The sequence below is a fragment of the Cryptomeria japonica genome, chromosome 11, assembly GCF_030272615.1.
Source record: "Cryptomeria japonica chromosome 11, Sugi_1.0, whole genome shotgun sequence".
In the NCBI taxonomy this organism is placed as follows: domain Eukaryota; kingdom Viridiplantae; phylum Streptophyta; class Pinopsida; order Cupressales; family Cupressaceae; genus Cryptomeria; species Cryptomeria japonica.
Genome location: NC_081415.1, coordinates 129,135,970 through 129,208,058, shown reverse-complemented (window position 1 = coordinate 129,208,058; position 72,089 = coordinate 129,135,970). Strand labels below are relative to the sequence as shown.

The 72,089-nt window shown below is 36.4% G+C and overlaps 2 protein-coding genes across 2 annotated transcripts; both read right to left on the bottom strand.

The window, feature by feature from the left end:
- Positions 1-15,425: 15,425 nt before the first annotated feature.
- On the bottom strand, positions 15,426-16,552 carry LOC131065355 (UDP-glycosyltransferase 91C1). Its single transcript, XM_057999845.1, has 2 exons — positions 16,165-16,552; positions 15,426-16,120 (listed from the first exon to the last, which is right to left on the bottom strand). Exons 1-2 carry the CDS (start codon positions 16,550-16,552, stop codon positions 15,426-15,428), a joined length of 1,083 nt encoding a protein of 360 aa, XP_057855828.1.
- Positions 16,553-23,662: 7,110 nt separating this feature from the next.
- On the bottom strand, positions 23,663-70,735 carry LOC131860083 (UDP-glycosyltransferase 91C1-like). Its single transcript, XM_059214448.1, has 4 exons — positions 70,640-70,735; positions 25,754-25,823; positions 24,047-25,656; positions 23,663-23,776 (listed from the first exon to the last, which is right to left on the bottom strand). Exons 1-4 carry the CDS (start codon positions 70,733-70,735, stop codon positions 23,663-23,665), a joined length of 1,890 nt encoding a protein of 629 aa, XP_059070431.1.
- Positions 70,736-72,089: the final 1,354 nt, after the last annotated feature.

The following is a 72,089-nucleotide window of genomic DNA, read 5'->3' as shown; positions in this document are numbered from 1 at the left end:
AATGGAATTAGGAATACCATATCGGCAAATGATATAGTTAAGGATGAAGGTAGCAATTTGTTTTCCAGTGACTTGTGTGAGAGGCACGGCTTCAATCCATTTTGTGAAATACTCTGTGGCTGTGATAATGAATTTATGACCATTGGAAGAAGAAGGGTGAATCTTGCCTATGAGATCAAGTCCCCACTGACAAAAGGGCCAAAGAGACGCAAGTGGTTGTAGTTCTTGTGCTGGTGCATGTATGAGGTCTCCATGAATTTGACATTGCTTACATTTCTTGACAAACTGATATGAGTCCTTTTCCATATTGGGCCAGTAATATCCAGTCCTAATGAGTCTTTTGGCCAAAGTAGGACCACTAGCATGCGGGCCACATATCCCTTCATGCACTTCTCGTAACGCAATCTGAGCTTCATCACTTTCTAAACATCTAAGAAGAGTGCCATCTAGACCTCGTCGGTATAGGATATCAGCTAGAATAACATATCGAGAGGATTAGCGAATGAAAGTGCGGCATTGGTTGTTTGATAGATCAGGAGGTAAGATATTGTCACGAAGATATGTGAATATGGAACCATATAACTGGGATTCGGGACCAACAACGCATATCATTTCAGTAGGAGTGATCTCATATGAAAGAACCAACAGGTTGTCTACCAGGAACTCATAGCAGGTCTCATTTTGAGGTAGATCAATCAGTGAGGCAATTGTAGCCATAGCATCTGCAGCACGATTCTGCTCTCTTGGTATCTTCTCAAAATCTATCTTTGTGAAGTGTTGTTTCAAATCATCCACCATTTGTTTGTAAGGCATTATTTTTTCATCTTTTGTTTGGTAATCATCAGTTGCTTGACGGATGACAAGTTGAGAATCCCCAAAAACACGAAGTTCCTGGATCTTCCACTAAACTGCAATTTGTAATCCAATTGTTAATGCCTCATATTTCGCTATATTATTGGTGCAAGGAAATGATAAGCGGTATGATTTTGGTATAGAATCGCCTTGAGGCGTTATAAAGAGAATACCAGCTCCTGCCCCATGTTGTGTGTATGAACCGTCAAAGTACAGTTGCCATGGCTTTGCGTGTGATATTGTTAAAATGGATTCATCTGGAAATTCTGAATTTAGAGGAACATCATCTATCATGGGAGCATCCGCTAATTGATCCGCGATTGCTTGTCCTTTTATTGCTTTTCTATCTACATACTCGATGTCGAATTCACTCAGGATCATTACCCATTTGGCCAGTCGCCCAGTAAGTGTAGCTTTGTTGAGAAGATATTTTAATGGATCAATTCTTGCAATCAACTTAGTCTTGTGAGTGAGCATATAATGTCGTAATTTCTATTAAGCAAATACCATAGCGAGATATGCACGCTCAATTGGTGTGTAGTTTAGCTCATATCCCACCAATGTGTGACTGATATAGTATACTGCTTTTTCCTTGCTGTCAGCAATTTGTTGTGCTAGGAGTGCCCCTAGTGCTGTTGGAGTAGCCGATATGTATAGTAACAAAGGCTAATCTGGAATTGGTGGCATCAAAACCGGCGGATTCAAAAGATAATCTTTGAGCGTCTGAAAAGCTTGTTGACAGTTATCATCCCATTTGAACTTGATATTTTTATGTAGCAGGTGCTGAAAAGGATTACACTTATCTGCAAGTTGTGCTATGAATCTTCATATAGACTGGAGTCTCCCTTGTAAGGATCGAATTTGACTGATATTTCTAGGTGGCGGCATGTCCAAGATAGCCTTGACTTTTGCTGGATCGGCTTCGATTCCTCTTTTAGACACAATGAATCCTAGGAGCTTCCCGGAGGTTACTCCAAAGACACATTTCTTGGGGTTTAATCTTACTTTGTATTTTTCCAACCGATCAAAGACGACTGAAAGTATGTCCAAATGTGTATCTATGTCTATTGATTTACCCAAGAGATCATCAACATAATCTTCCACGGTTATGTGCATGAGATCATGAAAGATAGTTGTCATTACTCTTTGATATGTAGCACTTGCATTTTTCAACCCAAAGGGCATGACATTCCAACAGAAAGTTCCCCACGGACAAGTGAATGATGTTTTGTGTTGATCCTCGGGTGCAATCCTGATTTGATTATAACTAGAAAATCCATCCATTAAAGATAACATTTCGTGACCTACTATGAGATCAACGATCAAGTTGATATTTGGTAATGGGAAGTCATATTTCGGACAAGCTTTGTTGATGTCTCTGAAATCTGTACATATTCTAATGCTGCAATCTGGTTTACTGACAGGTACTAAATTGGAGATCCATTCGGGATAATCAATTAGGCGTATAAATCTGACATCCAATAATTTCTCTAGCTCTGCTTTGACTAGTAATGCCACTTGGGGATGCATTTTTCTCAATTTCTGTTTCACTAGCTTTGCCCCCGGTTTGACTGTCAAATGATGCATTACCAAATCTGGATCTAGTCCAGGCATATCAGCATATGATCATGCAAAGTTGATTTGTCGTTCTTTGAAGAAGCTTATGAATTTTGATCTTTCGGACTCTGTTAATGATTGAGCCAGGAATATGTTATGTGGAACCTCTTCTGTACCAATGTTCATTTTGATAGAATCTTCTACCAACATGGATGACTTTTCCTCATATGATGCTGGGAGAATGTCAAGCCTTCCATCTTTGGGTGCCTCAAAGAGGTTTTCGCCCTCAGATACGTCCTTTCTTTTTACTTTTTTGGAATCAGATAGCGCCACAGTGTGGTTTTCGCCATAAGACCCTTGATTTGTTCTTATTTTCACATTTTTGCGACTGGAAGGTCCAACACCCTCACCGAAATATGCTATGTTGTTGAGTTCTATAGTGTATCCTGCTTTATGGTCCCCAGGGGGAAGGTCATCTCGTATGCCAAGATAGTCAATAATAGCTTCGTCATTTTGAAATGTGTCAAATTGTGCTGGTCCTTCATAATCCCAGTCAATGAGTTGGTGGTGAACAAGGAGAAGGCCTTTAATGTTTTCGGAGTTTGCAGGGCTAAGAGTGAAGATGTGGTTATATTCGGGTATATCGAGGCAATCGTCGAGGTCATCGATGGCACTCTCCTCATTAGTTTCGATCGCAAGTGAATCCAAATTGTCGTCACTAGTAGCACCTTCCGGGACAGGTGTCCTCATCCTATGTGATTTTGACCTAAGACCTTGAAATGAAGACTGTGCGGAATCCTTATGGGTTGTTTCTTGACCAACTCTAAACTTTTTATAAAATTCCTCTTCTTCTGTGGGTTCATCTGGCTCTCTGAATGTCTCGGTGAGCTCATAGTCACTGGAGGATTTGTCTGAACCCCATTCCCATTCATTGGAATCTGTGGAATAGTAATCCTCTTGTTGAACTTTGGCAATTTTGATTTGTGATGCCCCTTCTGTCCTTTTAGTATGGATCTTGGAAGTCAGAAAACCAAGTCCCTTTGAGCGTTCTCTTTTTACAGTCAATTCAGGTTGTAAGGGTTCCATGATGCCTTCTTTGCATAACCCAAGAGGGCTTTTTCCATCATACCCGAATTTTTGTAGAATCTTGAAGCCTTTGCCATATTTCTCACAAGGTATATTGATCTGATCATGTGTGTCCTCTTCAATGTCTTTGTAGAGCATTTTGTATAAATCTTCCTCTTCTAGTTCGCCCCATCTTTGAAAGATAGTAGGATCCCATTTGAGTATCATGATGGATATTTGCTTGTTAGGATGTGGCCTTCCATATTCCTTTGGAGAGCTCATGACTTGTCGTAAATACATGGTCTGATTTAAAGTGTATTCTCCCATGCCTTTGTCTTGAAATTTACCTTTAAGTTCACCTTGTTTTGATGTCGAAGGTTTCAATGACTCAGGGTCAATGTATGCCGAAGAAGGAACAGCCTCACGATTACTGGGAATGATGGTCTCAGTATGTGATCTCAGGTTATTGCAATATATGAACGGATTAGGATCACCGTTAACTGTTACCTCGACTCCATTATGAGGAAACTTAATGCATTGATGATATGTCGATGGGACTGCCCTCATTTCATGAATCCAAGGACGTCCTAGCAATATGTTGTATGTGAGATCCAGATCTAGGACTTGACAAACCACATCTTTTGTGACTGGCCCAATTCTTAGAGGTAAGGTGACTGTGCCCTTGGATGAGCGCTCTTCATCATCATATGCCTTGATGGTGATTTGATTTGTAGAATTCACAGCTTTATCAGAATATCCCAATTGTTTAATGGTGCTTAATGTACAAATGTTTAGACCAGCTCCTCCATCTACCAGGACTCGCTTTATTCGATGTTTGTGTATGAAGGCTTCAACATGTAAAGGTGCATTATGTGGCTGACTTACGGAGGCGTCATCGGCTTCTGTGAATGTAAGGGAATGTGGAATGGAAAGGTATCCCACCATGGCTTGAAACTAGTCCACATTCAGATTAGTAGGAATGGTGGTGTCTCTCAAGATTTTGTCGAGAATAGCTTTATGAGTGGGGGATATGCGTAAGAGCTCAAGTATGGAGATGAGCGCGGGTGTCTTCCCTAACTGTTCTACAAGGTCATACTCAGGTTTGGTTGATGAAGAAGCGGTATTTTTAGTGGAAGCACCTGGCAAAGTAATTTTACCTTGATGAGTTGTAACATGACATTCAGAGGTAGGTTCGGAAGAAGATCCAACACCTCTTAGAACAATCTTGGGTCTCTGAGGAGGATTCTCAGGATTTTTATTTTTGATGGTAATAGTAGAGATATGATTGTCCATTGAGATGTGATTGATAGTTGAATCATAGTTATAAGGTGCTCTAGTATAGTTGGCCTGGTCATCTGTGACTTTGGCTTTTCCCTTGTCATGCTTTGGGAATGGCTCTTTAAACATTTCATGTTCTTGATTGGATGAGTGTCCCTCAATCTCAATATGACCTCTATCAATGAGATCTTGCACAATGTTCTTCAGTCGATGGCAATTACCTGTCTTATGACCCTTGCTCTTATGAAATTCACAATACTCATCATCATTCCACCAATTTGGTTTGACCTTTGGTTCATATGGAGGAAAATCTGGAACTGTGATCACTTTGTTTGCCACTAGCTTTTTGAAGACTGATTCAAGTGGTTCTCCCAATGGGGTGTACTTCCTTCGTGGTCTAGAAGTTGTTTGAGTATTCACTTGATTGTTTGTAGAACTTGATCCTGAAAAGATGAATTTGGGTCTCACTGTATTGGCATCAACAACAACATCATTAACTGTGTTCTTGTTTTTATTCCAAAATCTGGGCTTGTCTTTTCCTTTAAAGTCATCTTTGTTTTCCTTGAATATCTTAATGACTCCTTGCTCAATCAAGACCTTTTCTGTTGCTAAGCCCTTTTCAATAACATCCTTGAAGGTGGACAAACAAGCTTTCCTTAGATCATAGCCAATGTCCTTGTTAACGTTTTGCATGAACATTTCTACCATTTGTTTCTATGGAATTTCACAAGAGCATCTATTAGCTAGATTTCTCCATCTTTGTAAAAATGATGCAAAAGATTCTCCCTCCTTTTGCTTAGTATTGCACAAAGTAGTGACTGAGATATCTGTCTCAATATTGTAGGAGAAATGCTGAATAAATGCCTCTGCTAAGTCACCCCATGACTTAATACCAGGAGGTAATTGAGAGAACCATTCCATAGCTTGATCGCCTAAGCTTTGTGGGAACAACCTCATCAAATATGTTTCTTCTGCCGCTACCTCAATGCAGGCTGTAAAAAATTGTTGTATGTGTGCCTTGGGGTCTCCTTTTCCTCTATACTTGTCAAATTTTGGCGTCACAAAGTGTGTAGGAAATGGAGGCATTGGAATGCTCTTATCAAATGGATAAGGACATATGTCTCTCATAGTGTATGTTGCTTTTGGTGTACTCATGTCCTCCATTTTCTTTTGTAGATCTCTGATTTGTTGCTCCAAATTATTCTTAGGTGGCAATCAATTTCTTGTAGCATACCCCATGTTTGAGACACCAATTTGAGGAGGAGCTTGTTGCATGTATGGATGATATTGATCATAGACATGTTCATATGGAGGAGGTTTATATTGATGCGGCATATAGGGAGCACTTGGTATAGCTTCATGTTGAGGAACCCCATATCTATTTTGTGCATATATACCATATTCTATAGGCATTTCATTTTCTAATGTGTTGCCCCCAAATTTGACATGAGGTTTCCTTGTGTCCAAATTTGGAGCATGCCTTTGAATGTCCACTTGTTTTGATTGATCCATAGCTTGAGCATGTGATTGAGCATATCTATCTGCATAAGGCTTCCATAATGGTCTTCGAAGGTAAGTATCATATGTTTGACCATGTGTATGTGGGATTTCTGGTTTTTGAAGCAAAGCTGATGGTGATTCAGGTACCATATGCGGTCCTCTATTTCCTCCACTATTGGGTCTCCTTTGATCCATGTTAGAGTGAGTTTGTTGCGAGGGTCGGCTTTCCATAAGTTGAGACATGTCAAAGTCATGAGGTATTTTAGCTCCACTTTGTGCCATCATGTGTAAAAAGTACTGTCTATCCCTCTTCATTATTTCTTCAACCAATCTATTGAAATGAGGATTCATAATGGATTATTCTACATCTGCTGATTGTATTGAAAATTTGTCCACATTGTCATTGTGTGTAGCATTGTTCTTTGTAGTGTCTGCGTTTTCCACATTTGGAATGTGTCTATAAACATCCATGTCAGGCAATGTAGTGTGCTCAGGATTGAAAAATAAATCATTGTAATACTCATAAGAACTCATGTTGGCGGACTCTTGAGCTTCTTTAGCTTTTCTCCTAGATTTTTGAAGGTGGGTTTCAACCATGAACTAGGTATTTGACCAAGATGTGAGAGACTAGATGAAAAATGAAAAGAGTATGGAAAACCAAGAGTTGTATGAAGTGTACTTGCAATGTCCAAAGTGTAAGACCAAGTATGTAAGTAGTAGAGTAGGTGTGACTTCCAAAGAGATGATAGTTTCTCTTGATGAGGTAAGCTGACCTTGACTCTAAGTAAGACCAAATGAGACCCAAAGGTAAGAAACCTTGATGAGGGACCACTTAGCAAAGTGTAGTTGTATGTAGTATGTTGACAAAGTATGATGAGGACAAGCAAGTGACCTTTTGACTCAATTTTAGACAAGTATGAATGTAAAATGACATGTGAAGTAATGATGGACTGTATGAGACCCAAGGACAGATTGAATGCTAGATGAAACCTGAAGAAACAACCTAAGAAGCTCAAGTATTCCGAAACTGATTTCCTTTGTTTGCTGGACTGTAAAAATTTTCAATTCTGTACACAGACGCTTCTGTATACTTCACAGACGCAATTTCCAGACACAGACGTGTCTCTATTCGACATAGACGCTGCTAGACACACAGACGCTATTATGCCCTTCACAGACGCGTTTAGATGACTCAGACGCGGTTAAAACAGACACAGATGCATTTTTGTAAACTTCATGCAATTTTTCCAATCTGTGAAGTTGTTTTGCTGTGACCAAATCCGACTGTTTGACTGTTTTTCGTGACAAGAGGACACAATGTTGATGAGGACTCAATGTTTGCAAGTGTTTAGACTCCAAAAGTGTGTTGTTTGATGTAAAATGTTTTGCATACACTTGAAGACACAAAAGACACAATGTTTTGTTGTTTGGTCTTGATTGTTTTGAATGTTTAACATAAGACAAGCACAATTCTTATGGCTGGCCAAGACAATAGTTGTTGATCCCACATAGGATTTTACCCCCGAGGCTACGCTATTCAGAGTGGATACTTAGATGCTTGACCTCACTGGCTCCACCCTCAGCACTCACTTCTCAGGTTAGCCAAGCATCAGTCCCCATGAAAACTCCCCATGGCGAACTTTGTATCTCTACTAAGAACCGTATGTGTGTGGGCCGCTACCAGAGGTCCGACCTCCTGCCTCAACAACTAGAAGGATTTGGGCTTCTAAAACAAAAAGGTCCTAGTAAGGGCATCTGCTCATGTGGCCATACATGCGACACTTTCAGCTCTGTAAATACAGAAGGCTCCCAACCGGTAGGGGTTACGCCCTACAAATGATCAAATAAATTTGATCAAACGGGTTTATGGGGAGACATAGTGTCGGTATGAACTAATCAGCACACATTATTCATAGTTTTCACCATGAATACATTTATTTATAGTGGTTTGGAAGAAGATGGCTTTTCTTTTGCTACCACTTGGGTCGTTCTCTTCTCACTAGTAGTCTTAATGACCACACGGAAAGACAGGCCCTCTAAAGATTAAACAAAAAGAGCCTATTGCTCAAGACACAAAAGACAATGGTTCAATTTTAGTGCACCAATGGAAGTGTTTGCTAATCTATGAAAACAAGGCACACAACAAAATTTCAAAACCCTAGCCAAGGACCTGCAACAAAATTTGTTAGTAGTTTGGGTTGTTTCAAATGATCACCCCTTCCTGCAAGCACACGAGTTAGGTAAATTTTAAAAACCCAAAAGACTTTGTGAAAGAGGGGCCTTCAACCAAAACATTTTTGCTTCCAAAACAAGCTGCACAAACTTAGTTAGCTAGATCTGATAGGGTTAGTCCAAAAATAAACCAAATCTGAAACCCTAAGTGTGAAATCCGAAAATCGAATCAAAGAAAATTTTAAAATTCTGAAATAGTAAAAACACAGACACTGTTACCCCCGACACAAACGCGTCTGTATGACACAGACGCGGTTCTGTGATGCACAGATGCGGCCAAAAATCGCAGACGCCCCTCTCGGACACAGACGCGAGCAGAAACAACACAGACGCGCTTATGAAACACAGACGCTCCTGTCTGAAACCTGCAAAATAAAACTTGTCAAAAACACAGACGCGACTCCAGTATCCGCAGACGCTCCTGAAACTCAGAGATGCGATCCGAAAGTTCGCAGACGCGGAAAAACCTAAAATGTCGTCAAAAAATGTCCGATCTGCAACTTCAAAAATGCAAAATCTACAACAAAAAGATTAAATGCAAAGGGACAAGAGTCCCACCGGGCGTGCCAAAGTGTGTATGGTGAAAATGGATAACAATAATAACAATATTGAAAGGCTAAATGAATCCAACCACAAAACCCTAGCCTAACAATCAACAAAGATCCACCATAACATATGAAGATTACCTAAGACAATGCAAATCACATGAAATCACAAAGATTATACCATCACATGTCCAATAGGGTTTTGATCTCCATTCTTCCTATCTCCATTGATCTTGCTTGATATATTTGCTCTCAGATTTTTATATGCACAAGAGCTCAACAAAGAACGAAATGTGGTTGCAAGTAGGATCGTAGTGTAGCCAAAAATGATCATTAGCATGAGTGATTAGACATTAGGGTTTGATAATGAAGAAGGCATCTCCTTAAATAGAAGACACAATATGAAATGGAGGGATAAGATTGAGAGGTGTAAAAAGGAGGTCGGCTAGGATTAGAGGGTAGGTAAAAGAAATACCAAAATAATGAAAGAGGTAGGTAGTGTAGGAATTAAGAGATGAATGACATGTGTCATGTGTAGAAAAAGCTAATGAATTAATTAAAGAAATAAAGATTTATTTAATTAATAGAAGAAATAGGATAATTAAATAAATAAAAATATTTATTTAATTTAGGAAAAGGATAATTTAAATAAATAAATGTATTTATTTAAATGAGAAATAAGGCTAGAAGAGGATAAATGAATTAATTAAATAAATAAAGATTTATTTAATTAATAGAAGAATTAGGCTTAGATAATTAAATAAATAAAATATTTATTTAATTAGACTGGACAATTTTAGGTGTCTACAACTGGTAAATCTAATTAAACATGTTTAGATGACCTGAAGTGATATAAAATGAGCTATTACTGATGTTAGTAAAGTGGTTTGAAGTTTTGGTTAAAAAGTATTTGAGTTTCAGATCTGTTACACTGTATCATTGATATTTTGATCAACTGGTAAAGCTTGACAATGCAGTTGCAATTTTAGATACAGCCTAAACTAGTTATGTTTTGTAAGTTGTTTACGAGTTTGAGTTAAGTTTGGTGAAGATTAGTATATTTTCTATCTATTGGTATCTTTTGACGCAATGACATACTAGGCCAGCAAATGTATCATGGTCCTCTTCCTCCTTATTGTCTCCTTTTGTAGTCTAGATGTCTCATATCCTATGCGCAGTTCCATGAGATATCCAAGAATTTATATTTCTTCATTCAACCTGTAGCCCATAATTGTTTGTAAACTTGGCTAAGATTTTGCTCATACTCACAAACTCACTACAATTAGAGGTGAACTCTTTGAAGAGTCCCCCTTCAAAATACTTAGCTAAACAATATACATAGACTATTGGATAACTATGGATGGGCTACTATTAATTAATAATAATAATTCATAATCCAAGGCTTGCAAAACTTCACAGCACATGGGTTACGTATGGGATACTGCCAACACAATAAATGAAATCTGCAATAAAAGAAGAATGAGCTTTGCAAAGGATAAGGTTCGTAGATAAAATTTTTGAAACCATCAACTATAGCTGCTGCACAATGTTCTCCAAAAAGAAAAGCATTCCCTACCTCTGGGTCAATGCTCACCTTATCCTTCTTGATGTCTCTTTGTTTTTTTAGAATGCTTCTGTTATTTCTCCCTTCTTTGATTACATCAAGTTTTAACGGAGAATGGTCCATGATTGATCTCCATGTGACTTTTATTATCATGCGGTGGAGGAAAAAGCCTTTCACTTAACTACCTCTTAATAACATTCCTTTCATATATCCCATTCCTTAATTAATATATTTTCTTTCTAATATAGAAAGAGTCCTAAATTTATGCTTTTAAAAGCAACTATAGTCTAATCATTCTCTTTTCTTTAAAAGAATAACTTTTAATTCTATTTAAAGGGTTTACTAATATGGAAGTTATGCACCAAATCCAATTGATCTAGCAGTGAAATGAATGAAACATAAGAAGGAAGTATTTCAATCTTGTTCTCAACTACAATGTCATTTTGAGAAGTGCCATGAATAGATGTAAAATAATTTGTGTCCCTTGTTCTCCAAGCTTTGCATTTATTTGTTCCTCAGAGTTACATACAAGAATATCATTAAATTGAAAGAACTAGGGAAAAAAAAGTGGCATATATTGATAGAAGTGGACATCAGTCCATGCTAAGTGAAAGCATCCATATGGAAATGCTAGTTGTTTGAATTGAAGAGTTTGACTACCTATCAACCTTCTAGTAGTTTCAAATAGTTTGGTCAAAGCTTTGGCTTCCAAGTTTACTGAAATTTTCTTGAAGTATGAAAGAGAAAACATACATAATAACTTCAAAGTTTCCTATCTCTCAATCATTGACAAATTTTGGACAATTCATTGCTACTACTTGCACTTGTCAATGAGGAAAGAAATCTAGTACAAGAAGATGGACTCACCTATTAAATATGCTTGGAGTCATCATCTTAAATTTTCTTTCTCCCCCTCCATCTCTCTTTTTCTTTATGTTTCTCCTCTCTACTATTCTTTTTTTCTTTATCAATCTCTCTCTCCCCATCTCTCTCCCCCTGTCACCCTTGTTCTCTCTCTCTCTTTCTCCCTTTATTTGCCCATTTCTCTCCCTCCCTATAGTGCTCTATCATTTTTGTCAATACATATCTATTTATATATCTCCTCACACCCCTTCTCTATCTCTCCTCTTCTCCCTCTCTCCTTCCTATCTCTATCTTATAGTCTCCATCAATCTCCCTCTCTATATATGTTGATATCTCTCCTTGTTTGTCTCTACCTATCCCTCTTTATCTTTTTATATCTCTACCCCTCTATATGTTTCCTCATCTCTATATTTATTTCTCTACCTCTCTTTGTCCCCCAACTCTCTTCTCTTCTCTTCAATTTTGGACTCACATTCCCTCCCTCCCACCTCCCTTACAAATTCCAATGTTTATAGATCACTATTATAAAAACTATTATAAGAACTAAAATATGTGTGACAATGACATTTCTATCAATTTTTAGTCTTCTTTCTCACTTTATCTCTCCCCCTCTCTATCTTGTTCTCTATTCTTCTCTCTTCCTATCTTCCTCTCTGTCTTTCTCTTGTTTTTATTTATCTCTCTATATTTATCTACCTTTGTCTCCACTTTTGTTTCTCTCTATTTCTCTATCTCACCATCTTTTTTTATCTCTTTGCCTCTCTATCTCTTATTGCTATCTCTGTTTTGATCTCTCTATTTCTCTATTCCTATGTATATCAATCTCCCTCTCCATTATTCTTTGTTCCTCTATCACTATCATTCTTTCTCTCTCTATATATATCTCTTTATCATTCTCTACTTTCCCTCTCTCTCTCTAACTCTTTTCTCTCTCCATTTTTTCTAGCCCCCTCTATATCTATCCCTCCTTTGTCTTCCTATCTCTTATCCTATCTCCATTCTACTTAATAATCATATCTCTATCTCTTTCTCTCTCCAGGTACCTCTTTCTCACTCTTCTCTCTTAATTTTTATATTAAAAATATATATTATATGTTCATTACATATTTTATATTAGATTATACTCTCTCTCTCTCTCTCTCTCTCTCTCTCTCTCTCCATGTCTACTTCTTTTTTTCTTTTTGTCTCTCTATTTAATTTAATCTTTGCTCTCTATTTCTCAATATATCTAGCTCTCTATCACTATATTTCTCAATCTCCCTCTCCCTCTATATCTCTCTATCTCTTCCTCTCTATGTCACCCACTCTATCTCCCTATCTCTTTCTTTCTCTATCTCTCTTTTTACCACTCTCTCCTCTATCCTCCTCTCTCCTTATCTCTAGACATGTATCTGTTTCCCTATCCATCCATCTCTCCCCTTCTCTTTCCATCTCCATTTTCCCATACCTTTATATCTACATCTCTTGCTTCTCTATCTCTATCCGTTTATATTTCTTTTTCCATCTTGTTGGCATATCATGAAGATTGCATTGATGAAGTATAGTGTTGTCATTGATGTCAATAGCAACCCGTAATGAAGTTGTATTGCAACGGGTAGTGAAGCAGTGATGGAAACCAGTATTACTATTGAAGCAGAAAGATCAATCGATAACCCTAACCCGTTGATAAGAAGAACCCTAACCAATGGAGCTTCGAGAATCAGTGGTGTTGATATATGATTGAATGATGAGCGGAGATGAAGATGTCACGTATGCATGATGCATGTGATGAGTTTCAAAGTGGATTTGACACATAGAGATAACTGTTTTATCTTGGGAATGAACAAATTCATAGCATGAAGTGAATAACGCGTGATGAGTTACAGGATCCAATGTGCGGTGATCAAGGAGTGATCTAGGAGCGGTCAAAGTTGTCTTGAACAATGTGCAGCTGATTGCTATGTAATTTAACTGTCATATTTGAACCGATATGTTTTTAATCTCTATGAGATCTTAGGTTTTGTGTTCTATTACTGACCTATTGTATTTGTATTTAAGGTCGATGAATTGTTTGTAAATTGTGTTGGCAAATTTGTTAAGTGTGAGTTGTTGCCGAACCAAAAGGAGTATATGTAGAATGTTGTGAAGGCAGATAGGAGCATAAAAGGATCTGATTAAGTAGAGAATTGCTATTGCCAGATCAACAAGACCCTCTTGTTCTCTAACAATTACAATAGTTAAATCCCTTAACCGAGTAAGATGTAATAGGCCTCTTGTTCAAATCCTCTAACCAGGTGATCCATTAGTTTGGATTTCAAAGATCCTCCACTGAGGTTACCTCTTACAGGGCATTGCCTTTAACAAGCTATTGTAGTCAATTCCTTAACAGGGTGGTCCCTAACCGAACCTTTTCTTAATAGGACATTTTTGTAAAGTTTCTAACAAGGCTTGGCTCCTAACAGGATGAACTTTAGAAGAGTTCATAATACTTGTGGGTATTCATCCCCACCATGGTTTTTCCCATTTGGGTTTCCACGTAAAAATCATTGTGTCAAGTGGTGAATGTTTTTATGTGTATGTTTTTTATATGGTTAAATGTGAATAACTAGTAAATCCACTTAAACATGTTTAGATGATTGAAAGTTATATGAAATGAGCTATTACTAATGTTATTAAAGTGGTTTGATGTTTTGGTTAAAAGGTATTTGAGTTTCAGATCTGTTACACTATATCATGGATATTCTGATCAACTGGTAAAGCTTGACAGTGCAGTTGCAGTTTTAGATACAACCTAAACCGGTTATGTTTTGTAAGTTATTTATGAGTTTGAGTTAAGCTTGGTGAAGATTAGTATATTTTCTATCTACTGATTCACCCCCCTCCCCTTCGCCCTCCCTCCCCCCCTACTCTTAGTAGTTGACCGGATCATTATTGTTTCATCATATTATCACATCTCTCCCCCTATCTATCTCATTATCTCTCCGTCTCTCTCTACCCCTATATCTCTCAATCTCTCTACCTTTCTATATATCCCTGGTTATACCTATATTTATATTTCTATATCTCCCTCTTTCATTGTTCCACTCTCTCTCCCCATGTAAATTTTTATCTCTTCCATTTCTATCTATACATCTCTCTTTCTTTAGCTCTCCATCTTTTTATCTCAATATCCCTCTCCTCCTCCAACTCCATCTTTTCTCTATCTCCCTATTTGTCTCCATATTTATTTCTAACTATCTCCTTATTGTAAAAATAACATTAGCTTGTTGGTAATATATCTCAATTATTTTCTCAAATCAAAAGTTTGATTTAATTTTTGTTTAGATCACTACAAGTCATACATAACTTCTTTGAAGCTATTATTTATGCATAAATATATGAAAAAAAAAAACCATTTTTTTCCCATATTGACATTCCACACCTCTCGGCCTACTCATTGCACACAAGGTACAATTGGTAGTTCAATTTTTTTTTACGAGTGTAATACCATCAGCATAATTATAGGAATGAGAAAGAATGTGAAAAAGACAAATGTTTCGTGAGGAACGCGAGTTAGTGTAAATAATAATTATCCTCTACATCTTTTCTCGGCACGTATTAGTGTTCATGCATTTCTGTCGAATTATTACAGTTCATAAATTGCAGTCACATTCGGAAAAAACGAAGATGCGGAGGAACATTATACACCATTCATTCCGAGACTCGGGCGGTGCGTTTCAGATAATGAAAGGCCATCGGCGTAATTAGCTTGCTTACAGGCCGCATTCTCTTTCATTAATGCAATAAAGTGGTTGATGTTTGATCCATGGATTTGGCAATCGTTCTTCGTCCAGACTTCAGCAATTTCTTGAGCGTGAGATCTGATGTGTCTGGCTTCCTCTTCCACCATTAATGTGCGAACAGCTCTACTCACGTCTTCCTTGGAAAAAGAACCATCCTCCTCATCTCTCCTGACCTCCACCGCCAACTTGAGTTCCTCGGCTATGAGCTTAGCATTTAAGCTCTGTTCGTGTTGCAGAGGAAGTGCGACAAGCGGCACCCCAAACCTCAATCCTTCCCATCACAGAATTCCACCCGCAATGAGTCAGAAACGCTCCCACGGAAGAATGGCTGAGAATGTGTAACTGAGGCGCCCACTTGGTGACCAATAGTCCTCTTAATTGGGTGCGCTCTACAAAGCCTTTGGGTAACTCAGCAGCCATCTGCCCGAGAAGAACACACACAAATGGAACCTCACTTTCTTCTAAGCCCAACGCCAATGCAGCGAGCTCTTGACGGGTGAGAATACATTCACTCCCAAAGGACACGAACACCACAGAATGGGGATGCTGCAGATCCAGCCAGGCTAAACAACGGTCCACAGCCGGGCGGGGTGGTAGATCGGGCAACAGTATTCCCACGGGAAGCATGGGCCGATCAATGAGTGTTTGCAAATAGTGCACATATTCTCTTTCCAATGCTACGCATGTATCTAACACCATCACCCAACTATTCTTCATGCACAGGCCAAACCGCTCTCCGACGTTGATGTGCCCTTCCCTCTTCTGGATCCCCTTCAGGAATTTGGACGCTCCAAATGGTGTAAGGCGGATATTCGGCGAGGGGAAACTAGGCGGCGGCACAGTCAGATCTGAGACTGTTATGCCCTTTTCTGCTATCGGGGCCCCATGGCCTACAAGGTATCCTACACCAGTGGCAGAAGTGTTGGCGAAAAATAGGTGGGAATGCCCAATTTGTCGGCTATGAGAAAAGCCCAGTACTGTGTCATATCGTGGATTACAAAATCTGGAGAAATCCTTCCCAACAGGTCTTCGAATGGCTTCTGCCCGTCCATGGCCTCCATAAGTAGGTCAAATGTGCCTCCTCGCTTCAAATCTGCAGTTGACTCAACACCTTCGGGCAATCCATCAATGGAGGGCAGTGGAAGCTCCAGAAGATCAACTTTTGGAATGGGGCGTAGCTGCCTAATCCGTCTGATATTGAGGGGAGTGGAGAGGAAGGAAACTCTGAGACCGTTAACACTAAATTTCTTTGAGAGCTCTAAGAAGGCTGTTATGTGGCTGTATGAAAGCCATGGGACCATCATAACATGAAGCTGCTGCTTCTCTTCTTCCATACTCCTGGAGAAGAAATTGCGTGTTTCCCTGTCAGAAAGGAGTGGAGATCACTGGTTTATAGTGAATTGAAGCTATGGTTAATAAGATTTGATCTATTAATAACAAACACTGAACCAGATCTCTGACAGATTTATTTACGAAATTATAACTCTAGATTCCAAGATATCTGTAATGAATTTACTCCTTACAACGGCCAGTTATTTGAGCCCCTCTAGGGAACGCCTTTATTTCGGGAAAATCTGTCAAGATTATGTACATTATTATACATACCAAGTCCAACTACGATACACAATCTGACAGGTGAATGACGTACCCACCCCACCGGTTTCCAAATTTCTGACAAGTTGTCGAGCGAAAACTTGTCATTTTCGATTATGCAGAGAGCGATTGGCCAACATCGAGTATAGGGTTATCATGAAAAACGGATTGAAAATCCTCTGGTGAATTCCATGGCATCAATATCTCACTGACACGAATGACATTTCACATGGGAGAAACCTTACACTCTCCTGCGTTGGACACCCCCCTTGATTTAATAAATGCAATAAATGCATAACATAATGGCAATAAATTTTAGTAAATGCGTTCGGCACCCTCGTTGATTTAAACGGCTTTGGTTTTTCATCCTGCACTCGAGGCCCGTCGTTTAGCTATTGAGAAAAAGGTCTGTGAACGAGCATCCTCTCTTTCCGACGAGTGCGAAGATGATCAATGACCATCCTGCGCTCGAGGCCCGTCGTTTAGCTATTGGTACACTGTTTGATCCGCCTCTTTTGTTTAGTTCTGGAAACATTATTGACCCTGAGTTGATTTTTATGAATTCTCCCCCACAACCAGGTCTCGAATTTGACAGGCAAAATGATCGTTTTTTCATTTTTCATTTTTAGATTGTATATGACACCTGAAAAAATTATTGGTCTGTATGTGTTGACATGTTATCTTTTAATAAAATCGGACACTTCATATTATCAATAAATTGTAAAATACTATTGTAGGTAACATATATTATATAGTATTATAATTCATAATATTGATATATATTATTTTAGTATGTATATTATAAAAATTTCAGTTTATTTATTATGAATGGTTGGATATAATTATTTTTATTTTTATAATATTTTAATATAAATTTTTCAATACTCAAAATAATAAGATATAATTATTTAAGTTTTGAACTTTTAAAATATTTTTATATGAAATTTTAGAATAGTTTCTATTTTAATTATAAATAAGATTTTCGGTTATGAATTAGAAACTTAGTAAATTTGAGATTTTTGTATATATTACTAAATTATTAATTTATTATTGTTTTCTAAATTTTTATATTCTTTTCATCTATATAAGATTCACATATCTGAATATGAATAATGAAATATTTTCATTTATATTGAATGAACATCTATATTTTAGTGTAGTTTCAATCTTCTTTTGTTCATAGGTGAAGCTTAAGGTATATAATTTTACCTATTCTTTCTTTTGATTTTTTTGTCTCATTTTTTAATTTTATATTATCTTAATATTATATTTAAAATAATAACTAGATTACTTGCACATTACATTATTAAAAATAAAAGAAGTTTTTAATATTTAATATGCATTATTGGTTAAATTGATATAAATGTTTAAATGTAAAAGAAATTATTCATAAATTAGATATTTTTTGACAATTAATATTTTTCTTAAAACGTCAAATAAAATGCATTGCAATGACTAAACCATCATAAAAAACTCACGTGACATGCATTGCAATGACTAAACCATCATAAAAAATTCATATGACAGGCAGGGGTGACCATCAAATTCCAGGCTTCCCCACAACCTCATATCTTCTACTCCTTTCTTTGAAGCTCATTCAGTTTAAGTTTCTTCAAGTGCTTTAGTGGCTTCTATAGTTTAAGGCTAGGGTCCCATGGGAGGGGCTTGGGCTTTATTTTTAAGGAAGAAATGGTCCCATGAGCAAAAAGCATTCCTCTACGGGATTAATTGGAATCTTTCCCCCCAAAAAGGAAGCCCCTACTTTTTAGGAAGTAGGCAAAAAAAGGGTGGGGCTAGAAATTGCCCCACCAAATTAGGAACTTTGTTTGCCACTTGTCAATAATCTGCACATTCAATTTCCCACCAAAATCAAATAAAGAGGGAAAATGATATTTATTTAATTAATTTTACCTTTTTTGGTGCTCAAACTTCCTTAAATTTAGTAATTCAAATTTTTAAGCTGGTTGCATAACAAAACTCATGAGACTGCCATGTTTAAATTTTTCCTAAAAATTCTCAGCTACCCCAGCTCTATTTTTAAGGAAGCCCCCCTCCATGGGACCCCAACCTAAGGAAATATTGCAGTGAAGTACACTTTTATGCTATTTTCTGTATGCACAAAGTATGGCAGCAAAGTGCAACCTAATAAAAGGAATATAAAGTAAAATTTACGGTTTCATAAAGCAAATATTTCAAGAAAGTGTACTTTATGGTTTCATTAACAAAGCGTTTGTTTGTGAAGTAATATTTATAAAGTGCAATATTTAATTTTCAAAAATATTTATAAAGTACAATTTACGGTTTCATAAAGCAAATTTTCCAGGAACGTATACTATACGATTTCTTTAACAAAAGGGATTGTGTATGAAAAAATATTTATGAAGTGCAATATTTATAAAAGGAAAGTACAATTTACGGTTTTATTTTTTAAAATTATTAAGAGAAAAAAATTAAATGAAAAAGATGTGTGCTTAGGTGGCCATTAGATATGTTGGTAACTATCTTTATTTTAAGAGTTAATAGTATTTGGTTATGCACTTCATTCAATTTTGTTAATGTATATTCTGAAAAAGCGGAAGACAGAAGAGGAATGCAATGCAGTGGATTATTATTAGCTATAGGCAATAATATATATAGTGAACAAAGTAGTTACCCATCGTTATAAGAACAACAAATAGAGAATCATTATGGAATGACACGACATGAATATAAAAAAAGAAACAATTATTATAATTATTCTAACATCCCCCCCCCCCTTAATACATTATTTATACAAATGTATCCCCAAAACAACTCAAATTTGACCTTACCAAGAGACTTGGTGAGAACATCAACAACCTAAGAATCAAAGGGACAATACTGGAGCAGAATGTGTTGTTGTAGTACCTCGTTTCAAATGTAGTGACATTCAACCTCTATGTGTTTGGTGCACTCATAGAAAACTGGGTTCTTGACAAGTTTCAACACTCCTTGTTTGTTGCAAAAAAGAATCAGCAACTGATCGTCAGTAATAACCATATCAGCTAGAATGAAACATAAACAAATCATCTCACACACTGCTCCTCATGCGACACAATATTTAGCCATGGTGGATGAGAGAGAAACAACAATATGCTTCTTACTAATCCACAAAATAGGACTAGATCCAAGATGAAAAAAATAGCCTGATGTTGATTTTCGATCATCTAGGGACCCAACACAGTCCAAGTCAACATATCCCTATAAGAATAATTATTCCATTTGACCATACTCAAGAGTACCTTGGACATATCACAAAACATGCTTGGTTGTAATCTGGTGACATTTCTTCGGCTCCTACATGAACCTGGATAGATAACTGATAGCAAAGCATAAATTTGGTCCAATATATGTCAAGTAGATGAAACTCCCAATAAGATGCCTATAAAGAGTTGTGTCAACTTGAGGAGAATCTTGGAAATGAGATAGGTGCAAACCTTTCTCCATGGGTGTGGGCAAAGCTTTACAATTAGACATTACCAAAAATGGTCTAGGAGTGTCTTGGCATATTTTAATTGGGAGATAAAGATATGATGTCCCCTTTGCCATATCTCCAAGCCAAGACAATAATGAAATAGCCCTAAATATGTCATGTCGAAGATTGCTTGAGATCATGCTTGACAGTATCAATGAGATTGTCAGAGCTTCCTGTGATCATAAGATCATCTACATATAGTACAAGTATGACAATCTGTGTTCCAACCTTTTTAATATATAAATTAGAACTGGAGGGGCTATGAATAAAACCATGCTACAAAAGGTGACCATCTATTTTAATGTACCAAGCTCGAGGGGCTTGTTTAAGCCCATAGAGTGACTTGATCAGATTATACACACCTTGTGAGGATTATGTTCACTGATGAAGCCTTAAGGTTGGACCATGTATACTTCCTCTTCAAGATGACCATTCAAGAAAACTCTCTTGGCATCCATCTAATAAAACCTACACCTGTTCTGTGTAGCTAGGGCACACACAACTTAGATGGTTTTGAGCTTTGTAGTCGGGGAAAAAGTCTCTTCATAATCAATGCCTTCCTGTTGAGCATATCCCTTTGCAACAAGTCATTATTTGTATTTGATGATAGACCCATCTTCTTTGTATTTGATTTTGAAAACCCATTTTTAGCATATGGGTTTCTTTCCTAGAGGTATATTGACAAACTTCCGTGTGAGATTTTTCATCAAAGATTCATATTCAACATCCATATCATTATTCTAATGGGGCTAACTAAGAACCTCACAATCTATTGTAGGTTCAGTATTACTCACAATTGAACTCATCAGTGCCAGATTCACCTCATTTCTTACCTAACTACGTGTCCTTACTCTTGTGGAGAGGTTTGGAAGTGAGCTTAGCTGGGAATCCTTGATGGTAGTTTGGGCCCAATTTGGAAATGGATGGTGTCGTGGTTCTGAAGAATGATTCTCCAAAGCACCAAGATCAACAAACAATTCTCTATGTAGCTCACCTTCAATTTTTTGTGAAGAACAATTCTCATTCACATCATCGGAATATGAGCTCGAAGTCTATGGGAAGAGGATGAAGTGGTGCTATGTAGTTGAGAGTAAAAGTACATCTCATCACAAATCACATATTTTCTCTCATAAATATAATGTGTCTAAAGATTCATGAGATGATAAGCTTTGAAAGTCAAACTGTAACCCAAAAAAGATGCATTGGAGTGTCTTGGAACAAGTTTCTTCCTATTGTAAGATGGCACATGCATATATGTAGTATAACCAAACCTAGAAGTTGAGAAATTGATGGTGTGCGACCACTCTATAACTCTTCTATTGTTTTATCTTTTAAGACCTTTGTCAGAGCTTGATTGAGAAGGTACATGATTGTCTGAACTACTTCTACCCAAAAATGATCCTCCAACTTGGCTATAGCAAGCATGCGTTGAGCCTTCTCCATAACAATTCAATTGTGTCATTCAACAACAACATTTTGTTGAGGTGTATAGGGAGTAGGTAGATGTTGTTTGATGCCATGAAACTTTAGGAATTCCACAAACTCATTAGAAGTGAATTCCCCCCCTTGTTCAAAATGGAGGAGGACAAGAGGCTTTCTCGACTCACGAACAACTTCCTGGTAGAAGGCTTGAAAACAGGAAAAAGCTTCACTCTTCCTTATAAGAAAATATACCCAAGACTTGCGAGAGAGATCATCCACAACTAATTGAAAATATTTGCATCCTTGAAAGGAGGCAAGCAATGGTCTACATATATTTGTATGAACAACTACAAGATGTTCTATGGCATAGTAGGAGCTTTACTTGAATGGATCTCGATGTTGTTTTCGTACAAGACAATTAGAACAAACTGTTAAATAAGGAAGCTAAGGAAGACCACTTACTATCTCTTGGGAGCTAAGGTGATGGAGAGAACATGCATAAAGATGTCCATATCTATAGTGCTAGAGAGAAGTGGATTCTACTGTAGAAACACAAAGATCAACCTCAGAGGAGGAAACAACATCAAGGGAAAAAGGGTGACCCTTCTTAAAACCTCTAGCAATAACCTTGCCATCTCGAGAGATGAGACAAGATTTGGCACCATCTTGAACCTGAAACTCCACCTTAAGCTTATGATTCAAAAGCTATCGAATAGGCAAGAGATTGGATTTCAAAGTTGGAACATAGAGTACATTGGTGAGAGAATAGCTTCTTGTACCAAGATGAATGGTGACAATACCAAATCCTTCAACAAAAAATTACTTATCATCAAATATCCGAATAAGATCACTAGTAGGCTGTGTAGTTATAGTATCAAATAACTCTTTGTTTCCAATCATATGCTTGCTAGCACTGGAGTCAATCAATCAAACATCCCTTGATGATGGAGTGGTTTGAGAGACTACGAATAAGTTTTGATTGACAACACAATTTTTAGCATTAGGTGTATCGTCATCAGAAGCCTCGTCTTGATGTGCAACATGTCCTCTCCGTTGTCTATGAGGAGGACGTCCTCTCAATTATCAAGAATGACATCAACGAGATGGACCTTCCTTACTAGAAGTTCCTTGTGTAAGACCATTGTACCAACAACAATCAATATCATGTGTGTCAGTATGACAAATGTGACACCAATGATTCCCTTTGGAACACTGTAGTGGTTTTGGAAGACTACTTCTAAGAAGGTGGCTTATTTCGAGAGGGTCCCTTTTGAATCTTCTTTCCCTACGGTTGTTGAGCAACATTACACAAACCAACAAAAAAATCTTTAGTGCCAATAGAGACATTACACAATGAAATTTTCACCTTAGAATATCATTTTCCTTCTTGCATACTACAAGAAAATGATCTGATTGCACATTTCATTTTTTTAACTTTTTTATTTCACCTTTCTAAAAATTACTTTTTTCTACGAGCAAATTTATTTTTTCTTCTAATTTTTTATTTCTTACTTTAACATTCTCCAATTATTTCTCATGATTGTCAATATCACATAAATAATCACATCTTTTTTTTCCAAACTTTTTCAAAGCTTCTACCAATTTCAAATTAGTTTTCATAGTTTGAGCCATTTCTTCTTCCAAAGTATCATTTTCACAAATTAAATCTACATTCTCTTTTTCACCTTCTTACCAATTTTCCCCATTGAAAAAATATAAATTTACTTGATATTGGAATTGATTGGTTGCTTTAATGGGTTTTTTTTCATCAATTCCTTCACTTTTGATGTTGTTTTTACAAACACTTTATTCAACCAACAACTACACCTTTGATCTTCATTGAAATTTTTTCACAAACATGGAGCAAATATTATTAGGATCTGCAATCCTTTCTTGAACAACAACAAATTCATAGATCTTCAACTTTGTACACCCATCATCCAATAACCTCTTTGTTTGAAGTTATAACTGGCTCTTTTTTCTCTTCATCTTTAAACTGTACACCCAAAGTCTCATAAACATTGTTTTCAATCTCAACACTTCTATAGATCTGCATGCTTTAATACCAAATGAAAACTTTAAACAATCCAAGAATAGAGAAAATGCAAATTTAAATAACAAAACAAAAATCTTTTATTTATTCAATATCCATCATATCATGATTTATTTCATTATAGAGAATACATTTTGATCTAATAGAAAAAATATAAGAAAGCAGTATTTTATAGAAATTACAGCTTCTAAAAAGAACATCCCAAACAAAGACACTTCTAAAACATAATAATTGCCATCTTCAAAATTACCAAAACCACTAAAATACTAATTTAGAATCTCTCTCTAAAAACTCCAATTGCATTCCTGAAATTGCTAATTCTGTTTCCAGTTGCCCACTTGCATCACTATCCAACATAGCTTGTTTAGCTGCTTTACAGGCCGCTTTCTCTTTTTTCATTAAAGAAATAAAGTGGTGGATATTTGATCCTTGGATTTGGCGATTGTTCTTGGTCAAGACTCCGCCAATTTCTTGAACGTGAGATCTGATGTATCTGCCTTCCTCTTCAACCATTAATGTGCAAACAGCTTTACTGACATCTTGCTTGGAAAAAGAATCATCCTCATCATTTCTCCTGACCTCCACCCCTAACTTGAGTTCCTGGGCTATGAGCTTAGCATTTAAGCTCTGTTCATGTTGCAATGGAAATGTGACAAGTGGGACGCCAAATCTTAACCCTTCCGTCACAGAATTCCACCCACAGTGAGTGAGAAACGCTCCCACGGCAGAATGGCTGAGAATGTGCAACTGAGGCACCCACTCGGTCACCAAAAGTCCTCTTCCTTGTGTGCGCTCCACAAAGCCTTGGGGCAACGCAGCTGCCATCTGCCGGAGAAGAACACACAGAAATGGGACCTCACTTTCTTCTAAGCCCAACGCCAATGCAGCGAGCTCTTGGTTGCTGAGAATAAATTCGCTAGCAAAGGACACGAACACCACAGAATGGGGATGCTGCAGATCCAGCCACGCCAAACAACGGTCCACAGCCGGGCGGGGTGGCAGATCGGGCAACAGTATTCCCACGGGAAGCACGGGCCGAGCAATAACTGTTTGCAAATAGTCCACATATTCTCTTTCCATTTCTACGCATGTATTTAACACTATCACCCAACTATTCTTCATGCACATGCCAAACCGCTCTCCCAAGTTGATGTGCTCTTCCCTCTTCTGGATCTCCTTCAGGAATTTGGACACTAGAAATGGTGAAAGGCGGATGTTCGGTGAGGGGAAACTAGGCGGCGGCACCGTCAGATCTCCTATCTCTGCTATCGAGGCCTCATGGCCTACAAGATATCCCACACCAGTGGCAGAAGTGTTGGCGAAAAATATGGTGGGAATGCCCAATTTGTCGGCTATGCGAAAAGCCCAGTACTGCGTCATATCATGGATTACAAAATCCGGAGAAATCCTTCCCAAGAGGTCTTCGAATGGCTTCTCCCAACCGTCCATGGCCTCCATAAGTAGGTCAAATGTGTCTCCTCGCTTCAAATCTGCAGTTGATTCAACACCTTCGGGCAATCCATCCATGGAGAGCAGTGGAATCTCCAGAAGTTCAATTTCTGGGATGAGGTGGTGCTGCCTAATCCATCTGATATTGAGGGGACTGGAGAGGAAGGAAACTCTGAGACCGTGAGTACCCAATTTCTTTGCGAGCTCTAAGAAGGCTGCTATGTGGCTGTATGAAAGCCAGGGGACCAACATAACATGAAGCGGCTGCATCTCTTCTTCCATACTAATAAAACTAGATTGCCTGCTTTCCATCTGAAGGCCGATTCGTTTGATCGCTCGTTTAAAAACTTTTAGATGACTCGGCTTGATTGTACAAATGAAGCGAAGATCGACTGTAACCCCCAAAAGCTTAACCCAACGAGCCTCTACTAATCATAATTTTATATGAGGTTGAAAATTCTGTCAGTCAGGGGAACGGCCAGCCAGCATGTAAAAATGAATGCCAAAGATGTATTCTTTATTTGCCAGGCTGTGAGAATATAATTGCAGCGCCGAATCTCATGTTTTCTTTTCGACCAAAAACAATCAAAGTGCTCTGGGAAACAGGAAAATAGAAGAGGAGAACAAAAGCATCTCCTTTTAGATCTTGTGAAGACTATCGACAAGACTGTGCCAACTTTACTATTAATATCTGGGTGGCAAAGAACCAAAAGAAAGATTCGTGCAAATGAAAGAACCAAATGATAGATTCGTGCACCTCCGCGTAAGGGTTAATTCAACAATTTTAAAACCATTTTAGACGAATAAATGTTTGTTATGCATATGATGCACCGACTGCTGGTTCATAGTCGATCTTCACTCAATGGATAATCACGCCAGAGTTTATGCAACATTTTAAACGAGCCACCGAACATTTGGTTGACTTCAAACAGCCACGCTAGAGCTGACCAAGAAACATGGTGAAGATGTACCAATCATTGATACAAGCATTGATAAACAGTTGTAAATTAATTTGCAAATGCGAACATGAACTTCCCAAAAAGCCATCAAAATACTTGCACATAAAGAACCAAGGGGTCTAAAATGTAAAATCGGCCATCCATTATCACAAAGACCTATTATCAATAGGAAAAACAGAGGTGAAGAACCTATTTCACCGAAGGATGAATTTGTGTGGACAAAAAGATAGTTCTTGGTACACTTTACCACAAAAAAAAAATGATGTGGGATTTTGAAACAAATATGAATGATTGGATTTTAAAGCAAATCTAAATGACTTTCAATAGGGTCTCTATAATGAATGGTTCATATGTCACACCACTCATTGAACTTTTTATATGTAAGGTTTGAAGTTAAGTAAGGTTTATCTTGGACAAAATTCCATGATTAAGTATGCTTGAATCTAAGTAGTATTAGAATAGGTGACCTTTTCGAAAGTTTTAATGTATTACCTTTGTGAATATATAGATGCAATGAGTGTTAAGTGGACCATTCACACTCATGGGGACAAAATCATGTGAATTACTATTCATGAAATATGGGTCAATCTCTTGTCAATTAAATTATATTGATTTGATTTTTATTTACTTCTCAAAAATCATAAACTTGATTAAGAGAAGGTTATTCTACACCAATGGGGTTTTAGGTATATTCAATTGTATCCATTGTTTGAGGAATTTTTTTTGAAATCTATCAAAGAATAGGATGAGTCATGATATAGGACCTAATGATGGTATTTTCTTTTCGTATCTAGCTATTTGATTTATAACTTAAAAGGTGTATGCAATGCAATGTTTAATGGGTTGTAACACAAAGGAAAGGGTTTTTGAGCTACTTCGAATGCTCCCAATAAGAAATTTGGGAGCTAAATTATTGACAAGTGTGATGAAATGTTTTATACCCTCCATTTGTTGGGGTATATGACTATAAATTGATTTTATGACCCACATTATTGATCATATCATTATGTATACATCTAAAACCAAAATACCATCAAATTAAAAGAATTTGCTAATTTTTAATGATTTCAACTTTAAAAATAATATTTGTCTTATGTAAAACATTTTCTTATTTCCTATTAAACTAGCCTTCTCTTGTAGTTTCATTTCTACTGCATTCAATATATTATAGATGGTCTGCTACATTTTATCAATTAAAAAAATATGAATGAATTTGAATAATAAGGTTTTAAATTTTAATAAAATATTAAAATTTGATACACTACATTAAAAATTCTCCTCTTGCCATTGCATGAAATAATAATATGAATATATTGTATGAATCAAACTATGACAAATAAGTCTTCAACCTTATATGACATCTGGCCAGAAATAAATATATGTTCGTTGACGAGGTGACGCATAGATTATTACGCACCTATTCTTAATTTGTGTGGCCTTTTAGACATTTTTGATCATAGAATCTAGAGACTAACAATTTTAATACCAATTTAGACGGAGTAAATAATAGCTATGCGTAGGACACACCGACTGGTAGCTTCGTAGTTCATAGACGATCTTCACCCAATAGACAATAGCTGTGAATAATCAATGCACGGAACGGTCGCTGGTGTGTTTCATAGTCGGTGTTTAACCAATAGGTAATCACGTCAGACCATGTGCTATGCTATGTTTTAAACCAATAGGTAATCAAGACGGACCATGATGTGCTACGTTTTAAACGAGTGATCGAACAATTGGTCTTCAATTTGATTTAAGCCTGGAAGAAGAGATGCATCAGCTTCATTTTGGAAGAGACCAATTGTCTTCTATTTTTGGGAATAGCTAATATAAGACATGCATAGGGTTCTTTCTTTATAGCTAAAGTTTGACTTAAATTTTATTTTTATTTATTTTTATTTGCTTCTTCTAACGTGAGATTCAAGTTTACTGTTGATTACATTACACTTAGAATATAATCAAACTGCATTTGGGAAATATAAATATAGAAGTGCAGAACCAAGCATCTTCTTTTAGATCTTGTGAAGACTATTGACAAGATTGTGCCGCCTTTAATATTAATTTCTGGCTGGCAATGATGCACTGTATAATGATAGATTCGCCCACCTAGGTATAATGGTTTTTAAAAATTTAAAACCATTTTAGAGGAGTGATATAATTAGTTATGCATATGATGCACTGTGTGGTTCATAATCTATCTTCGCCCAATGGATAATCACGCCAGAGTATATGCTACTTTGATCAAACAGTTCTGAATTAGTTTGCAGATGCGAACATGAACTTCCCAAAAATTCATCAAGTATTTTCTCTATCGAAACAGGGAGTCTGAAAAGTAAAATTGGTCATAAAAAAATTATCACGAAGACCTATTGTCAATAGGAAAATTACATGTGAAAAAGACTCTATTTCATTGAATGACGAGGTAAAAAAGAGATTATGATGGGATTTTGAAATAAACATGAATGATTATCAATAGAGTCTTTGTAAGGAATGGTTCATATGTCACAACATTCGTTAAAGTCTTTTTTTTTTTGAAATATTCGAGATCGTTTACAAATATTAGCTCATTTCGAACAACCACACTAGAATCCACCATTAGCTCATTTCGAACACCCACATCAGAATCAACCTATGGAAGACCAAGAGTCACAAATTAGAATCCACTTATTAGAAACCACCTAGAAGTCAACTATGGAAGACTAAGAGTCACAACTTTGAATTCCATATTAGATGTCCCTTTGGGATTTGAACTTTGATCTCCACAATGAGAACTCAATGCTTTAACCAATAGAACACAACCCCTTGGACAACACTCGTTAAAATCTTACAACTATAGTTTGAAGTTAATTGGGCTTGATCTTGGACAAAACTTCATAATTATGTTTCATCTTACGTAGTACCAAATAAGTGACCTCCTAGAAATTTTTGATGCATTACTTTGTTGAATAAAATCTAGATGTAATGAGTGTTAAGTGGATCATTCAGATTCATGAGGACAAAATCATGTGAATTACTACTTATGAATTATGGGTTAATCTCTTGTAACTTAAATTCAAAAACCATTAATTTGATTCAAGAGGAGGTTATTCTACACTAATGGGGTTTAGGATAAATTCAACTATAATCATTGTTTGAGGAATTTGTTTAGAAATCTATAAAAGAAAATGACATGAATCGTGGTATACAACCTAGTGGTGGTATTTTTCTTGTTCCTATCTATTCGATTTCTAGCCTACAAAGTATATGCAATGCAATGTTTGATGGGTTGCAACACAACAAGGAAAAGGGCTTTTGAGCTATTGTGAAGGCTCATGATAAGGAACTTGAGACCTAAAATGTTGACAAGTGCGATGAAATGTTTAGTGTCCTCTATTTTTCGCTTCATTAGGTGACTATACATTGATATTGTGATCCCCATTATTGATCATATCAATCCATCTACATCTAAAATTGAAATGTCACCAAATGAAAAAAAAATTATTAAATTTTAATGATCTCAACTCTATTTAAAAGAATTTTTTGTTTTCTATTCTACTAATCTTCTTTTGTAATTTCTTTTCTACTATAATTAATATGTTATAGATGGTCTACTATCTTTTATTAATTAAAAATATCGATCAATAAATTTTAATCATAAAGACTTTGCATTTAAATGTTATTAAATATTAGAATTTGATACACTACATTAAAGATTCTTCTTGTTATTATTGGATGAAATAATAATCTAAATATATTATATTAAGCTATGACGAATTAGTCTTCACCCTTCTATGACATCTGGCAGGAAATAAATATATATTAGTAACCGAGTTGACGTAGAGATTTGGTGAACAAATAAGCCTCCAACGTTATAGATTCGGTGCACAAATAAAATGTATATTGGTAACCGAGGTGACGCATAGATTCGGTGCACAAATAAGTTTCTAACATTATTTAACATCTGACAACAAATGAATCTATATTGGTAACCGAGGTGACGCATAGATTATTACGCACGCACCTAATCTTAATATAACATCTGACAACATTCTGCTACTTTTTCATTCCAGCGATAGAACAATTGATCTTCAATGCAAAACCTCCAATTTGATTTCAGTAGTTTCGAAGAAGAGATGCAGCAGCTCCATGTTATGATTGTTCCTTGGGTGCTCACGGTCTCCAAATGCAGTACGAACAGGAACTCAATGTTGGCATGTTAATTTCCCCGCATACATGTGATCAACTGTGCAGTTCATTGTTAATAACCATAACTTTATTTCTTTAATCAAAGAGAAAAGTTGACTCTTTACTCTGATCAAATAGTTAATAGTCCGTTGTGTTAAGGTTCGGGTCTATTTGGCTTTTTATTATTTTTATTAATCAGTACCTTTGTAAGCATTCATTTCACATCATCATTATTAATGTTGTGTCTTAAAACATTTAATTATATTTAATCACATTCATTATGTAAAGTTATAGAAAATATCATTTTCTGTTTTTGGAATGGCTTAAACAGCACACACTAAGCGTTGACTGCGCTTAGGTGGCTGTTGGGCCCTCTTCAACCATCCCATTTGCCGTTCACAAGTTCCGTTTCTGTTGGCTTTCGAGCCTGCGTAAATTTTATATTTTTTGAATGGTTTTATCTTGCTGCCCATATTGTGTTCATACGCGACAAATAACTTTCCAAACCAAACCATTTTATGCGTACTCCCGGCTTGTGCCAAAAATAGCAGCTTTGGAATAGGGTATGGGCGATCCTTAGGATATGCTCTGGTAGACATGTATGCAAAATCTGGAAGAAAAGACAACGCATCTAAACTGATTGTGGGATATGCACAAAACCCTGGTCTCTTTGAATGCTACGATTGCAGGATATACACTGAGTTCATTTGCTGAAAAAGCTTCAGAAACCTTCAAGAAGATCTAATTGACTACAATCTTTGCCAGCATCCTTCCTACCTGTGTCAAAATGGGAGCTTTGAAACAGGGTTTGGTCATCCATCACAAGTGAAAGGTAAGGAATTTTATGGGATATTGTAGTTGCAACGGCTTTGTTATACATGTATGCAAAATGCCTAAAACAATGTGGTCTCATGAAACGTCATGCTTGCAGGATATACGTAAAAGGGATTTTTTCAAAAGGCTTCAGAAACTTTTAGCCAAATGCTATCATCCGATTTAGAGCCAGACTGTGCAACCTTAATGGACAGAGGTTTTTTTTCATATGTATAAAGCTTAATGGAAGGCGGTTTTTTGTCAGATATTATCGTTCCATAAATGTTCTAATAGACAGATATGGAAAATGTGTAGGCATAAACGAGGCATGTAAACTATTTGACAAAATGCAAAAAAAAAAAAAGTGGTCTCAAGGAATGCAATGTTTGTCGGATATGCACGAAATGAATTTTTCAAGGATGCTCTCTAAATGTAATTGAATTAGTGAAGCAATTTAGAACATATTTTGAAACTAAACTTTGTGTTAAATGTGCATGCAACCAGGCAGGTTTAGAGAATGTGGGTTTTACAATCACATGGGTAACCTTTACTACGTTACATTTTCAATTGATCATTATGTATGTGCTTGAACTACTTGCTTGTGTTGTCTACCTTGAGGACAACTTTAACTTTTATCAAAAATATGTCAATTAAGCCTGAGGTGGATTTGTGGATCTGTTTTCTCTTGTAGTCTGCAAATCACATATGAATATAGGCTTAGGAGTATTTCAGCAATGATTTTAAGAAATATTTGACAAATGTTCTTTATACTTTGAAACATCACCTCTAATTTTAGATAAAATCAAGGAACCTTTCGTTGATGTTGGTCCTTTTGAGCCTTTACTTTGCATAACATTCTTATTGAAAAGACTCTAATGTACTTCTCATTTTTTTAGTTTGATTTTGTTGCCTATGAAGCCTCTTATTGACATTTTATAAAAAAAATTATGTTTTTGCTCTTATATTTATGCGATATCTGACTTACCCCTTTCTAGGTGATGTTGGGTTCTATATTAGGAAATGCAAATTTATCAAAGGCAAGTGCTTCCTTTCTTAATAGAATCATGTTTTGGCTACTATCTACAACCAATTTAAGAAATCCTTCAATAGACCTCCTTATCAAAAAATGTTCTTGTTATAGCATTTTGCCTTTCATAATACTTGTGACATGCCTAAATATCTTAACCTATAGAAATTTATAAGTGCTAGAGGTGATCATGTCAATTGGTAGCCTTTATTGGGCTCAAAGGTTTCCTCTTGCCAATATTCTCCCTCCATTCCTTGAAACCAAACATTTATATTTTTTTTTAAGACCTTTGATTATTTTAGTCATTCAGAGTCCTCATTACCTATGTACTTTATCATCAATTTTCCTATTCTTTTGCTCACTACTTTACCTTTGGCACTAGGATTTATGTCTCCATGTATTTATGTACCCCTTAAGTTAAAAGACTAATCCATGAGCCTCAATTATTCTCCATTTATAATTTCCATGATTTCTCTCCTTTAGCATTGAATATTCACCATCCTTAATTCCTAATTTGAGGATTCACTTATCCTTTAAGTCTAAAAAAACTTGGGTTTGTTTATTTTCCCTACTCATTTTTCTCAACCCACTTCCCATCTCACTTCCTTTTTGTGGAATCCATACTTGTAGGATTACTCGTACCATCATACCTAAAGGGTATAAAGTATGTGGTAAAACCAATCTTTAAACCTTGAAAGTCTTCCACCTTATTTCCCTTTCTATTTTTTCTTCTAGTAGTAGATACACCACATTAATAATCCCTAACCCATTTCCATTCACCTAATGTATGAACAAAATAAAATAAAATATGGAAGATGACAAACTAAGGAGGAATCAATAGAATATCATTTACAATGATTCAAAAGTATGGTTAGAAAGATATAAGATACCTTGAGATAAAAGAAATGAATTGATTGTTCTATTTCAGGGTTAATCTCTCACATTATAGTAGAAATAGATGAGAAGGTTTTCTCTCAATACAAGGATGTAGCAAAATTGATTACCATAATAAAATCATAGTCAAATATAAGGGAGAATGATTTAGTAGGAAAGGATGAAATTGATCATTTTAATTAGGGTTGAAAAATGTAATATTGAAGTTGATGCCCTCCTAAATGACACAATGTTAGTTTATGATCAAACAACACAAAACACACAAGACGTTAGAGTTAATCAATCAAAAACCAAACACATGAAGGCATTCCAAAAGAGACACTAAAAGAGACATGCTAAATATATCTAATAAATAGAACAAATGATCATGAGACATCTCCAACTGCCTCTTAGCATGGCCTTAGCTTCTTCTCCCTTGTTCCTCTCCTCTCCAAGTTCCAAAATAGTGTAGCTCTCAGCAGCTTTTTGCACTATGGATGCTTATGGAGGATTGAGATTGTAGTATAGCTCCAAACATGAAATGAAAAGCTATTTTTAATGCTAAAATGATTGATTTTACCAAAAAGACACTATGTTAGATTGCTTATGCTAAAATGCTCTCTAAAATATCTATAGCTTAGATGCATACAAGTTTTCAGGATCTGGATTATGAAGGAAGGGGCTCTATTTATAGGAAAAATGGAGCAATGGATGGCCAGGATTGAAAGATTTAATCAAGGGTCAAGCTTGAAAGTTGGGGGATCCATGTGCACAATTGGCACCAATGAAATGGTGACAAATGTCAACATAGGGTTGGGTTGAAAGAAGAGGTTGGAGGCATTAAATGCCTGAGAAGACCTCATGGTTATCTAAAGGCTAAAAGTCAAGCCTAAATTAGGATTACCCACTGAATTAGGAATTAATCCAAGGATAAACCTTTGTGCAAATGATTAAGAGATAATCATGGTCAAAGCATTGAAGGCTTGATGAGACCCTTGGGTTGGGTAGAGGTTGAGTCAAAACAAATGTTTTAACCATGTGGGAGGGTTGAATTAACCATTAATGGTTATTGAAGACTTTGGGGGATTAAGTGGTTGAAAGTTGGAAGCCTTTAATGGTTATCAAAGACTTTGAGGAATTAAGTGATTGAAGGTTGAAAGCCTTTAATGGTTATCAAAGACTTTTAGGCTTTGAGAAGTGACTCCATTTTGCTTAGGAATGTGACAATATTTAGGGGATGGATTATGCTAATTAGGAAGGGGTTAGAAGAATCTAGAAGGGGATTAGATTTTGCAAGTGGATTTGGTGGGTGAGGGAAAATAGGATTTTATTAAAATAAAAATTCATTTATTTCAAAATGTGTGCAAGTTGCATTTGTAGGAAAATGCAAGTGGGGTGGGGATAATGATTTAAATAAATGTTTTATTTAATTTATTTAAAAGAGGAAAAGGGATTTTAATTAAATAAATTGATTTTATTTATTTAATTGATTGAAATTTGATTTAATGAATTAATTAAAATAAATTGAGTAATTTATTTAATTAATAGAAGAATGTTTGGGGATGAATTAATTAAATATTAATTTAATTAATTGATGGTTAGTGGATTTTTAATCAAATAAATACGAAATATTCATTTAATTAAAATGGACAGATTTATGTGACTACATTTGCCCCTCTTTGAGACGGTGCAGTTTATCGCATCGTTTCAAAGAAAGAAAAACTGGTGCGAAGAAATGCCCCATAAAATGTAAATTTAATGGGTGGTATGCCCCCTCGAGAGATGGGCCGAAAAATTTCGAAAAATCGGGCGATCTCTCGAAAAAGAACGAAAATTGGCAGGGTGGTAGAAGAGAAGAAGTTAGGCATACTGGTGAAAAATAGAAGAAATCGGGGGAAACAGGGAGAAATGGGAGGCTCGGGAAGTTCACGGGGACCACGGCGATGAGCAAGGCGAAGTTACGGTGGCAGCGGGGGGTATAAATGGGGTGAAAGGGGTGAAAATAGGATCATTTGTGACCGCGACCAGTTTGAAAACTTGAGCTCTGACAGTGACATTTGGAGGAGCAAGGAGGAGCTACGATGCCGTTTCTGATCACCGAGCACCGATTTGAGCGAGTGCGACGATTCTAGCGCCCAGCCGACTATGGACCAGCGGTACGCAAATTCGAAAACTTTCTTTTCATGCATTTTTAATATGTTTTTAGCTGAGTCCAAGTCAAGTCGGAGCAAGAGCGCTGGAACTATGTTTTTAGCGCTTTTGCTCCATGAAGTAGCGCTATTGGGCCGCAATAGCGCTTTTGTAAGCTAGTTTGAGCACTTTTGCTATTAATTAGTGCTTTAGCAGGCAAGTTGTAGCGCTTTTGACAAATTAGCGCTATCGTAGGGGTAATTGAGCGCTATTGATGGGTAATAGCGCTATTGTATAGCGTTTTTAGCACTTTTGGTGTTGTAGCGCTACTGTAGAAAGGTTTGAGCGCTATTGATTTTGTTGTAACGCTATTGTGTTGAACTAGCGCTATTGTAGATAAAATAGCGCTTTTGCCTTAGGATAACGAGATGCCCCAGTTTTGGACAAAATAAATCTCCTGATGCCTAACGATTGATGGATGGTGAGGTGAAGTGGGAGTTGTTTTGAACCATAGCAGCCCGATGAGACTTAGGTCATTTGTTAGGATAAATGCTTGTTGAAGTCTAGGCGGCCATGATTGCTTACTAGTTGAGACCCGAAGATACTTGATCAAAGTATCTGATGATAGTCTAGGTTTAAACTTAAGAAAGTTTGATAACAAAACAACTGATGGTGGTTGGATGATTGTCTATGTGCAGGAGGATCTGCGCGTGTTGCAGTTACGCGAGCGCCACCCCGCGACACAGGGATTGCGGGATCGATTGACGCAGATAGAGATTGATTGTATTGCGGCTACTGGCCTCTATGAGGTGATGCATATGCCCGTGATTCGGATGAATCACGGCCTGATCACAGCATTGGCAGAGCGATGGCACAGTGAGACGTGCACGTTCCATCTGGCCCAGGGCGAGATGACGGTGACTTTAGAGGATGTGTGGCGTATCCTTCGGATTCTGATTCGGGGGCAGCTGGTGACATATGATCGATCTTGGGGGACGGTGTCTTGCCAGAGGATATTTGATGAGGACGTATATATTGATGATGGCTCGATCGCATGGGAGGATATAGCGGCACTATATGAGCCCCTTCCAGCAGTTTTGTCAGGGATCGTGGGAGGACTTCTATGTCCAGACAGGCGATCACATGGATTGGTGGTCGGGTGGGGACAGGTTATAGAGATGATGGTGACTGAGGGGACTCGATATGCCTGGGGGCCGTGCGTGTTAGCGCACATGTATCAGGAGTTACACGAGGTAGTGTACAGAGGGCGGGGGTCTCTAGCAGTGGGCATGACGCTGCTGCATGTGTGGGCATGGGAGCACCTACCAGTGACTCGACCAGTGAGTCGGAGATTCCGAGCCGTGGACTAGCCCTATATGTTTATGTATAGTGGTATGATGAGCCAGCCCCACTTGGGGAAGCTAGAGTGGTGGCGGCGAGCATTAGATGATTTGGATGCAGTGATCTGGCGGCCATACTTGGAGTGTGAGCCATGGGAGGATGATGCGGAGGCACTACCGTATTGCTTCATGACCCGATTCCTCATTGGGAGGACTTCGTATCATGTAGAGAGACAGGTGCCGGGACAGGTGATGAGGCAGTTTGGACGGCAGCAGGGACTGCCGAGTGGATCAGGGCAGTATGCACGAGTGATCCGAGAGCGGTATGCATGGGGTCCAGTGCTATCGTATGATCAGGCACTGGCAGAGTTCCGGACACTGCAGGCGAGGCCATGGGACTTACGACCGAGGGTCGTGGATGCAGGTGTGACAGCAGAGTATACACAGTATCGGGCAGCGCACCCGATCCGACGGATATCAGACCCAGCTGAGCCGATCCCAGCGTTTGAGGATGAGAGGGGACGGGGACGAGGACGGAGAGCAGGAGGCCGAGGAGGAGGAGGAGGAGGAGGAGGAGGTGGAGATGGAGGTGGCGGAGGAGGTGGAGATGGAGGTGGCGGAGGAGATGGAGGTGGAGATGGAGGAGGAGGTGGAGGAGTTTTGGGGATGCCGAGGCAGCGGAGAGGGAGAGGTGGACTACCTCTTCAGATATCACAGGGACCTTTGATGCAGGGAGGAGTGCAGCTGAGTGGGAGGGGGATGGAGAGAGAGATCCCGATGGCTACAGGTGCAGGGGAGGGTGGTGCAGGGGAGGGACCTAGTGGAGGGGGTGATACAGGTGCGGCAGCCATGGACATGGGGGAGGGAGCTACTGGGGATCTGCGGGAGCACATGATAGGTTATTTGCAGACCCGGGTAGAGAGATTAGAGGCGGAGGTAGCAGCTAGAGATGTGCAGCTATTTGCACGTGAGTCAGAGCTGACAGTGGTGCTACGGGAGAGAGATACTGCGGTGGAGAGATTGGCGGAGCTGCAGGAGAGAGTGCGGACTGGTGCACAGGGGCCTTCAGGGGAGATTATGAGGGAGATGCGGCGAGCACAGGCGGAGATAGAGTACTGGCGGGGGTTATATGAGCAGGTGGTACCGATTAGCCAGTGAGCTCTCAGCTATTCACAGATGCGGCAGGCCAGATCCGAGCGATCACAGAGGATGCAGAGCAGTGGGGGTGTGATGGGTCCTCTACGGTAGGAGAGATCAGGGGATGCAGGAGGGAGTGGGGGTTCGATGAGGCCTCCACGGAGAGATGGATCAGGTGGTGCAGGTACCAGTGGTGGAGTAGGTAGGGGTGGTGGTGGTACAGCATCTGGCCAGAGTGGTATTTGAGAGAGCATTTTTGCATACATGTATTGTATCATTGTCTATTTTTTGGACTGTATCTTGGATGGCTCTTTGGTAGCCAATTTTGTAGACTTCATTGTTCTCTGATATATGAGATGATATATATGAGGAGATCCCATATTGTGATGAGATGCATGTGATTATGGATGGATGTTTATGCATGATGATGATTTATTGCTTAGATGTATGTGTGTATATGTATGCATTTGATGAGATGTTTCTTTTATGCATGTTTTTATGATGATTTATGATGTGAGATACTGACATATGAATGCAGGTTTAGATGTATTTGTTGTATTTGATTTGTGATGTAATGCTTTATGTATGGAATGCCATGATGATATATGCTTATGCTGTGATGTATGAATAGGATTTTGATGGTGTTTCATATTGCGATGCAATGAGAAGATGATTTATGTGATGATGTCAATGCAATGGTTTTGAATGAATGATATATATGTATAAATATGCATCTAGATGTGTTTTTAGATAAATGTAATATGGATAAACAAAATGTTTAAGTGCAAATGTTTATATGATGATATGAATGTTGATGGATAAACAAAATGTAACGTACGAATGTTTATAAAATGATATTAAAATGAATGCAGATAGATAAACAAATGTAAAGTACAAGTGTTTATATGATGATTTTAAAAATGAATGTTTGATGGATAAACAAATGGAAAGTACAAATGTTTATATGATGATATGATAACTAATGGGGATAATAACTGCACCTTAATGTGATGATAATAAATGTAATGTGAAATGAATCCTAAAATGAGCATTATAAGATACTGTAGTAATGAATGAATGCATCTTTTTACTATAAAGAAATGAATGCAAACAATAAATGATGAAAAGTTTAATAAAATGATAATGGATAATTGATATGAAATGAATGCTTATTAAATGATGTAATACAACCAAAGACAATTTGATCCCATGAATGAATCTAATTATTTATGATTGATGAAAATGATTTTTAAATGAAAAGTAATGTCAATAATGAACTATATGCAATGTTTTTGAAAAATGACATGAATGGACGTAATGCAAGATGCACCTAAATGCAAGGATGATATGATCATGAGGAATGCAAGGTTTTTAAGACTTTGCATGATGCATTGATGATGTATCAGAGTACTCGGTCGTGATTGTATCCAAGACCAGTTTTTATTAGTCATTTGTGCATGTAAAAGCCTACATATGAATGAATGAGTGGATGGGTGACATGCAACGGAATGCAAGATATAAACAGATGAGGTGAAATGACGATCCATAGTGCTCTATTTTCATCATTGAGCTTTAAAATGTTGGAAGAGAATACAAGCATCTTGACACAATAATTCAAGATGACCTGAGTATTTCTTTCATGGATTTTAATATAGCAAGTTAATACAAACGACTTGATATAAGGGTCAAGTCGACCAGAGTATTGCTTGCGGAACAGACAAGGATTTATCTCCTTTCGTGCATGACTTGGATCGTCCTCCTTGATTTTAGGCTGATCAGATCCTGAGACAAGTGCATACCGTACTAAGAGATAAAACCTTTATCCAGTTTGGATGAGGTAGGAGGAACCAAAGGAAGAGCATTGTACCTGCAAACAAATAGTATATACATAAAGAATAAAGAATATGGATCCTTGGTAATGGTTCATGCTCATATGGTCGAGGTATACGCTGTAGTCAGCAAGCCGTAGTGATCTATGACTGCATTTTTGTCTATGATCACATAGCCTAGTGAACTTCCCACGTAGACACCATTAGTACATGCCCCAGAACTTCATCGGAAATAATGCGCAAACGATACAAAACAATGCTGAAAGATCCCGATACAGATAAACAAATGAATTACTCATGAATCAACCAAGTATTTGATAGCTTAACATAATTTTCTTGTCAAAGAAAACGTCATCTTGTCTTTGTTTTGGATAAGGAAGGATGCATCCTTGTTTAAAGACAGTTTTGGTTTGTTGAAGTCGATTGTGTTGGTTTGATTGGTAAATGGTCATTGTGTGAGTAGTTTGTCGATGTTTGTTTTGCATCTGCTTGAATGAATATGTACAAGGGGTTGCCATGTTTTTGTGTGATTTTTGATGGGTTTTGTCGATGTTTTTGGATTTTGTGAATCATTTTTTAATGTTTTTGGATTTTTGAGAGTCATTTTTGAATGTTTTTGGATTTTGCGAGACATTTTTGAATGTTTTTGATATTTTTGATGATTGCCTGAATGAAGAGCGTAATGATATATAAGACAATGTAGAATCCACTTCCATCACTAGGGTAAGGGTATTGCCCCCAGTTTGTAGACCTGGCTATGAAAAGGTGGGATGCTAGACGCATGGAGTACTTTCTTATTTGTAGATCAAATAACAAGCCATGGTTGGGATGGATGGATGTATGTGTGCATGAATGTGATCGCAACGAGCCTAAAAGATACTGGAGCCATTGCCTTTACGAGTGGCGCCTGTTTGCCAGGTTTTCACCATCGTACTTACCCAAGGTGCCACTGGAGTGGTTGTTCACCATTTGGATGCATGATTTTTCTTTACTTTTTTGAATGTTTTTGTATTTTCTTTAGGACATTTTTCTGAATGTTTTTGGTATTTTCTTTAGGACATTTTTCTGAATGTTTTTGGTATTTTCTGGTATGCAAGGGAGCCTGATGCTCTGTACAGCTTAGGTATAAAACCGTTTGAGGTGCATGCTATTGATTGGATCTGCGAGTGGTTCTCCATCTGATGTAGCCAACTGATATGCCCCGGACCCGAATACAACAGTGACAACATATAGGCCCAGCCAGTTTGATTCAAACTTGCCTTGATGTTCTCTGTTTGGTTGGTTGCGAGGATTTTCTCGAAGAACAAGATCACCTACCTCAAATGTACGAGATCTAACTCGGTGATTGTAGTTTCTACTCATGCGCTGCTGATAGGCTTTGAGGTGATTGTATGCAGCTTGTCGCTTCTCATCTAATAACTCTAAGTCCTGAAGACGGGATACTCTGTATGCTTCATCATCGATGAGATTGTGCAATGAAACCCGTAAGGATGGTATCTCGACCTCAATAGGTAAGATAGCTTCTGCACCATAGACCAATGAATAAGGAGTTGCACCTGTAGGGGTTCGAATGCTAGTTCGATATGCCCATAGCGTTGGATTTAGTTGAACATGCCAATCACAGCCGGCATCATTGATTGTCTTCTTTAGGATCCTCAGTATGTTTTTATTGGATGCTTCAGCCTGACCATTGCCTTGTGGGTAATAGGGAGTGGAAAAGCGGTGTTGGATATGAAATTTCTCACAAAGCTCACGGACATCCTGATTTTTGAAAGGAAGACCGTTATCTGTGACAATGGACATGGGCACACCATACCGGCAGATGATGTAGTTGAGGATGAATGAGGCGATCTGCTTGCCGGTGACTTGGGTAAGTGGAACAGCTTCGATCCACTTGGTGAAATATTCGGTGGCGGTAATAATGAATTTATGGCCGTTGGATGAAGATGGATGAATCTTACCCACAAGGTCAAGGCCCCATTGACAGAAAGGCCATGGTGTCGTGATTGGTTGCAGTTCCTGGGCCGGTGCATGTATCAGGTCGCCATGAACTTGACATTTCTTGCATTTCCTGACAAAGTAGTAGGAATCCTTTTCCATAGATGGCCAATAGTATCCAGCTCGCATGAGTTTCTTGGCTAGTGACGGACCACTTGAGTGAGTCCCGCAAATTCCTTCATGTACCTCTTCCAAAGCCTTTGTTATCTCATCTTGTTCCAGACATCGAAGGAGAGTACCATCAAGACTACGTCGGTATAGGGTTTCGGCAATAATGGTATATCGAGCAGTTTGGCGAATGAAGGTTTTTCGTTGGTTATTTGATTGGTTGGGAGGAAGGGTATGATCGCGAAGATAGGTGTAGAACTCACCGTACCATGGGGATTCAAAACCAACAAGGCGACATATCATTTCGGATTCGGGGATATCATAAGCGGGGATCCAAAGCTGTTCGACCAAGAACTCGTAGCGTGTTGAATTCTGTGGAAGATCTAGGAGAGATGCGATAGTAGCCGTAGCGTCAGCAGCTCGAATCTGATCTCTTGGTATCTGCTCAAAAGTGATAGTAGTAAATGATGTCTTTAAATTGTCCACCATTTGCTTATATGGCATGAGTTTATCATCTTTGGTCTGATATTCATCTGTTGCTTGTCGAATGACCAGTTGTGAATCGCCATATACTTGTAGCTCTTGTAATTTCCATTGTATGGCTAATCTGAGTCCTGTGATCAAGGCCTCATACTCTGCTATGTTGTTTGTGCATGGAAATGTGAGCCTGTAAGACTTCGGGATGCTATCACCTTGAGGTGTGATAAACAGAATGCCTACCCCTGAGCCGTGCCTAGTGTATGAACCATCAAAATATAGTTTCCATGGCTGTGCTTCTGTGATCATGAATATCTCTTCATCTGGAAAATTGGAAATGAGAGGATGATCGCCTATGTGTGGTGCATCGGCCAACTGATCTGCAATAACCTGACCCTTGATAGCTTTACGGTCCACATACTCAATGTCAAATTCACTTAGAATCATTACCCATTTGGCCAAGCGACCTGTCAATGCTGCTTTGCTGAGTAAATACTTGAGTGGATCAATCTTTGCGATGAGTTGTACCTTGTGTGTCAACAGATAGTGTCGCAATTTAGTGGCTGCTAAGATTACTGCTAGGCAAGCTCGCTCAATAGGTGTGTAATTGAGTTCATAGCCAACCAGTGTATGAGAGATGTAGTATACAGCACACTCTTTGCCTTCTGCATTATGTTGTGCCAGTAGCACACCCAGTGCTGTACTTGTTGCTGAGATATAAAGTAACAACGGTCTACTTGGATCTGGTGGCATCAACAATGGTGGATTCATGAGATAGTCTTTAAGTGCCTGAAATGCTTGCTGGCATTTATCATCCCATTGAAAGCGTATGTTCTTGTTTAGCAGGTGTGTGAAGGGGTGACACTTATCAGCCAATTGTGCAATGAATCTTCGGATGGATTGAAGCCGTCCTTGTAGTGTCCTTAGCTGACTGATATTCTTTGGAGGTGGCATGTCCATGATTGCCTTAACCTTTGCTGGATCGACCTCAATGCCTTTGCTTGAGACAATGTATCCTAGAAGCTTCCCGGAGGTCACTCCAAAGACACATTTCTTTGGGTTGAGTCGAACATGGTATTGTTCCAGTCTATCAAAGATTTTATCTAAGATGTGGAGATGTCCATCTCTAGTGAGTGATTTTGCTAGTAAGTCATCCACATAATCTTCCATCATAGTATGCATCATGTCATGGAAGATGGTGGTCATTGCTCTTTGATAGGTCGCTCCTGCATTCTTTAGACCGAAAGGCATTACATTCCAGCAATATGTGCCCCATGGACATGTGAAGGCTGTCTTATGTTGATCTTCTGGTGCGATCTTTATCTGGTTGTATCCTGAAAAGCCATCCATGAGTGAAAGCATGGCATGTCCCACTGTTAGATCCACTATGAGGTCGATATTTGGTAGGGGAAAGTCATCCTTAGGACATGCCTTATTCAGATCTCTGAAGTCAGTACAAATGCGGATGCCCCCTTTTGGTTTGCCGACAGGCACAATGTTGGAGATCCATTCTGCATAATCAATTGGCCTAATGAAACCAACATCTAGGAGTTTCTTGAGTTCTGTTTTGACTAGCACTGCAATCTGGGGATGCATCTTATGAAGCTTCTGCTTGACAGGTTTGGCTCCTTCTGCTACGGTGAGGTGATGCATGACTAAATCAGGATCAAGCCCAGGCATGTCTGCATATGACCATGCAAAGTTGATCTGACGCTTCTGGAAGAACTCTATAAATTTAGGCTGTTCCTCTGGAGTGAGAAGGGATGCCAGATGTATAATATGAGGATTTTCAGGAGTCCCCACATTGTATTCTATGGTTTCCTCGATAAGAATCGTTGATCGTTCCTGTTGTGTACTAGCAGGGAGGATGTCAAACCCTTCATCCTCAGGCGCCTCAGAGAGGTTTTCACCATTGGATACGCTCTTTCTTTTTACTTTTGTCGGATCAAATAGTGCCACAGTGTGGTTTTCACTGGAAGATCCATGTTTTATTGTTATATTTTTGCAGCTGAAGGGTTTGGCATCCACCCCGAAGTATGCTGCACTATTAAGTTCAATGGCGAATCCAGCTTTGTGATCCCCGCTTGGTAGATTATCCCTTAATTCTAAAAAGTCAATGATAGCCTCATCATTCTAGAAGAGGTCAAGACATGGGGGATTTGATTGGTTCCATTCGATGAGTTCAGGGTGGATAATGGGCATTACTTCATCGATTAGATTAAGTTCATTAGAGGTATCAGTGAGGGTTAAGACAATGTGGTGAAGGTTGTTGATGGTACTCTCCCTGTCAGAATCAGGCGTAGGATGAGACGAAGGGTCTGTGGAAGATGTTTCCAGCTCAGGTACCCAAGTGGTCTTTATCTGTGCTTCTCCGTAAACAGGAATGTCTTTGCGTGGTGGAGGTGGTGATGTGTCTTCCTCATCTGAAGTGTTAAGCTGTACAGAATCAAATTCCCACTCATGTGAGTCGGTCTCTGAATCACTTTCCAGCATCCGATTACTATACCATACTGGGATGTCTTTGGAGTTGAACACGACAGGTGTGATTGGTTTATGTATCTTTGTGGTGATCGGTGCTACAGGAACCGTGATGGGGTTTAAAGGATTTGTTACTGGAAGTATTGGTAATGGTGACTCAGTGGCTTCTACTAGAACTACTGGCGCCATAGATGTTGCTGCGGGTTCTGATACAGTTGCTGCTGCTATTGGTGTTATTGACGGGATTACTGGTTCGTTTGGTGGGATGATTGGCATTGTAGATGGTTGTGGTGGGTTTGTGAGCCTCGATGGGGCAGTGGGGATAGTGTTTGATGGTGCTTTGATTATGAAAGGTGTTCTCTTTGTAGTAGGCGGGCAAAATGGTTTGCTAGGTTTTCCTTTGAATCTGAGTTTAGGAAGGATCTCTTTTTCAAAACCTAGGCCTGTATTACCTTTGGGCTTGAATTCCGGCAGCAGTGGTTTGTGTCGTCCTTGTTTGCAGTATCCCAAAGCACTCTGACCATCATATCCCATTCTTTGCATAATGAGGAGGCCTTTGCCATATTGTTCCGTAGGAAGTGTAACTTGCGATTTGTCAGTGGTGATGGGATCTATATAGATCCAGTCCGTTAGGTCCTCATCTTGTGTTTCTTCCTCTTGACTCTTTCCAAGGATGAAAGGTGTTAAGGCACATGCTGGCGCGATTAGTGGTTGCTGGAGCAACTGCTGTGGTTTACCATGTGTTCTAGGAGAAGTGGGCATTTGTCCCACACAAAAGAGCTAACTCAAGTTATATTCTCCAGGACCTTCCTTTGCTACTTTCATTTTAAGCTTTTCTTGCTTGGGTATAGGAGTGTTTGAACTAGCAAGAGAGGCGGGATTTACATATGATGTGGAGGAAATGGCTTCCCTATTATTAGGAATAGTAATCTCTGGTTGATGGCTGATATTATGGCAAAAAGCAAAGGGATTTGCATCGCCCAGGATTGTGATCTCTGCACCATTATGTGGGAACTTGATACATTGATGGTAGGTAGATGGAACAGCTTGCATGGCATGTATCCAAGGTCTCCCTAATAATAGATTGTATGGCAGAGGAAGGTCCAAAACCTGACAGATGATGTGCTTTACCACAGGGCCCACTCGGATTGGTAGTACCACAGCTCCTTTGGATGAACGCTCTGCATCATCATAGGCCTTGATGGTGATCTTCTTGCGAGGATCCACTGATTCTATTGCATATCCCAATGCTGTGACCAACTGTAGTGTGCAAATGTTTAGGCCTGCTCCATTATCGATCAAGACTCGCTTGATCCTGTGTTGGTTGACAAAGCCTTCAATATGGAGTGAGGCGTTATGAGGTTGTTGGAACGAAGAGTTGTCACTTTCAGAAAAAGTGAGACAAGGTGATGACTTTAGACTTCCAACCATGGCTTGAAATTGGTCCGTATTTAGGTTTGCAGGGACTGACGCCTCTTGGAGTGCTTGATCCAAGATAGTTTTATGAGATGGTGACAGGCGTAATAGCTCTAAAATGGATATAAGCGCAGGGGTTTTGTCTAATTGTTCCACAAGATTGTACTGCTTTGGGATGGAGGTAGTGCCTTGTGGAGCTGCCTTGATGGTAACTTTGCCGCGACGTGTAACAATATTGCAATTTGAGGTGGGATTTTTGAAGGTGATAGTTGCAATTTGTTCACTGGCATCATACAGGTGATTGACAGTGTAATTATACGCAGTTTGCGTATAATCAGTGGTATCAGGACCTCGTCTGGACGTGGAAGGACCCCTTTGATCTTGCGATGGAAGTGGATTTTTGAACATCTGATGATCATTATTGGTTGTTTTTGGGTCATGCCCTTCAATTTCAATTTCTCCTCGGTCAATAAGATCCTGAATGAGATCTTTCAATCGATGACAATTACTTGTCTTGTGTCCTCTTCCTTGATGGAATTCACAATATTCAGTATCTCTCCACCATGCCGGTTTGACCTGAGGCTCATAATTTGATAACTTAGGTAGAGTGATCAAATTCTGAGAAATGAGTTGTCGCATCACTATTTCAATGGGTTCCCCTAAGGGAGTGTATGTGCGTTTTTGTTTTTGTGGACGGGGTCTTGGTTCATCACGAGATATGATGCGACCTTGATTAGGAAGAACATTTGTGTTATTTTGAGGTGGAGGATTTTGTCCTGCAAACCGAACCACAGGTTGTGCATTTTGGACAGTCCGAGCATCCACAACTCCATCGTTGACGATATTCTTATTCTTATTCCAGAAGTTCGGTTTATCGCTATTGAAGCGCGGGCAAGGACCATCTTTGGGTTCATTAAAGATTTTTATGAGTCCTTTTTTGATGAGTGCCCTTTCACATTTTATACCCTTGGTGATCATATCGTTAAAAGAATCTGTATCTTTGACATCCAAGTGAAATTCCATTTCTTCATTTAAGTTGGAAATGAAAATTTCCACTAGTTCTCGTTCAGGTAACTGAAGAGAACGTCTGCTAGACATTTGGCGCCATCGTTGCAGGAATACTGAGAATAATTCACCTGGTTTTTGTTTGGTGTTGCATAGATCAGCCATGGTGATGTCGCGTTCAATATTATAAGAGTAATGAGATAGGAACTTCTGGATGAGTTCCTCAAATGTTCTTATGCCACCTGGTAGTCGGGAAAACCATGATGTGGTTGTTCCTCCCAAGCTTTGGGGAAAAAGGTGCATTAGGTATGTGTCTTCATAAGCCACTTCAAGACAAGTGGAATGAAATTCTCGGACATGATCACGGGGATCTCCCTTTCCTCTATATTTTTCAAATTTGGGTGTTTCAAATCCTCGTGGAAAGGGTGGCATATAAAGATTCCTATCAAAAGGATAGGGACAGATGTCATTAAGTGAGAATTGATTGGTCTTAACACCACTATGAAGTTGTTGGGTGAGATTCTCGACTTGTTGCCGCAACATCTCCATTTCATTAGGAGGAGGAGGTGGTGGGTTACCTCGAGGGATGTTATATCTGATGGGATCTCTACGCCTTTCTTCCTCATGGTGACTTTGTCTTTCTGATGCTTGTCTTAATTGGGCAAGATCAAAGTCTGAGGGGAGTTTGGCTCCTTCTTGAGCGAGTTTTAAGAAGTGAGCATCTGCGTTGCTCCTTAGTATTTCATCAAATAATCTGTTAAAATGAGGATTATGCTGAACCCTTTCGATTGTTGAAGGAGTGAGAGTACTTGGGTTTTCATCATTCACATTTCCTCCAAGTGCCTCTTGAAATTCATTGAGGTTGTCCTCTTCTTCCTCAATTTCTATTTCTCGCTGCCTTGATCGTGATCGGGTTTGAGCCATTTTGTTTGCAAGTTTGTTTTGAAGTTGATTGAAGATGATGATGAGTTGGTGATGAAATGAAAGATTGATGATTGGTGATTTGTGTTGTATGTAGATCTCTAGCACTCTAAGGTAGATGTAACCGAAATTCCTTCTTTAAATTGCTTGTTTGTTTTGATAAGATTTGATGTGATAAGGTGTAGAGAAATCTGAGATGTGTTACAGATTTTGACTACCTAGCAATGAGAGGATTCACTCATGAACTAGTTTTAACCTGCGTAGATGTGTCTCTTAGGATGAGCTTATCCTAGATGTAGAAACAATCTAAAAAGTGATGTGATGTGTTTGATTTCAAGCAATATCTAAAAAGGAATCTTGGGACAAGAACCTCTTAATGTTTTGAGAGTTTTGGGATGGATTGATGATGAAGTGATGATGTATGAGTGAGATGATGGATGAAAATGTTTTCAACTTCAATAAAAACTTTGTGTTACAAACGGGACAAACTCTATCTCTTCCCTTTCAGGTGTTGGTGGCACTTCTCGAGCTGTGTTGTAGGTGATACAGATGTTTGGGAAGAAGTTGGGATTAATCTTTCCTCCTTGATTTTTGTGATAACTCAAATCTCTATATTGCATAAAAGCTTTGCTGTTCAATGATTCTGAATCAAACTCGTTTGTTTTACCTTGAAGGTATAGACGCATGCGATGTAAAAAGACTCTATGTGAGACAAAGATTTGTCTATTGAGATAGAAGAATTTCCTCCTTTTGATCAAAGCCTTTGAGCTTAGTGGTCTCCTTTTCAAGGTGATATTCTGATGACACTTCTTCTTTCGCAAGATGTGAAGAATGGTCATAAAAGTTGTGAATCTGTTTTGTTTGCACTTTTTTTTTGGTATTTTTGGTTGTGTTGACAGATGTTGGATGAATACTTTGTTTTTGGGATTGATTTTCTGATTTTTCTTTGACAAGAAAACAAAGCAAGCACTCAAACACAAAATTGTAGCCTCAAAGGCACAAATGAGTATGGGTCTAGATCAACCCAATTCTTGGACTTGTTTTTGACCCTTCCTTTAGATGTATTTTAAGGTGTATTTCCAAAGCCTGAAGTCGGCTCAATTCGCACTAGGTCTGTAAAACGAACACACTTCAAACACTTTTTATCCCTATGGTCAAATGGCCAGTTGTGATAAATTTAGCCCACATCTTGATATTTCTTCGACTTTGGTACTACATACCTTATGAATCCCGCCGTGGCAGGTAAGGATGTGATATACTAAGTCTTGCACGAGCATAACAAATAGATGATCCCTATGATGGGGGAGTCACCACTTTTATCAAGCCACAAGTGACCTTTCAAAAAGCTATGTTTCTACTCAAGGAAATATGTATGGTGAGTATCTTGGGAGCAAAACCATCTATGCTCTTGCACTAAATTATACCTCAAATATCCTCAATCAATAGAATAGGTGGGCTACTACTTAAAGGTGTTTAGTCATGTTCGATGTTTTTGGACATAAGTTCATTCTGTAGTGACTCACTTAAGAGCCTTGTAACTGGTGGTGGGGCCCATTTGTCCTTTCAGCCAGTTACACTCTAGGAACAACTATACCCAAGGCTACAGCTTTCGCTCTCACCTGATTTCTATAGCGGCTCGAAGGATTTACCGCTCGAGGTCATTCCCAAGAGTATCGATCCCTTGGCAAGCCTCTCTTAAAAAGATAAAATGTGAGCATTACTAACACTTTTCTCTTGCACCTAGGACCACGAGAGCCAAGGGAGAGGATAGTGTGTGTTAGAAGTAGGTCCACTCGACTGACTTTTTGTGCACAAGCATGCCAAACACGAAATTCACTTGTTCTTTTTAATCCAACATTTGCAGAGATGATCTAACTATTTGGAGATGTTGCTCCAACAGCCATGGTGTTCTTTTTAACTTCAAAGGCAATGTGTTTTGTAATCTAGAATTTGGAAATCCTGGTCAACTTAATGAAAAACACGTTTCGCTTGAAGGAAATTTTGTTTGCAAAAATCAATCAAAAACAAGTGGTTTGTCAGTTTTATTTGCACCAAATTTTTGAAATGTGGATTGTAAATTTTAGGTCCCAATTGATGCAATGAAATCAAATTTTGTGTTTGTTAATTTTAAGCACCAAAGAAAATGAGGCCTAACTAGAAAACAATGAAAAACTGTTTTTGTGTTTTTAAGTTCTTTTTAAGCACTAAATGAAATTTTTTTTTTTTTTTTGATGGGTTGTTAACCTGCACAAAGAAAAGAAACAAGTTAATAAAATCAATGCTCAAAGGGGGGGCTTCCACAAGCCTAAATTCTGATTTTTTGGTTACAAGTCAATTTGGGCGACACTCTGTCGCAATAGCGCTATTCTGTGTTTTTGCAAAAGCGCTGATTAATACAATAGCGCTAGTCTGCGTGAGCAAAAGCGCTCATTAAAACCGTAGCGCTGAAAGAAAACAAAAACCCGAGAAGACAAACGCGCTAGAAGTGTGTCAATAGCGCTGAAACGGTGACAATAGCGCTGGAATGTTGTCAATAGCGCTGAAACATTTTCAATAGCACTATCTTAGAGTCAATAGCGCTAAAAGAAATTGTTGCAAAAGCGCTAAAACGCGTTCAATAGCGCCGAAGCGCGACCTGTGTGGCAATTTCAACAAGCAAAATGTTAATTTCAAAAAAACTATCAGAAGGTTGCGTGTTCGATTCACGTCGGGTTCACCAAATGATGCCCTCCTAAATGACACAATGTTAGTTTATGATCAAACAACACAAAACACACAAGACGTTAGAGTTAATCAATCAAAAACCAAACACATGAAGGCATTCCAAAAGAGACACTAAAAGAGACATGCTAAATATATCTAATAAATAGAACAAATGATCATGAGACATCTCCAACTGCCTCTTAGCATGGCCTTAGCTTCTTCTCCCTTGTTCCTCTCCTCTCCAAGTTCCAAAATAGTGTAGCTCTCAGCAGCTTTTTGCACTATGGATGCTTATGGAGGATTGAGATTGTAGTATAGCTCCAAACATGAAATGAAAAGCTATTTTTAATGCTAAAATGATTGATTTTACCAAAAAGACACTATGTTAGATTGCTTATGCTAAAATGCTCTCTAAAATATCTATAGCTTAGATGCATACAAGTTTTCAGGATCTGGATTATGAAGGAAGGGGCTCTATTTATACGAAAAATGGAGCAATGGATGGCCAGGATTGAAAGATTTAATCAAGGGTCAAGCTTGAAAGTTGGGGGATCCATGTGCACAATTGGCACCAATGAAATGGTGACAAATGTCAACATAGGGTTGGGTTGAAAGAAGAGGTTGGAAGCATTAAAGGCCTGAGAAGACCTCATGGTTATCTAAAGGCTAAGAGTCAAGCCTAAATTAGGATTACCCACTGAATTAGGAATTAATCCAAGGATAAACCTTTGTGCAAATGATTAAGAGATAATCATGGTCAAAGCATTGAAGGCTTGATGAGACCCTTGGGTTGGGTAGAGGTTGAGTCAAAACAAATGTTTTAACCATGTGGGAGGGTTGAATTAACCATTAATGGTTATTGAAGACTTTGGGGGATTAAGTGGTTGAAAGTTGGAAGCCTTTAATGGTTATCAAAGACTTTGAGGAATTAAGTGGTTGAAGGTTGAAAGCCTTTAATGGTTATCAAAGAGTTTTAGGCTTTGAGAAGTGACTCCATTTTGCTTAGGAATGTGACAATATTTAGGGGATGGATTAGGCTAATTAGGAAGGGGTTAGAAGAATCTAGAAGGGGATTAGATTTTGCAAATGGATTTGGTGGGTGAGGGAAAATAGGATTTTATTAAAATAAAAATTCATTTATTTCAAAATGTGTGCAAGTTGCATTTGTAGGAAAATGCAAGTGGGGTGGGGATAATGATTTAAATAAATGTTTTATTTAATTTATTTAAAAGAGGAAAAGGGATTTTAATTAAATAAATTGATTTTATTTATTTAATTGATTGAAATTTGATTTAATGAATGAATTAAAATAAATTGAGTAATTTATTTAATTAATAGAAGAATGTTTGGGGATGAATTAATTAAATATTAATTTAATTAATTGATGGTTAGTGGCTTTTTAATCAAATAAATACGAAATATTCATTTAATTAAAATGGACAGATTTATGTGACTACAGAAGTGATAAATTATAATGAAAGGTGAGAAATTGAGACTTCTCCCCAACCTAGAGGAAGTCCAAGTTTTGGTTTAAAAATTACATTAGGGAAGAATATCTAAGGAATGAATGTTTGATAATCAAAGACATGAAGAGGGCTACCACACTAAGAGAACTTGAGGAATTATCTAGAAAGATAGCAAGTGTATATTGTAAAGTATAAAGTGGGACAAAGATGACACAAATAGGTGTCCAATGTTACTTCATTAAGAAGAAGAATATGAACCAATTGTTCATGGATTGACTAGGGAAGAATTTTTTGGATGTGTATGGAGAGAACATAGGGTTTAACTATAAAAGCATTCAATGTTTGTTTGCCCTATGGCTATGGGAACCTTAATTAAGAGAAAGTATAAGACCACTTAATAATATATAGTATATGGTACTACAAATCAAGATATATGACCCTCCATGAGTTACCACAATAACTATTGAGGAGATGGTAGGGGAGGCTACCGCAATAATACTAGAGGTACCACACAAAGGAGCAGAAGGCCAAGATATTATAACTATGGTAAACTAGGATATCATGCTAATAAGTGCAAAATAAAAAAAGGAGTAAAATCTGTATATATAATTTTGTGGTGATAAATCATATGATATTTATAATTCTTACAAATTTAATAGCTCTATAATAACATGTTGGCACCATTGATTAGAAAGTGAATAATTGTCTAGTCCAAATATAACATATGATGCTAAAGAAGATATGAATAACTAAAATAAAAGAGAAACCAAATCAAATATAGAAAGTGAATGTATAATAGGAGAATCCTCATTGAAAAAAGGAAATAAAAAGTAATACAAAGGAGAAAAAAATAAAAACTCAAGAAAAATGTGTCATGTAGAAACTTAAGAAAAAGGAGAAAAAGAATTTCAATAGTTACTAGGGTTGGATTAATAGAAACATATCCTAGGAGAATATTATAAAAGTGAAGATGAAAAGATAATATTTAGTTAAAGGGGGACTTGATTCAGTGATAAGGAATTCCAAAGAGATAATTAAGAAAAATAGGTCTATATACTAAAAGAATTGGTGAAATTGGTAGAATAAGAAGAGGTTGGTTTTTAATGGTTAAATAGGATGAAGCTGGATAAGGTAATTCAAATAAACTCATGATGGAACTGGGGTTTTTTATGACAAAGAGGAGTAATGAAAATTTAATTAGTTTAGTCAATTCTAGGATTGGATTAAGGATAAAAGTATAAGCTATTAATGTTCTTTGAATAATTATAGGTTTCTTAAGAAGAGGACATTGTCAAAAAATAGAGGTATCAAGGTCAAAGAGATGACCTTAAAGTGATCTATCACCTATAATACAAGGTGTTAAAAAAGTTGGATATTTATGCAAGATATTTTGATTGCAAAAATTTGAAAAATATTCTTAATAAATACCCTCTTGATACTACAATAAAAAAGAAGATAGGAGATCTATGAAAAGGGACATTAATAATAGAAGATAAAATCCATAACATCCTCGTTTATGCCTTTATTATAGTGTATTATTGATGAAATTGACCTACAATCCTATATTGACTTGAATGTGTTCCATGAAAAAGATAAGTGAGATAAAGAATGAAACCCATGGAATAGGTAGCTAAAGAGTAGAAACATTTTAAGGTGTTTTCATTAATGAAGTGAGAAAAGGATTAGCTATAAATTGAACATTAAAGTAATACTTAATGCACATTGATCTATAAAGTATTGAATGTGTATGTTAGGATCACTTATGTAATTAAATACATACATATATGTCAATGTTTAGAATGATGAAATACAACACTTGTGGATGATTTATTATAGACAAATATATTATTTTGTGGAGGAGGTTTAAGGTTTCAACCCCCAAGGTATATGATAGTGAGGTAATAGATAATTAGCATTTATTGAAGATGATAAATGATAGATACATGGCTAGGTTGGGAATATAAGGGTAAGAAGTGTTAATTTTTTTGTTATATGATAAAAGTATGCCAAGGGTTGTGAGATTTAGGGTAGGATAGGATGGAGGGTGACGATAGTGGTAAGAGGATGAAGTAAGAAAAGTGAAGGGTAAGGATTGAGAGGATGACACATAGGGGTAGGAGATAAAATAGTTTCCTAAAAGAACATGATCATAGTTAAATATATGGAGAGAGAGAGAGAGAGAGAGAGAGAGAGAGAGAGAGAGAGAGAGAGAGAGAGAGAGAGAGAGAGAGAGAGAGAGAGAGAGAGAGAGAGAGAGAGAGAGAGAGAGAGAGAGAGAGAGAGAGAGAGAGAGAGAGAGAGAGAGAGAGTAGGTTAGATAAGCAGATTGTAACCATGCCTTTCTTACATGCATTGTTTGTTAAGGAGTGTAAAAGTAGTCTAGTTTTGATATAAGGAGGTTGGTACAACGGTAGATTGCAGCCATGCCTTTATTACATACATTATTTTAAAAAAAGTTTGAATTGATTACAATAATCAAAGAATGCTAAATATTTAAAAGAAATAAAGAATAGAATAAGAATGAATTTATTCTTTGTAAATGAGTAAGAAATGTGGTCTCAAAATAATTCACACCCCTTGTCTATGCTTCCAAATTTTGTATACATGTGTCTATTAGAGTAGTTCTAACCACAACATCTAATAAATTGATATATCCTTTATGATTTGAAGGATGTACATACCATGTCCCAAAGCTCCAATTTTTGTACAAGCTATGAGGATGTGAGAAAAGATTGAAAAGTTTGGCTTTACACCTACCAATTACATTTTCTTGAAAGTTCCTAAAGACTATGTTAAATATTTGATTTTGTGAATAATCTGGAATGGGTGCATTCCATGAGTGCACTTTTCTTCAAGACATTCTATCAAATATTTCACATAATTATGCATGTCCTATGATCATGGCATTCGATGAGACCACATTTCTTTGAGGTATTTTATCAAATAGTTTATGTTCCTTTCATATGCTTCCCAATTCCCCATATATGTCTCTTAGAGAATTTCAAATGATAATTTATTTGACAAATATCCTACTTTATTTAAGCTTTTATGGATGTCCATACATATGATAAAATCTCTCCAACTTTTCTCTTTTGATTGATTACATACCTTGTTCCAAGGATCCATTTTGGCATGGTAAGGAGGATTTTGGAAAAGGTTGTGGATTGTGCTTTTACACCTACAAATTGCATTTTATTGAAAATTTTTGAAGCCTATTCAACAAATCCCTTTTGTGTATATCCTACAACCATGTCATTCCATGAGATCAAATTTCTTTGAGGCATATTATAGAATATTTTGTGTACCTATATATGTATCCACATTTTACATAAATGTCTACCAAGGAATTTCCAAATGTTATTTAAATAATCACATTCCTTATGCTTTGATGGACGCCCATACCTTATTAAAAAGCTCCTATTTATGCATAGACTAGGATTGCACTAGAAAATACAAATTGATCAAGGGTTGAGATGAAACATTAGAATGGAGAGAAAATGAAGATAATAATGTCAAAAATAATTAGAATGTATAAAACAAGAAATTAAATGGTTTTAATATATGGAGAATAAGAAATTGGCCAAAAAAGTATTGAAGTATTGAGAAAGAGGAGTTCAATAATATTGTATAAACAATTCTTAACTTATATATATATATATATATATATTCACCTCGTTAAAAAAAAAACATAAATTTCTTATTCTCCAATATAATAAGAAAACTCTTATTTTACCCTTATACATATCTATATTTTGATAAACATGAGTAGTATCTACCATCTCTAAGACTCGAGGAAATTTAAAGAATGACAAAAATATATGAAACCTAAATAAGAAGAAAAACCATCAATCCAAATCAATTTGAAGGAGTTTGAGAAGACGAAATGTCAAAGAATATGCATATGATGGTTAGATATGATAGCAAGAATGCTAGAAGGTGAGATAAAGATTGAAGTGTCAAAGAATAGAAGTCACCAACCCTCAAGAAACAATAATTCCCTTATTAATACATCGTTTATGGGCACCAACCCAAAGGGAACTACAATTCCCTAATTTGAGCTCCAACTCAACACAAGAGAGGTGCCAACCTTTTACAAATCAAGAGGCACCTATCTTAGAACTAATTACAACAGATAATAGAAATCCCCTATCTAAGATAGGATTAGAATGATATCCAATAGGACCTTTGTGATTCTACTTTGTCATTTTGACACTCTCTAGTCCACTTGCTACTTTGCACTACACATACCACCTTTGTACTGAAAGATAGATCAAGACTCACATGGATAGAACCACGGAGAAATTTAATTTATCATGGATAACCTTAGTTAGTCCTACATATTCACTCATACAAAAACAAAGAAAATTGATCTTCTTTAAATACATTTCTTTTCAATTCTAGATATGATCCTTATATTGGCTTAGATGCAATAAAATTATCACAAACGGGTCAGTGCAAGAAGATGAGTCCACTTTTTGGCCAAAAAGTGGAAGTGTTTTCCCTGTTTTTCAGATTTTGTCTCACTTGAGCTTAAATTTTGAAACACTTAGAGATTGAATCTTGAAAAAAGTCAGTAATATAAAAGATAGCTCTCTGAGTGTACTTTTCAAATATGTAATTTATTTTAATACCCACATAATAAAAAATAACTTTTTGAATGAAGTTCTAAAAACTATGTTTTAAAAATGCCTGTTTCAGGACCATACCATGCATGTGTACGACCCACACTTTTTGACACAATTAAAATTATTTTCTCAAACCATTTTGGGAAATGGTTTGTAACACACTGAAGATTGATGAGCATATTTTTTTGTATTTTTTTTTCAAATATTTTTTTTTTAATTAATTTTTTAATGACCGTAATTATCTTTTTAAAAATTTGACGTGTACGACCCACATAATTTGACGTAAACTTAGTATTTTTTGAATTTTTTTTTTTTTAAATTTAAAAGAATTTTGTGTAGATTGATGACATATAATTTTTTTTTCAAAATTCATTAAAATAAATAAGTTATTAAATTAAGAAAATTAGTTAATATTTCAAATTTATGACCCTGATTTAGTATAAATTAAATGAAAAATAGTTAAAATAATCAATTTTTAAATTAATTTACATATTTAGAATCTAGACAGTATAATCTGAAATGGGTTTCAATTTCGTATAAAAATTCTTTGATTAGAGTCACGTAAACTATTTCATTTCACCATATTTGTGCTTTCATTCATGGAGCTTTGAATTTGCAGGTTCATGTCTCAGGTGTGGCCATCCCAGGCCTATCCAGGGCCTAATCCTGAGGCAAGTGGCGGGTTGTGAATTCAAATTTTACATAACGGGCCCCCGTTTTATAAATGGGGGCCCATTTATAAAACGGGGGCCCGTTTCATTTTCTGGCCGTTGGATTTAACAACCGGCCCCTGTTTTAAAAACGGGCCCGTTATTAAAATAACCGTTGCTGTAAAAAAAAAATAGATTGCATCGATTTACTACACTATCATTGAAATCCGTACTGACAAAGATTTTTTACATCATTTGGCAGTACTTTTTAATATTTTTTACGCGATTTTTTGAAGACAAGTTTGTAAAAATGGGTTCTAAGCAACATCAAAAGAAAAAAAGAGGACAATGACAGTGGACGAAATTCAAGCACAAAGAGAGAAGGAGGCAAAACGCCAAAGAGATCGAAGATCACAACAACGGCAATTGAATAACAATTTTGAAGCATCTAGTTCAGTGCCTGTTGTAGATGAGACCATTGAAGACATCATGATGGATGCAAGAAATATAGAACCACACACGGGTATGACTGTTGATGCAAATGTTGATGTGGATGCGAATCCTGGTATGTTTTTAAATCCTGATGACTATGATGCCAATCAAATTGCTGATTTAAATGAAGCTGGATATAAATTTCATACACCAATACGAAAAGAAATAAAAATTGAAAATATTACACCACCATCTCTAAAAGAAAATGAATGTAATTTGTTTACTATTGATAGCAATGTGCTAGATAATCTTAATGGGTTAGTTTCTTGGAGACAAATCAGAACACATGCAAACAGATTATATAAACAATTTTTCTATAATAAAAAGTTAGGATTCCAATGTCAATTAATGCTACAATTAATAAAAATGTTAAAAATGCGTAAAGTCATGAAAAAAATAGGTATTTATGCAAAACCAAAAAGAAAAGATGAATCATATAAGCAAGTTGTATCTACTGTTGCCAGTGCCATCGATTCTATAGGAAAAACAAGTCGATCTAAAGATAAGACTGCAGCACGTAGAGTTATAACGACTGCTATAGTTGACAAAATGATTGTTAATAAAAGAATGTTAAGTGATATAAGTGGCTATTTGAACTTACATCGTAGAACCTTGTCAAGAGCGGCCAAAAGAAGAGACACAATTGAAATTGATCCACTAAACCATTGTTGGAGTTTTAGTGGTAGACTTCAAAGGTCGGACATGAAATTAAATGATGAAACTAAACAATTAATTACAAAATTTTGGCATGATAACACTAGAGTTTCATCAAATGTTAGAGATGTTTTAAAGTTAAGGGTGGGATCAAAAATTCGTGATCCTCATCCAAAACATCTTCTTGACATGACTCAAACTGAATCTTTAAAAAATTTAGTGATGAATCTGTGTTAATGAATTTACGAATTAGTCAAAGATCATTTGAAAAATGCAAACCCTGGTATGTTAAAATCAATAAACAAAGAATATCTTGTTGTTGTAAAACTCATGTCCAGTTTCGTTACTATTATGATGTTTTTCGATATATTCGTTGTATGTTGCATGGTAATGATCTTGTGCAGGATTGTGGTGTTTATGTTCCACCTGAAACTATAAAAGATTTTATTGGAAGTTTATTTTGTAAACCACCTAATGAACAATTATTTCTTTCCAGTTCATGCATTTATGGTCTTTGCAATTTATGTGGGAACTATTCTTCGATAGGTGAATGTTTGCATGAACATGTTTCATTTGAGTTTGGACAAAAAATGGTTGATGTTAGGAGATTTAAAAATATAGAATACCCTCTAAAGGATGGAAAGATGGGGAAACGTTTAGAATTGATTACAGAACAGAATAGTGTGAATGCATTTATTAGTGAGTTTAAAACTCATATTGTTCCAAAATATGTGAAACATTCCCAACATGCCTGATGGCTTGATGGACAGTTTCGCATATGCAAGAACACATTTCCAATTGGAACAATAGTATCAGTTGTGGATTTTGCAGAAAATTATACTCTAAAACCACAAGAGGAAACTCAATCACAATACTACAACTCAGTGCAAGTGGCCATATTTGTGCACATTATATATAGACATGACCATGACAGTATAGAAGATAACAGAAAAATTTTGAGGGAGTATCATTTCTATGTTAGTGATAATCGATTACACTCTTCAGAGTTTGTCCAACATTGTTTCGAGGTATTTTATGATAATCTTAAGGAAAGAGAAATTGACATGAAACAACATATGATATGGTTAGATAACTACACTGGACAATTCAAAAATGCAAGAATGTTTTATTGGCTATGCAAAGTTCACAAGATAACCAATGTCCAACATTTATGGAGTTTTTTTGAAGCGAGACATGGTAAGGGGGAACACGATGGAGCCGGTGCCTGTATAAAAAGAGCTCTTGCTAGAGAACAATTGAAATTTGAGGATGCAGTGAAATTCAGAGATGCTCGTGCAGTTGTAGATTGGTGCAATTCAAAGTTGTCAAAAGGATCAACTGAGAACTCTGCAATTCGACGTTTCTTCTGGTTGATAGAGGAAGATAGTATTCCTATTCGGCATGATTGTAATACCATCATTGGATCAGCTAAATGGCATTCGTTTAAGAGTTCTAATTCAAACACATGGACTATATTCACAAGGCAACTTGCTTGCTTTTGTCAGTTTTGTGTTTCCGGAGATTGGGAATTTTGTGAGAATAAAGAATGGGTTGAAGAATGGCAACAAAGATCATTGACACCCATAGTGCAAATGATCCGCATGAAAGAACTGATGAAGATATGGATCAAATGTTTGCATCAAATGACTATGATCGCATTTCAGATCTTATACAACAAGGTAAAATTATTTTTGAAATTTGTTTTGATTTATTAAATAGTACATAAATTTATGAAATCTTACAGTGTATATTTTTGTTTTTATTTCTCATTAAATATTAAAATAAAATTGTTTTGTGCACAGGACATGTCTATGCTGTTGTTGCACCAGAGGACAATGAAGAGGGGACAGAGTATTGGTTGGCTCGATGTGTAGAGCCAAAACATAAGCTAACTACTCCTCGAGTAGATGATGATGGTTATGACTATCCAACAGGATCTGTGGTTGTTGTTGGCACTTGGCTACGCAAATATCTAACAAGAAAGAATGGATTGCCCGCATTTGAAGATTATGAATTAGAGAAAAAGATTATACATTACTCACATTTGGTAGTGGCAACTAATATAAAATTGGATAGATATCGTGGCAGGCCTGCTAATAAACAATTATGGACTCTCTCTATGGAAGAGCACGAGACAATTATAGATGCTTTGCAAAAGAGAGAGGATGCAGATGGTATAATAGAATGAATATCAAGTAAGTTATAATTTGAACCCTTAATCCACCTCCCTTTTAAAAGTCGCGATGCATATTATATATAGTATTTTAAATCATGAATCATAATTACAAAATCTAATCTACTAAAATTTTGTTTCAGGTCTACCACAAGTAGAAGGCATCAATGAAAACAAAGTTATTTGTGCATACTTTATGTTTCATTTTGAATAATTATAAGTAAGTTAAATTTTTGTACCCTTAAGGCAAATCCATTTGTATTTTAAATTTAATGTATTCTGATTATAAAAACTAATCATATGTATTTGCTTTTTCTAGGTCTCTCAGAGTAGACTTGGCCTCAATGACTACTATATTGTTTGTGCATACTTTATGTTGTATTTTAAATTCAATGCATCCTGATTATAAAAACTAATCATATGTATTTTTTTTTCTAGGTCTCTCAGAGTAGACTTGCCCTCAATGACTACTATTGTTTGTGCATACTTTATGTTGTATTTTGAGAGATATAAATCCTTATTATTATAATTTAAATAGACTGTTTATTTTATTTTAGATATGTCTTCTTGATTACATTTTGTGTACAATATACATAAATGAGAGACTACTGGTCAAATTTATGAATGAGATAATTATGTTTTAATCAAGTTCTATTCATTATATTTGTTAAATGATACTTTTTGATTTAGAATATGTTATAATTATAAGATATGTTTCGATACTTAGTTCATGATGTATGCACATGTAGTTTATCTATTCACAAGAACCATTTAAATAAAATTCCAAAAATAAAATTACAAGTCCACATAATGCCTATAAAGTTGTTTAAGCACAACTTCCATAAATAAAATTTCAAGTCCACATAATATATAAAGTATGTGCAAAATTTCAAGTCCACATAATTTCAAGTCAATATATATGATCTAATGTGCACATAATTTCAAGTCCACATAATATCTAATGCGCACAATACACATAAAGTATGCACATAATATATATGATCTAATCCTATTATGAAACTATCCATATATATAAAGTATGTGTGTGCACGTGTAAACAAATATGTAAAGCCCGTAAAATAGTACATATCAGAGCCAAATAAACAGTAAAATTTCAAGTCCACATAATCCATATAATATCTAATCCATATATATGTCTAGATGGTAACATGATGTTCACTCCACATAATATCTAATGTGCACAAAATATATAAAGTATGCACAAAATATATATGATCTAATCCTATTATGCAACTATCCATATATATAAAGTATGTGCACGTGTAAACAAATGTGTAAAGTCCATAAAAAAGTACATATCAAAGCCAAATAAATAGTAAAATTTAAGTGCTATCATCAATAACATCTCGTGGTCTCTTGTCCCCAGGACGTGGTCCAGATCCACCTGTCTCATGCTGTACAATAAAAAAATAATATTAAAATATTACTTGAAATTAACTATTAAAAGAATCATTTATCAAATATAGTAGAATTCGTAAATTAAGTTACAAACTTACCATATGCTCATCAGATCCTGTAGTAGTATCTCTCTTGTCCCCAGGACGTGGTCCAGATCCACCTGTCTCATGCTGTACAATAAAAAAATAATATTAAAATATTACTTGAAATTAACTATTAAAAGAATCATTTATCAAATATATTAGAATTCGTAAATTAAGTTACAAACTTACCATATGCTCATCAGATCTTGTAGCAGTATCTCTCTTGTCCTCGGGACGTGGTCCAGATCCACCTGTCTCATGCTGTACAATAAAAAAATAATATTAAAATATTACTTGAAATTAACTATTAAAAGAATCATTTATCAAATATAGTAGAATTCATAAATTAAGTTACAAACTTACCATATGCTCATCAAACCCTCTAGCAGTATCTCCTCTAGCAGTATCTTGTGCAGTATCAACACCAAATGCAGTGCTAGCTAACTCCTGTACAAGGTCAAATTCAAAGTGTCCAATTAAATCTTAAATTAAGAGTCAAAATAAGATCAAATTAAGTATTACATATTAATACCTCAAAGGATGTCGATGTGCGTTCAAATTGGCTCTGATCAAAATTATGAGGATAACCTATCCTAATGGTAGTGTCCACCTGCATACATGCATTTAATGAAATCATATTTAGTGAACATATATATGTGTACTAAATAATTTCAAGTAAAGTTACAATATTGTAAGAGTTCATATTTAAGTTAAGAATTATAAGATACATACCATAGATGGTGTCACAATAGTCAGACCCTCTTCTTGATGTGATGTAGAGGGTCCCTCATGACCCGAATCCTGGAGAAAGAAGCATTCAATGTATCAACATGAAAATTTATATAATATACGACGATAGCATATTAACTTAAAAAGATCTAGTACAATGTCTAGATAGAAATTTATACTATACCCCATAAGGTGTGCCGAGTTGTCTTCCAGTAGATGCAATATTGACTCTAATATTAGGCGTAGTCCTTATCTACATAAACAAAATTTATTTAATGAAGTATTAGATTGTATAAAAAAAGAGATGCACTTAGTTTATACCTATATTTAATGAAGTACATAAAAAGATTGACATGTACATGTATATATATCTATACCTGGTCAAGATGAACATCCGAGCAAAGAAAATCCATATAAGATGTCATCATACTATCATCTGCTGCATCATGCTCATCTGGAACTGAAGTAGATCCTGCAGCAGTAGTAGGACCTACACACATCTCATGACAACTCGAACACATATGTGGCATCCATCGAGGAGCAGATGCCATGTGAGCAGCTTGCTCACTCAGGTTCCCTGTGAGGGAAGTCAAAGCATCTAATGTCGAAATGAATGATGTATTTTGGACATCTGCAGGAATCGATGGAGCAACAAGTGGAACTATGGGTGGATCCGGTAGGGGATTATTACTCCGTGCCCCTAATCTATGCTATGGCATTCCACGACCAACACCCTGGAATGACTTAATATCAAAATAATTTGGTTTTTGGTTCATTACAAACTCACAGTATAATTTCTTCAAAAAATAAAAAGGGACCTCATAATTACGATGTGGTGGATAATCAAAAACCATCCACCATCTATCCCAAAAGTATCTAGCCATTTCTGGATGCACACACCACCTAATTGAAATTCTTTTCTGGTTAGGTTGCATTGGTTCTCTTGTTTTTGGGTTGGTAAAATATGGACATAAATGAGCTTTGGTTATTTTCAAATCTGTGATTTGTCTATAAGTTAAACCATCGGCATAAAAATCACGCAACTCTTGTCGTCGTTTATGAAATTGATCTAATTGAGAATCAATAGATCTAACTGACTCGACAACAGTTTGCATTGATTTTGCAAACTCTACAAGATGGGGTGGCGTGACTTGCTCATTTTGGATAGCAGCAATGTTTTGTTCAATCACTTTTAGGTTTTCATTAATTCGTTCTCTTAAACGAATTTCATCCAATCTAGGGGGTTGTGGTGGTGGTGGTGGTGGTGGTGGTGGTGGTGGAGGAGGAGGAGGAGGGGGTTGTGGTGGGGGATTTTCACCTAATAGTTCATCTATGTCAAAAACATCCATGATAGCAAAGAACTCCTGCATATATAAAGATATACATGAATTATATACAACTCTATGTCAAAGAAGAATCTATTTTACTAAATTAAAAAAAAACATTTATAAATAGTAACATTTCTATGTTGTTGAATGAGATACACATGAAATATATAATATAATATTGAACTTAAAAAAATATACATGTACATACTATTGAATCTTGAAATATAAAATTTGCGCACAAAACTTAATAAAAACTTTCAATGAAACATCATAAATCTATTATATATTCAATTTAATAAATTCATTTCTTGTAAAATGCATCAACTATTAAAATCAATATAAAATATTTCATACATAAGATCAATAAAGAAGTGAGAAATAAGATGATCCTCCTTCTAGTGTAAGAATATATAGCATGGAAACAATATTACTAAGACAACATAATATTTTGTTAACTTTAACTTAAAGTTATTTTGAAAAATGCAAGTGTGTGTTTGGATGCTCCATATTTCTAGTGTTTTAGTGTACGCATGATAATTTATTAGAATTCAATTACATAGTTTTGAGATAATTGTCATCAATTCATATTACATTGATTAGTCTTCAAACAATCTTAAAAAAAAACTAATCTCCCATGACTATAAATGACATACTTAAAACATATTATATTCTAAGTGGTTGTCATGTAAAGACAAAACATCAAAACTTTTGAAGAGTTAAGCATATTTCACCATTAAATTTCTCCCATAATCAAATCTACACAAGATTATAATTTACAAAAGGTCTTCAAAAAATATTATTTCCTATAAATCATTTATTATAAAACTCCGCAATCATTTGTTTTCATATATAATCTTTCTATAAAATTTAAGATATCAATCCATACACAAATTCTCTTACAAAGTTGAATAAGAAATGAAGGATAGAGGATTAAATACTAAGATTGTTTTGAGAGATCAATGGAGTAGATTGATTGAAAGGATTGTGTGCATTAGAAGCTTCCAAGTGGCAACTTAAATGTTTGGTGCACATGAGGAGTTCAAGATCCAAGAAAGTTTTGAGGAAAAGGTCTTCTTAGGGGCGTATACACCAAGATGTTGTAAAAAAAGGTAGCCAAATGACCAAAAAAAGATAAACACGAGTGCGTTATTGGGAAATTCATTTAACGCATTTGAGGTCTTTTTTGTAGTGTTTTTTTCTTACACTATACTAGGCTTGTTTACACTATCATAGGTTCATTAGGACTATCCTAGGTTCATTAGGATTGTCAAAAGTTCATTATTGCTTTCTTAGGCTCATTAGGACTTTCTTAGGTTCATTAAGACTGCCCTACATTCATTAGGATCATTTGAGGCTCATTGGGACTTTCAAAGAAATGTTGCTCTCTCATTAGGCAAGGAGGATATAGACCCTTTAGGTTCTCTCATGTTTTATAGACATTTGATAGGTTTTAAATTCAAAATATTCATTAATGGAGTTAGTCTAGTGTTTCTTGGTTAGTGAGGAGGATCAATAGATGTACATCATTAAAGTTTACATAAGGGTTGCATTCAAGTCTTGAAATATTCCATCTCTTGTTCAAATATATGTAAGAAGGGGAGAACATTGGATATATTACATCATTAAATAGTTTTGGATTATAATAAAATATAAAATAAATTAATATTTAGATGTTGAATTATAGGTTAATTAATAGTTAGTAATTAGTAAATTAGTTATTGATTGGGAAGTTGCATTCCCATAGGTTAGTTGGTTCATGTCCAAAAATAAGGACATGATGTAATGTTCAAATCAAGTTGTGATCTAGATTAAATTTAAATATCTTAGTTTTCATAATTTAAATTAAGATATTCATCTATAATAATGGTGTAGTCATTGTAATTATAATTTTTCACATAATACATACAACATCAATGCATTAAGCAAAAGAGGACAATTACAAGGATCAACATGTTCATGTAATGAATCACCATGATGACCATATAAGATGATAGATTTTAACTTAACAATTTGAAAGGTTACATAATCCTTGTAAGAAAATAAGGAATGAATGAGAATAGGTTATCATCATTTTCTAATACAAAAGAACTCAGACATTATCACTATATACATAGCCCAAAAAAAACTTATACATCCAAAATGACGTGGAAACAATATTCAAACCTCAAGGAATGTATAATAGAAGAATGAACAATGGAGATAATCAATTTCTCAATCTAGTCCTACAAAAAATTATTTATTTACTCTTGAGACATGAATTATGAAACAAATGGAAAAATAAGTAACAAAGAAGATAAAATTATAATCTAATAAAATAGGAAAATAATACATCAAGGTACATTCTAATAGTCAACCTTGCTTTAGAATTTTTTTCTTAAAAATGCATCTACTATTTACTATTGGCACTTTCCCCTTTTAAAATATTTCACACCTTACCAAAATTACCCAATGGTCCAAAATGTTATTTTCCGCATGGTTTATGATATTCACCCTTTTCTAGCATGATAGTTTAACTAAGTAGGTGAGAAGTAAAAAAAATGCCAAGATCATCTTATTTTTAACTCCAAATTTTATATTGAAGGTTTCAAAGGGTTCCTCTAAAATAATTTTAATATAATTAACTAATAAAATGTAATTTTTAACCAATAAACCAAGAAAAAGATTATATTTTAAACGCTAGTGAATGTCTAGGCCAATATAAGACAAAATGGTCTAACACTAAGCATGTTGTCACATATTTTCTAAATAAATTATTATAATATGGATATAACCATTGAGTTTTAAAATTAATTAGCCTCAATAAAAAAATCTCAATTTCTATATATTTCATAAATGCATAATTAGATAAATTATTACTTATAAATAAATCAATACGCATTTCTTTCAAAGAAACAAGAAACATACAAATAATAATAAGTTGTGATCTATATATCTAAATATGAAAATAATTCCATTAAAATTTTTACCTAGGTTAAGCATAAAAGTGATAATAAAACATAATCACCATGTTTTATTTCAACCTTAAAAGTAAAAGAACTCTACATATCCTAAAATTAGGACTTAATCACATCAAATAATTCTAATATAACTCAAAATACTCCTTCAACATATAAGATGATCTATGCTAGATGGCCATGTCTTACTTTCATCCCATTTATGGATTTCTTACATAGTAATACAAAAAATAACTTTCATCGAAATTAAGCATCTTTAACCAAGAGATTATATATATCCTCAATTGTATATTCAAAATACTTCTTGGGAATTATATTTTTCAAATCTTTCGGATGTATATATAATTAGCACCCCATTTAGAAAACTCATTATCAATCAACATTATAAATCAAGAATATTTTTTATTTTGTATTAATGAATTATATATTTGGCATATTAGCTTCCTTTATGAACCTATGTAAACCAAACTCCAATTTTAGTAACTTATCTAGTTTTGCTCTAAAATTGTGTCCATAATTGATCCTTTTATACCATCACATGACATAATAGGACCTTTATGCCATGACATGGCATAAACCTAAGCCTAAACTTTCATATCTAAAATTTGAAAAACTTAATGTTAATTACTTTTAAGGTTATACTAATTTAGTGGTAACTTTTGTATTGCCTAATGAGGATTAAGAACAATTTAGGTACATATGTTCGGTTTTATTTCAATTTCATTTTCGAACATTTTTGTTTTTGTTTCCATTTCATTTTTGGTTTTTTGTTTGTGTCGATTTCATTTTCGAACGTTTTTGTTTTTGTTTCCATTTCATTTTCGGTTTTTTGTTTGTGTCGATTTCATTTTCGAACGTTTTTGTTTTTGTTCCCATTTCATTTTCGGTTTTTTGTTTGTGTCGATTTCATTTTGTTAATTATCTAGGTTTGGTTTTGGTTTCTAAATTTGTTGATTACGGTTTAGGGTTAACTGTTCAAAAATATTTTACATCAAAATCAAGAATTTACAAATATAAAAAATAATTTATTTATATGCTACTATTAAAAAAAACTAAAATAATAAAAAAAAAACTAAATAATACACAAAAAAAAGAGAAAAATATACAAGAAAATTATGAAATGTGAAAATAGATGATAGAATGTGTACCTGGGATAGTGGTGGAGGCTTGAAGTGGAAACCACAGCACGGGGGCCCGTTTTCGATATCCTCTTGTGTAATAGTAAAAATGAAAAATTATCCAAAAAAAAGGGTAAAAATAGCTTTTTAAAACGGGCCCCCGTTTTGTTTACAAACGGGGGCCCGTTTTGTTTACAAACGGGGGCCCGTTTTGTTTACAAACGGGGGCCCGTTTTGTTTACAAACGGGGGCCCGTTTTTTAAAAATGGGGGCCCGTTTTATTTGGCTTCGGCACCCCGTGACCTTTCGGCTCGGGAGGCCGAACCATTAACGGGCCCCCGTTTTTTATAACGGGCCCCCGTTTTTTAAAAACGGGGGCCCGTTTTGCGGAGCGCGTTTTCCAACGCGCAGACTTCCGCGAATTTGTGACTCATTAGCTTGCACATACCCAAACAACATTTGTCTTCTATGCACTACAATAATCATATTCGATCAAAGGCTAGCCCATTTTTTATTTGATCAAACACTTTATTACAGTAGCTGAAGCACAATGATGAGATTGAATTTGAGCATGAGTTTCCTTATGTGCAGGAACTGCTTGATAACCAGTGACTCTAATGGCAATTGTTTAGGAGAAGTGACTCTATATTCTAGGTTGTAGATGCAAAGGGGAAGTCCATACCATTAAGTATTTGTGATTGCAAAAAAAATTTAATTCTTTTGGTCTTTATATTTATTCTTACCAAACCCTAGGAACATATTAGGCTCCAAGTTGAGTAATAGGTGAGTGAACAATGACTTTTATGAAAAATAAAACTTTGGCCAAAGTGTTATATTTGTCACTCTTTAAAGTATGGTTGTGGAATCTTTAATAACCATGGACCCATGAGCTAGTATTTCTTTCAGTCATTGCTTCGTTACATTAGCAATATATTTCATCTCATCAATTTTTAAGGCATGCTCATGAGAGATAACAGTGGGTATAGAAAACAACATTTGAGAATATTGGAGAGGTATGACTCTAGGTGTTTAATATAAGAGGTCAATTGAAGTACTTGTTCTTTTAGCTTATGATAGGTCTAGTTGCTTATTCATTTTAGAAATGATGGAAGTAATGATAGAGAGATTATTCTCAATTTATAATTGTCTTATCTATACTCCAAAATTAACCTTCAACACTTGATAATTAGATAGTTGGAGGTCTCTTTGTCTTTATCCTTAATTAGAGTGTACCAATATTTTTGTCGTTGACTATGGTGTATTAGTATAAATTAATAAATAACTATATTTTTCTTTGCTTGAGGTGGTTTGTATAACATTGTTGAAATTGTTTACAAATTTATTACTAAAGGTTTGGAAACCCTCTTCATTTTCTTGGTTGTGATATTAGGGCATTTTAAAAATTCAACAAGAGATGAATCAAGTTCTTTTGACTCTTTCCCCTACTCCTGGCATCTTGAACATTTTGCACATAAGTTTGTAGGGAAGGAGAAGAAATGGGTAGGAATTATATGCAAAAATTAGAAATTAGATGAACCAATTTTCTAATTTTGAAATTGTAGTTGTATCCTCTAGAAGTGGGCATTTCTTTATATTTTCTCTATCAAAATGATCAAATAGAACATAATAGTTTTATCCTTTTTGAAAATGTTTTTGTCTTGGCTAATTAAGGATAGGATTCATAAACCTTTTTTTTCCCAGGGCAATAATTCCAACTTTAACTAATCCAAGGTAAGGAGCTTTCCTTGCTATAAGCCAAATTGGATATGAAGTCATGTAGAAAATTTCGCATCTTGAATTTATAAAAATTTCTTATGTAAGGTGTCATTGATCAGGTTTTCCTAATAATTTATTTCTTTATTTTCAAGGATGATAGTCACAAATTTGAACATCCAAGGTTAAAAATTTCTAGCATTTTGATTTTCTACTAATATATTTAAAATGGATTGAAAATTATTAATTTATGTTTAGAAATCACTCTTAATTGGCATCTCAGGTACCCTTAAATCATTCAACAATAGTTAGTGCATTATACTTTTGCATGATGAGAAATTTGAAATGTCTCCTCAATCCACTCTTGCATGATATCTAGGAACACTTACAGACCATCTTCAAGGTTTTTTGCATGATATCTGGGAACACTTACAGACCATCTTTAAGGTTTGCAAATATTTGGTGTGTTTTTGCAGTCCATCTTTGGATATTTTGGCAACCGTGAAGACACCCCAAATTCCATATTGTTAATAGCCTGCAATCAAGGGCGTTCAGATGAGAACACATTTCTTTGAGGCATTCTGTCAATCAGTTCGCCTGCCTTGTCTAAGCTTACATATTTTGCATACGTCTACCATGGCAGTTGCAGCTACATCATCTCTGTGATGGATGTCCATACCCTGTTCCAAAGCTCTCATTTTCCCACAGGCTGGCAAAGGTCGCATAGTCTGGCTTTATACCAGCCAATCAAATTTGGTTGCAAGTTTTAAATCGTTTTCATCAAATGCGTTTTGTGCATATCCTGCAACCATGGCATTCAATGAGACCACGTTTCTTTGAGGCATCCATACTTCCACATTTTGCAAACATGTCAAACAGAGCATTTCCAATTGTAGCATCTGATAATAATTGCCCTTACGTCATTCTTTAATGGATGTCCTTACGTTCTGCTTTAATGGATGCCCATACCCTGTTTCAAAGCTCCCATTTTGGCACAGGCGGAGAGTACGTTGGCAAATAATACAGATCGGAATGGAAGCCTGTTTGCTGCATTGACTGCGTTGTGAGGATTTCCATGTTTTCTTTCCGCTGCATAAAGCAGAAACGGTCGTGAAAATATCTCAGCGGTGAGGTATTCAATGACAGCTGCTAGGTAGACGAGAGTGCCCTCTCCCACTCGGTTTATTCTATGCAAAGAAACACGCGGGAAGAGTTTTCAAATTCAAAATTCAAATTGTTAACGGTGATTGTTTTCTTAACGGAAACGGATGGGAAGGAATGGGCCCACAGCCACCTAAGCAGTCAAAGCTTAGTGTGTGCTGTTTAAGGGTGGCCCATTTGGCCTACTTGTCGAAGCCATGGACGAGTGGGAGAAACCATTCGAAGCCCTGTTGGGAAGGGTTTCACCGGATTTTGTAATCCACGATATGACGCAGTACTGGGCTTCTGGAGTAGCCGCCAAACTGCGTATTCCCACCATATTTTTCGTCAACACGTCTGCCTCCAGTTCGGGCTTCCTTCTAGGTCATGAAGCCGCCATTGTAGAGAAAAGCACAATAGTCCCAAATCTGACACTGCCGCCTCCTGGTTTTCCCTCGGCTCACATCCGCCATTCATGGTTTGGAGCCCGGAAGAACCTGCATGTATTCCGAAAGAATGCAGGACAAATTAACATGGCAGAGTGGTGGAGCATGTGTTTCAAGGGTAGCTGGGTCATAGCCTTCAATAGGTGCGTAGAATTGGAAGGCAAATACTTGGAATATTTACAGAGAACCACCAGCATGTCTGTTGTGGTGGTCGTTGCTATTTCCTACCATGTGGTTTGTGGGTTTGGGGGCTTGGCTTCCCCTTTGCTGGTTGCTTGCCTGTTTTCTGTACTCGCTACGTGTCATGGTGTCTACGGTACCCTATTGAGCCTATGCTATGTTGGGAGTCTTGTTTCTTGCAAAATTTTGTCCCTCCTCTTTGGTGGGGTCTGTTTGGTGGTCCTTGATGCCTTGTTGGAATTTTGCAGTGGTAAAAGTTTTGTTTTCAACAAAGGGTTGCCCCTTCTCTTTGGTGGGGATTGCTCCTATCTGT

Excerpts from the sequence above, each read along its gene's own strand:
- LOC131065355 (XM_057999845.1), bottom strand. The coding sequence starts at position 16,552 with ATGGAAGAAGAGAAGCAGCAGCTTCATGTTATGATGGTCCCATGGCTT. Across the intron at positions 16,121-16,164 it reads TCTCATAGCCGACAAATTGG|GATACCTTGTAGGCCATGGG; the intron begins GCATTCCCACCT and ends CCACTGGTGTAG.
- LOC131860083 (XM_059214448.1), bottom strand. The coding sequence starts at position 70,735 with ATGCGACCTTTGCCAGCCTGTGGGAAAATGAGAGCTTTGGAACAGGGT. Across the intron at positions 25,824-70,639 it reads CTGCAACTGCCATGGTAGAC|AGCACTTTGATTGTTTTTGG; the intron begins GTATGCAAAATA and ends CCTGTTTCCCAG. Across the intron at positions 25,657-25,753 it reads AATTATATTCTCACAGCCTG|TAGAGGCTCGTTGGGTTAAG; the intron begins GCAAATAAAGAA and ends AATTATGATTAG.